The 72,089-nt window shown below is 36.2% G+C and overlaps 2 protein-coding genes across 2 annotated transcripts; both read left to right on the forward strand.

Moving 5' to 3' along the window:
* The first annotated feature begins 26,227 nt into the window (after window positions 1-26,227).
* LOC117340416 (fibrocystin-L-like) lies at window positions 26,228-38,520 on the forward strand. The gene is made up of 7 exons (XM_033902178.1): window positions 26,228-26,456; window positions 26,742-27,272; window positions 27,384-27,676; window positions 27,964-28,332; window positions 28,587-28,986; window positions 37,072-37,290; window positions 37,453-38,520. The coding sequence occupies exons 1-7, from the start codon at window positions 26,285-26,287 to the stop codon at window positions 37,782-37,784; spliced, it is 2,316 nt and encodes a 771-aa protein (XP_033758069.1). The 5' UTR covers window positions 26,228-26,284; the 3' UTR covers window positions 37,785-38,520.
* A 15,765-nt stretch (window positions 38,521-54,285) lies between these two features.
* LOC117341555 lies at window positions 54,286-55,649 on the forward strand (the record flags this gene model as incomplete). Its single annotated transcript, XM_033903420.1, has 1 exon — window positions 54,286-55,649. A coding segment is annotated over one exon (669 nt), but the record flags the coding sequence as incomplete, so codon positions are not given.
* Window positions 55,650-72,089: the final 16,440 nt, after the last annotated feature.

Raw genomic sequence — 72,089 nt, forward strand, 5'->3', positions numbered from 1 at the left:
TTTTGTTTGCGTCGTATGGCGTCCGTCCGTAAGCAATTTGCATTTTCGACTACTTGTATGGCCATGAACAACTAAGGGCCTAAGAGACGGCCAGAAAGTGTGAAATTGTCTGATAGAAATGTCTTAAGGTCCTGTGCCAAAATTGTGATTGAGGTAGTAAAATTTACTATAGTTTATTTAGGGAAATCACATTTTGGAGCATAATTTGTTCAAATTGCCATTGGAAATATTACAATATCGGTTAGAATCATCAGTATAAGATAGCTGTTAAATAGTACGTGTATATTGGCACTTTCTGAGTTATTACGGGCTGGATCAAAAAAGTTCAAATTAACTGAAATTAAAAAACACCAAAATAAGGTGGAATCAAACACCCTCATATATGGAACGGTCTTAAGACGTTTCACCAACTTTATCAATTCATGACCCTTGGGTCTGACGTTTGACCTTTGAGATTGGGTTTACTTTACAATTGTTTATATAAAGAAATCAAATTCTTGACTATTATTTGTTTGATTTCTATTGGAATCCAATCTCATGTTGATAACATTATTAGCATGGAGTGGCAGTTTGCTTGTATGCACATGTTGGCACTGACCGACCCCTTAAGCTGAAATTAACTGAACTATTGCAAAGCTCAGATAACTCAGATAACTAACGTCCATGGACTTCTTGTTAAATGACAAAATTCAATGACCGTTAGCTGTACTTGTAATCCCTAGTTACTGGATGCTAATATATTTGTCGGAAAGAGGTTTTTGCAGCTTAATGATCCAGCTAAAGGTCATAATGAGCTAAGAACATAACACTGGATATTTGCAGAACTGAACACATTAGCTTAGAAAATTATTTTCAGTTATAATCTGCACGCTGGGAATTTATTAACGGCACAAGGGAATGGCAGTTTTGGAAAACAGAATCAATTTGACATGTTCCTAATAGCAGGCATTAGCGTCAGACACGATGCGCAAATGTTTGTTTTTTAGATCGATATTTACGTTCTATGCTCAAAGAAGTAAATATTCATTGGTAACATTTGGAAAACCTGGAGATGACGAAAGCATTAAAAATCTGTTTGATAACCTGGTAGCTAAGACTGAAATAATATTGTGGTCTTGTTGGTTTTAGGTCACGGTTATGATAAACGATGTCCCTTCAAAATGCACTGGGAACTGTACATACGAGTGGTTGTCTAGCAGTACACCCGTCGTTTTCAATGCATCACGTTCGCAAGGTAAAAAAGGAGGATTCAAATATAGCCATTTTGTTAATAGATGTTTTATATTTGGTCATACGAAGAAAATCTAATGTAAGTAATTGAATATTAACTACAGAATCCCGTATTTGATGAAAGTAGGACTTGTAGCAATTGGCTCCGTTTCTTTCAAACGTCAAAGATAATGTTTTGGTCCTTTGCGAAACTTTATGGACTTTCCGATTATCTGCTAGACGATATGGTATTTTATCATTTTTGGCAAACAATGTAAAGGATATTCATTTTTTTCAATTATATTTCGTCCATGTGATATTTTTCATCACATAAAATAGGACTATTATTCATCAAGAAACAAGGACTATTTTACTTTTTGTTGCAGTTTGCTTATTTTTTGCACTATGGTGCTCAAAGCATTGCGAAAGTAAAGATCATGTTCTGTTACATAGTGACATCTGCCCACAATATATACACATATTAGATATTTTTTAATTGCTTTTGTAAAGCAATTTTAAAACACATTTCAGGTCATATAACAAGTCTCGGATTACTAATTTTGATATCATTTTTTCTGTATCTGTGCGTCATCAGACCATAAACAAATATTTCCGAATCTTCATCAACCATTCATCCAGTTTCTATGACCATTAACAGAAATACATCGATGCTAACAGTTAACCAAACTGGTAAATGACATTGTCTACCGCCATTCGTTGTGATGTCAATCTCGGACCATTGTGTGAAAATACAGGCATTTGGATAATGGACCTAGTTTATGGCCTTTAAGTCATTAACAAATTACAAAAAATCTTTGTAGATGAAATGATTCGAAGGCTGTTTAGATTGACTAAAATTAAAACATTTATTCTTCACTATGGGGGTATTGTTTTAATTATTTTTATTATCATTTTTGTTAACTTAAAAAAGAAAAGAAAAAAAGCTCTCTGTAGAAAGATACCTTAAGTTACCAGTAGAGCCCATTGACCTATTGTACCTAGGTCTACCTTGTTGCGTTTATTCAGTGTATCGGGATTTTCAATCTACCAACAATTTCCGTAAATTTGCTCATTTTTTTTATCGAATAGGATAATGTGTTCAATGCTGATTTTAATTATTTAGAATATCAATCGATAACTCCGAATGAATAGTAGATGACATCTTGCTCAAATGCTGTGTTGTGTTACCGTTGTAATATGTATTTCCGACATGATTACAGAACCCCCCTATAGAGAGGTACACATATTTGGCAGCGGATTCAGTGATATACCGGGCTACAACAATATAACAATAGGAGGAGTTGTGTGTAATGTTACAAAGGCAACAAAAGAATTGATCGTGTGCGACATTGACCACGTGACTAGTGGTGAACACACAATTGTTGTGGATGTACAAGGCAGCGGACTAGCAACGTACCTTACCGACAATGTCCTGCTGTCCTTTGATTTAAAAATTGACAGCATCAACCCTATTACAAGTGGACTCGGGGGTAAGTGAGATTTAGTTTCCTTCTAACGTCATTTTACAGTGTATATCGTTATTGCTTCATTGTGGACAAAAGCCAGAAAAAACGAACATAAGAGTTCATACGAAAGCAAAATATGACATAAATGACAATTTTATTTGAGACTAGATTACGAGCAGGTGTTCCTAAGTTTGTTCCCTTGGGTTAATTCTGGAGTTTCTATGTAAATCAAGACATAGAGGATATCTAACAATGTCTTCAGTAATACCAAATATATTTCACGAGTGGGGCTAATATTTTGATATTTTTCACTCGCGCTGCGCACGAGTGAAAAATATCAAAATGTTAGTCACACGAGTGAAATATATTTGGTATTACTGAAGACACTGTTAGATATTCTGTTTATTACATTTTTTATTAACGAAAAACCTACCCCGTATGCTAACAAGGCCTACAGCGATAATTTGTAAACAAAAAAAGTAGTTTCCCCTGTCCAGGTGCTGACATATATGTCGGGCTTTCTGATTGGTCAATTATTTTGGTATTTTCTAATCATTAATTTGATTGGTCAAATCAGCAAAAGTGATATTTTCACTAGTGAAAAATATCACTTTTATAGAATGAATAATTTTTGATATTTCACTGGTAAAAATGTAATAAATATGTGTATGGTACTTTGCCCTTGGTAAGTCAATTTTGAGTTGGCTTGTGGTTTCGTTATGTCAAAATAATTTGTTTTTAAGCCGAACATCAAGTAGGGAGAGAGAGAAAGAGAGTATCATGTTTCAATTGACTTTAAAGACGGAAGTCATCAGTGAGAACAAATTCTTTAGAAATGATATTCCCGATATCAGAAAGCAAGTTCATTCATTTGTTAAGACCTATTTGCAGGGCGGTGAATTAGTTTCATGACCATGGTACTTTAATCAAATCGTTTAACGACTTAATAGACACTATAGAAGTAACTATAATCGAAATTATTTTTTATCATCAATTCAAGGTTTCGTGAATCTGACAATTACCGGAAATGGATTCAATGAGTATTCGTCAGTTACAGTTGGAGCAAAAGCCTGCAACAAACTTTCAGTGACATCAACCAATATCGTATGCTTAGTTCCATCCACGGTATGGGAACTTTATTGAGAATTGATTCAACTCATTTTTGTGACATGCAAAATTTCATCTCCACAAAGCAAATTGGAGGATTTGGAAATATATTAGAATGTGTGGTCTTTTGTTTTTGTTTGTATGTTTTTGGTTTTTTTTTTTGGAACATGAAATATTAAGCTGACGTGCATTTGCATCTTTTAATCTCCGTAAAATAATACTGAGACATTATTTAGAAAAACATGTAAATACAAAACATACAATATTCTAATATACGATAACTAAGAAATCAAATGTTCACATTAACGTGTGTAAGACACACGTAATTGTTGGTAATCCAAACCGTTGAAAACACAGATATATCTTTTCTCTCATCTTCTGTATTTTAGAACACCTCCGGGAGTCTATCCGTTACAGTAGAGCAAACGGGAGAACTAAATGATACAGCCGACACAAAGTTTACGTATAATGAATCGCTGACACCTCAAGTGGCTGAAATATCACCGATTTCAACGGGAGTGTCAGGTCTCGTTTCTGTTTTCGTCAGATCAATGATAAGTTTAAAATGTTTCATGTTAGCTAAATAGGAAATCTAACTCTTGTTTCCAAAATCCTTCTAATGTCGCAATACTTCCCGGTAAGTGTATTTAAGGCAGGTCGGACGTTTTGGTTTTGTATTGATCATTTTTTTTTTATCTGGAGTCCATATATCACATGATAAATCGTAATTTTGTAGAAAAATTAAAATATGAATATACTTTTCATCTGGACACAATATATGATTTTTTTTAATCGGCTTTCATTTGTCGAATATTGTAAATTTATAAAGAAAAAGATACTTAAATGCGATTATGGGTATTCTCATTTTTAATTACAGACGGAGATACACTTGTTATAAGTGGTCATGGATTCCAAACAGAGAGCAACGTGACCTTATTTATTGGTGAAATCAAAACTAACATCACCTTTTATAACGACACCTACCTCATGGCGGAGTTACCTCCCTGTTCCCCAGGAACGCATCATGTGAAAGTGATAGCCGGAGACCATGGAGCAGCTGTTAACTTGTAAGATAATGTTTAGGGATATATTGTATGAAATGCTACAAAGTTTGGCTGTGATACCATTGATTATTTACATTTTAGGTTCGTTTAGTGATATTAAAGGTTTTTTCACCGTCAGCCTTCGGTGGATATTGGTTCTGCAAACATTGGCAATATCTATTAAAACGATAAAACAAAATAGTTCGTAAACAAATATACATGTATACAACAAAAATAACAGAAACTTCCAATACAAAATAACTTTTATATCGAATGCCCATTCTTGACATTGTTACACCTAAACCTTTGCATAATTGAAGTTGTGTTTTCCTAATTTTCAATAATAAATAGAAAAAAAAACGAAATTCGTTGGCCTGTTGTCAGTATAATGTGACGAGGTTGATAAACTGCTTGGCTGTATAATTCAGTGATCATGAGGTAGCGCTATGAAATTTGCATCAGTTCAGCGCCACCACAAGGGTACAAGCGGGAACATACTGGGTTCTTTCAAAATACACATGGCATCGCCATTTGGTTTCGTTTATTTTGTTTTACGTCATATTAACAGCTAAGGTCATTTATGGACGGCCTCATGTGCGTGCGACATGCATGCTTGTGGTGAGTGCAATCGCCATATGCATACGTCTCGTGTACATGTATGGGGGTGCGCGTCCTTACATGCTTGTAGCTTGTAGTGTTTGTTGATACTGTAAATTTCTTATATTTCGCGTGTGATTTATTTTCGCGTTAATTCGCGAGGAGAGTCAAACGCGAATTCAAATTCCTCGCGAATATTTGTATAAGAATGACAAGAATACTATGTGGCGTCCATTTTTAATCTACCGTAGTCTTCAGTTTGTGAGCAAACATCGCTGTTCAAATAATGATAGAATGATTATATACGTAAATTAGAGTGTTTTGATATCACAAAACACCAAAATTTCACACACACAAAAATATAATAGGTTCGGTCACGAGGATCCCGGATGGTCACCCGGAATACGTCGTAATTTATTACCCACGCTATTATAAGTTATGTAAGGTTACATGTATACATAGCACTTCAAATCGCTTGATTCTCGAAAAGATATTTACAATAACAAAGTTGAAATCAAAGAAATTATTTATTAAATTCAAACATTTAGAGCAAATAATCCCCTGGAGTAGAAATCATTCGCAAAAGAGAACTGTTCATCGGTATCACTGTATACACACGTACGTTCATTACAATGTACGTTAACTCACAACCTATTGTAGTTCCGTCATCTTCCAGGCATTCTTAATGAGCCGTGGGTTTTGTTCAATGTCTCACACTGCCTTTGTAAGCCATTTAGCATGTATACAGGTACGGTAAATACAATTCAGTATGGCCAGACACCGACATCACATGATTGAATCACATGACTTTTCTTGTACTGTCACATGACACTCATAAACAAAATGGCTATACCAACATGGGAAATCGCCGATCTGTTAGACAATCTAACGTCATTCGGGAATTTTAAGTCATTATGAGATCTGAATTCGCGAAATTATTTATTCGCGAATAAGTCAAATTTAGTGAGTTCGCGAAATTAAGTACTCGCGAAATATAAGTGATTTACAGTACACAAGGGTAAAAATATGTATCTTTTATAAAAAATAAACGTGTACATTAATGTATTATAGTATAATCACTACAAAGCTGTTTGGTTTAATGCTTGTCCAAGTTTGATATCTGATATTTGACAAACAATGGTAATAATAAGGATATATATAGAATGCAGTCAACTGTATTTTTAAGCTTTTTTTCTGTAATATGGCTTGATTGAGTATGACGTGGTAGCACGTTAGGAAGTGTGAAAGACATTGATATATATATATATATATATATATTACAGAACAAACGAGCTACCTTCGATCACATGCAACTTGGAACTGAACAGTGTTGAGCCACGTAGTGGTTCCCTGTTCGGCGGCACCAGTCTCACTCTTGAAGGACGAGGATTCACATCTGACACCAAGGTCAATGTCGGAACTAACGACTGTGACGTCACAAGAGCAAATGATAGTCTAGTTATTTGCAAGATTGCAAGAACACGAACAATATATAGAGTTAACAATCATGGTCTCCATCCAAGTAAGTTGTAACAATAGACTATTGCGCAGTGAATTAAATATGTCATATTTACAGTCGATATTTACCGTTTCCATTTATCTGGTCTTTTGGGATCTGTGACTATATCTAAGCAATGTATAAAAGATTAAGAGATTAAGATGGGTTTTTCATTTGCAATGCTTTCAGATTACTACTTACTTCCCGGTCAAATAAAGTAATTCATAATTACTACTCAACAGAATGAAGGTTTACCGTGTAATTGTCAGTCATATGTTCAATGAGTACAGAGGAAATAATAGTCGCTTTCATATACTCGATTCAAGGACATGGAGACAAAACCACTACAGAATTGAACAATTCTTAAAGAAGTTATTTATAAGTTTTGTTTAATTTATTATCTTGAATGGATGAATATGAATATTCCTTACTTTCCCACACAACAGCATTCGGGAAGTACTACTCTTGGAGTCCCCAGCATGTGAAGATCCTGGTGGGTGACGTGGTTCGCTGGGACTGGGATTTCCCCATCTTCATCACGACAATGAAACCAAGGGTCGAGGAAACGTACAACATGACGACAAAATTCGGAATGCCTGGAGGGTTCTCCAGTGGAGATTATGGTACTTCAACAGGTATACATTTATTTATTTTATCTAAGTATAACTACGTAGGCATGCTCATTTCTGATTGCAATCTGGGTCAGAGTCCTTTCATTGATAAGTCATATAATTATCTGGCGTGGCCCTAGGTTGTAAGAATTGTACCTCCGTTACATGATTCGTATGGGCATGCAACTTAACAGGTTAAATTATCCATATTCTCCCTATTTAACATTCCTCTTCATAATCTTTCCCTTGACACTGGAACAATCCTGGCCTTAAGGTGAGCGTTCGCCCCTGGTTGTTTCGGGCTTGTTCATTGGCCATAGTTCATCTATCATAAGGAGACAAATACCGCCACACACCCCTGCAGCACATGAACATTACACAGAAGCATCTCGCACGAAGACCAATCCGTCTTTAAATATATAAAAAAAAAACTATTTTTACCGGGCATTGAGTGGCAATCGCTGCAGGTAAACTATTTAAATGTTGTCTTATAAATTAGCTGCGTCTACATAATGCAATTGGCAAATGTTCCGGCCTATCACAAGGAGACTTAACACGAACATACCGCAGCCCCCAAAACACATATATGCACTCGCCACACGCCTCCATGTCGCACTCACGGGAAACCGTCTGTAAATGATCTTAGCTGTTAATAGGACGTTTAACAAAATAAACAAAACGAAACCAGTCGTTGTTAGTATTAGGGTTTATAAGTTTTAACCGGAATTGCAGGATCATATATACACGAGTTCAATAAAGCTGGCATGTTCTACTACTGGAGTGGTATAGTTGACGACTACAGTACCACGTGGTTCTACGGATCTGTCGAGGTTGAAGAACGGACGTCCTTTCTGGCTGATGTCATAGTCACACAGGGCGGATTTGAGGCAAACCACATCTTACGCAACACGATGTCAACGTCTGGTATGTATACAATATTTCTAAGGTGCTTGTGATTATATAACATGAACGACAGCTAGAGTCTGTTTTTGTAGTAGTGAAATTATCTGAAATCGGTTAATTTACTTGTTTCGTTGGGTTCGACACATTTGACGCAGAATTAATGTTTTCCTTAATATCTCTGATTCATTCAGACCAGATGCATAAGTTAATAATATTTGCGACTAATGTGCATATGTCAGTATTGATTTCATTTTAGTTATTCGAATTGAAACTGGATGCCATATTTTTTACACTAGGAGCGCGCAATGATATCTGATCTCGAAAAGTTCCCGCACAACCGTCAACGTTAGAAAACACCAATGTATTTCTTACTACAGCTTATCTATATTTCAGATACCACTGGCTGTCTTGATGTAACGTTTCACAGAGAAAACTGTTCCGATTTACTACCAGTCGATTCCTCAAACAACACAAAATTCCAATTCGCTTTTTGGACATGCGCTTCACCAATCGTGAATAAAATAAGCCGACAAAACGGTACTACTAATGATGCTATACTTATATCAGGAAACGGTTTTTCTGACAGAGGTTCTCAGAACAATATTACATTTGGAGACTATATATGCACGGTGTCCAATAGTTCGTTGACCACCGCTAGTTGTAACATAGATCCCAAGAACAGACCACGAATCGGACGTCCGCAATATGTTGATGTTTTGGTGAGCAATTCTGGTTATGCTCACATAAAGATCGATAAAGAAAATTTAAAAACGTTTGCATTGTTTCCTGTAATTACTCAAATTTCCCCAAAGCACGGCTCTCTGGGAGGTAATACGCGGCTAACAATTGTCGGAACTGGTTTTGAAGGTCATCACAGGATAATGACTGAAGTGACCGTGGGTGGTTATCCCTGTGACGTTATATCTAGTGCATACACGGAAATAATTTGCCTCACACAGATGTCCGTTGTCGGTCGTAAACAGGACATATCCATAGCTATCCCAGTCACCGAAAGCATGCGGATCCCGGCGGAATGTGCAACAACATGTCAGTTTGAGTACGATGATCAGCTGACCCCGAAAGTAACCGATGTCAGTCCCGACTCAATAACAGGTGAAAATACAACCACCATCACAGTTTCCGGAACAGGCTTCGGTGATGACATTAGCAGTGTATCTGTGCTAATGAAGTCTTCGGAAATATACAAGTGTCAGGTTAAAAGTGTCTCGGATTCAAAAATTGCATGTTTGATAAACAATTTACCATTAGGTTCAAACGAAGTCATCGTCGACATAACCCCTAAAGGGAAAGCGCTTCATATCAACGGGAGTCATAGCGTTAACAGTATACCAACCATATTAGATATATTACCTGTCAAAGGGAGTATATACGGCGGAACTGACGTCACTCTCACCGGAAACGGCTTTGGTTCAAACGTAACTATTGAAATAGACGGATCGCCATGTACAGTGAAAAATATAACAGTGAGTTTCGTAGTCTTTACAACTAAAGTTCATTCCGCTGGCACTGGAGTGATGAGCATCAGGTCGGATGGAGTCCATTTTCCCCTGCAAACCTTTACTTTTTCACGGGAGGTTTCTCCTACAGTTATTGCTGTACATCCTCTGTCAGGAACGGCCGGAGAAAATATAACCATCATTGGTGAAAATCTTGGCGCAAACAAGACAAGCGTTTTTATTGGAGACGAGAATTGCATAGTTACATCTGTCATTGACACGGAGATAAACTGCACTGTCGGGGTTCACCGCGCGGGGACATATGCTTTATACGTAAACGTATATGGTGCTGGGTATTCTAACAAAACTGTTTTTACATTTAACATGTCAGTGAACGCCATTGAACCGAAATCAGGTAAGATTCTTGTTACGTTGTTACCTTTCTCGCTCCGAGATATTTTCATTGGTAAATTCAACTAATTTATAGAAGACAGCGACAAATGTTAGATTTTTCTCACAAAAAAAAGTATTTCATATGGAATAATGATATAAATGTATAAAAAATAATTGAACTTATAAGTATACAAATGTATATGGTGTAATCTGAGCATAAAATTGCTTTTATTTGACTTTTTAGGTAGTTTAGCTGGGGAACAGACGGTTACTATAATTGGTACCGGATTTGATGATAACATGACGGTGAATATATGTGGAAACATCTGTAACAAGTCCGAGGGGCAGACGTCGAACTCAACGTCATTAATATGCGACACTCCACCGTCATCAGGTTATAATGCTACATTTCATCAAAGTCTATCGATGAATAGCATTATCTATACATGACATGTTCTAAAATATAATACAGTTATTCTAGACACTTCTTTATGCATAACAACAAATAATTGATGACGTCATAATAAAGAAATAACACTGCAAGATTATGTTTGAAGAGAAAACCATATAATCCAGTCGGAATTAGCCTTGCTTACATAGAACTATTTCAAGTCTACAGTTTCCATCTAATCTCAATAATATGTGTTTTATCATAAACAGAATCTTGCACTCATGGATATGCAATATGAGTTTCATCTTAATCGTTCAGTACACATATATAAGTCATTCGGCTGAAGGTTTCTGCCATTGGTTACATAACCATTGTATGCTTCATATCAAGCTTGTGTTTGTCAAAAACAACAAAAAAGAACAAACATCAACTAATTAGGTCTCGATCTTTTATTTTAAAGTGTCTTCGTTTGAAAAGTGCGACGTGAAGGTAACGGTCGATACTATCACTAAGGTACTGAAGGCAGGTTATACCTACGATCCTGATCTTACTCCAGTCATTGATGACGTCACACCAAAGCGCGGAGGTACCCAAGGTGGAACACGACTAACAATCTCGGGATCGAACTTCGGGTAATATTGATCGGATTTTGATTTAACAACCTTTACGTTTGTTTGTTTGGGACTGTACCTCCCACAATTCCAGTATGAATATACCACTGATGTTTTTAATATATATTGCTATGACATTGAATTCTTTAGCACACATCTAAATCCTATCGATTCAATCTGTTCCTATCATGTCATTTAAGGATATGGCTACAGTGCAGTGTTAAAAGTGGAAATTTCATTGCAATGTCTTAATTCAGACATGTCAAAACAGTGCCCATACTCCAACCACCTCAATATAAATCGGCAAAAGTTCCGGCCTATCACAAGGAGACTTAACACGAACATACCGCAGCCTCCCAAAACACACATACGCACTCAACACACGCATGCATGTCGCACGCACGGGAGGCCGTCCTTAAATTACCTTAGCTGTTAATAGGACGTTAAACAAAATAAACCAAACCAAACCAAACAACCACCTCAATTCAATACTGAGCCATAGTCAGGTGTGTATTAGGCCACAAATTTAGTCGCCTTCTACTAGTAAATCTATATTGAAATGTAATACTAAACTGAAATGAGGACAATGTGTAGAAAACCAAAAATTCTATGTTATTTTGACAGATCAACCCCTACGTCAGAGCCGGGATGTGTGTCGTCAGTAACAATCGCTGGAACATTGTGTAACATCACATCTTGGACAGAATCATCGGTCGTTTGTTTGACAGAAGCTCATTTTAAGTCGGAAAGAGCAACTGTCAGATTGGAAACAGGATGTAATGGAAAGGCAGATGAGGTATAAGTACGAATTAGTCACTAAGTTTAAGGGAAGCTTTTGAAATACGTTAAAACAAAAAGCAATACACATGCAAAGACCAAATGAAAGATATTTGTTAACTTGCATCAAATAAAAACGTGACCACAGCACACTATAAATCGGCAAAGGTTTCGGCCTATCACAAGGAGACATAACACGAACATACCGCAGCCTCCCAAAACACACATACGCACCTACCACACGTATGCATGTCGCACGCACGGGAGACCGTCCTAAAATGACCTTAGCTGTTAATAGGACGTTAAACAAAATAAACCAAACCAAACCAACCAAACCAAACCATTCGCTCTCCAAATCAACATTTGTCTTTATGATTTTCATTTCCCCGGCTTCATTCAGAATTTCAAACAATCTTCACTGGTGATTCTAGAACGATGCAATGACTTTCGTTGTAATTAAATTAAAAAATATATATCCTAATAGTAGCATTGTTTCAATATTGTTTAGAGAAATGCTAGTTTCCATTTTGTTGATGTGTGGTCATCCGTATTTACATGGGGAGGGGCGGCGTCTGGTCTGCCTACCGCTGGAGACATCGTAGTCATCCAAAAAGGACAAACCATCTTATTCGACACTGACACACCCGATCCTCAAAATGCTGTTAATACAAGGTAAGATATAATAATATTGAAATAATTATTGTTAATTAATATGCGATGGTTTTGAATATGACTCTCATTTCAAAACGTATAGGGTTCCGTACATCTAATATGCAATCTCAATATATACAGGAGGAGAGCTGGTTTTTGACGAAAAAGATGTGGAACTGAAAGCCGAAAACATACTGATTACATATGGTGGTCTCCTACAGGTGCGAAACATCTACTAGTCAAAATTGTAATAATCCATTTTATAATAAAAACAATCAGTGAATATTATTTCAGATCTACACTTTTATCTATTTAATTTTGTTTTAGTCACAGACTCTTTCTCTCTCTAGATGAAATGCGTTTACTTTTTTAAAAATTAAACTTATTTTAAATAAATATCTTATTTGGGAAAGGAGATTATAGAAGAAAATGTTAGCTTTTAATGCTTTGTAAAGGTACTCAACCAAGTCTAAATGAGAAATTTCAGTGTAACAGCACTGTAAAAGTGTCCGCTATTGGCCAAATCATCAACTGATGCATTCATACGACCTTGGCCATTGCGAGGAGGTAGAACAATGCACAGCTTGTACATTGTACACAAAATTACGTAACATTTATCATTTAAGGTTGGTACTGAAGATGAACCATTCCAACACAAGGCGATAATTACTTTATATGGTCATCATCGCTCTAAGGAATTACCGATATATGGGACAAAGTCACTGGCGGTTCGAGAGGGGACACTGGACCTGCACGGTAATATCATCGGCTATATTAAGTTGTTACTAATATTATTAATTTTACAGATGGCATTGTGTAACCAAGTGTGCGCAATGCCCAGACAAATGTTCTGTTGCAATAACAGTAACAAAGAAACAAGTTAGAACATAATGTCTTCATGAGTTTTTGTTTGCTTCATTCCGAGGCCATAACTATAACCTTTTATCACTTTCTAGAAGTCGTTATTTTGAATGGCTGATATGTAATGATCTCGCTAAAAAATTGGTACTTTAAAATGAATTTAAGATAATGTGTTGTATTTCAGTAAATACATTCTGTTCGGAAATATATATATACAGGTAGTCTTTTAATCTAAAAAAATGAACTCACGTGCAACTTTGTTTGATGAATAAAACAAGGAACGGGAAATGATAGACAGTATATTCTTTCACATACTACCGCGTGTATGCATTGTCACGCGAAAGAAACCAGAATATTTTTTTTCTTGAAAACATGTACGAAATTCTCGCGAGATATACTTACCTACAAATTTGTTTTATTGGACACAACAAGGTTTTGATCTTATTAAGTTGGGCTCGTCAATTGACCTCATTGGTTTCCTGAATAACGATATTTTTGCATGGTATTTTTTACGAAGCCACACATGTTTTTTTAATTCCGAAAATATGTTCTTTACATCAAAATTTCTTGAATCGCTATATCACCAGATTAAGTATATAGGAAAAACGCAACCTTTAGGATCGGTATACTCTCTGAAGTTTTGGTTCCATTTACGTAACGAGTCAAAACACGAAAAACGATTTGGTCTCTTCATAACATTATGATAAATCAAATTTATTACTTTTTTAATTTGTGTCGTAGGTTAATTAACCATATCCCTTTGGATGATTTTAGTGCTAACGTATATTTATTCGAATATTAGAACGATTTCTACTTTTACTTACGTAACCGATTTATGTACACAGGAATACACAAAAATATCACATGGACAAAATTGGCACAGTCCGTCAATACCGGGGACCAGAAAATAATTGTTCAACACGAGGTCACGTGGCAGGCAGGTGACCAGATTATAATATCAACCACAGGGGGTGTTAATTCTCAGTCTGAGACCGAGGAAATGACTATAGCATCGGTTGCTGCAGATAACAAAACCATCATGCTCACCGGCCCATTAACTTACTCACACCTTGGACGTTCAGAAGTGATTGCTGGTTTGGAAATTGATTTCAGCGCCGAAGTTGGCTTGCTTACTCACAATGTGGTTGTTCAAGGGCGCAGCGCTCCACAGTGGATAGAAAAGGCCGAAGCATGCCCAGATGGTTTTGATCCAGGTATGTTTATTGCGAAAATGAGTTAAGACTATCTATCTTATTATTTTATGTTGATAGTGTACTATTAATGCCATGTCCTCTTACGTGTCTATTGTACACTGTTTTCATGTCACTGAATGTCCGAAAGTCTGCCGGAGAACTCAAAAGATGTCGTTACATTATATGCTACATTTTCAATTGGAAGGACAAGGGGCACTTTCTCAGAATGTTTTGCATCTTCTTTTAAAGAATGAAATGTTTGTTTGACCTCAGTATCGTGCTATCACAAGACACGAATATATCGAAGCCTCCCAAAACACACAATACACCGCACGCACTTTAAACGACACTAAACCAAACCAATGTTATCCAAAATATACCTGTTTAATTCATACTGAAGTTACTATACACCCTTTTATATTTGATGCAAAACCGCAACAAACAATACCAATTCATCCATACTTACCTTAACTGATCGATATGTTATCAAGTATTATCAGTTTATGAGTTTATTTTTCAATCATTTAGGTTACCAAGCTATCCAGACGTGCGCCCAGGGTAGGTTTGGAAAAGAAATGGGGAGTGACGAATTCGGGGCTCAAGTAGTAATTCACACAACAGATCCGACAAAGCCTTTAACGACAAGCCGCATTGAATTTGTGGAGTTTTCCCATGTGGGTCAGGCCTTCCGTCTAGGTCGGCATCCTATCAACTTCCATGTGGCTGGTGACATGACAAAGTCGTATGTTCGTGGATGTGGCATACATGACACGTTTAATCGCGCCATCAACATTCGGGATACACATAACATACTTATAGAACGGAATGTTCTCTACGATGTTAATGGTGCCGCGATATTCTTGGAGGAGGGGACAGAGACCGGAAACATATTCCAGTACAACCTTGGCGTATTTGTGAGAGGAAGTTCCCAACTCATGAATGACGATATATCACCAGCAACATTTTCGATCACTAATCCAAATAACACATTGCGACATAACACTGCTGCCGGTGGGACACATTTTGGATACTGGATCAAATTGGAAAATCAAGTTAATTCTTTTGTAACTGGGAACCATAGACCACAATATACTTCTCTTGCTGAATTCAACAACAATTCTGCGCATTCTATGGGATGGTATGGCTTGTGGATTTATCCAATATATACACCGCGTGTCAATGGGTACTACTCGACTCGAAAGATTGCAGCGATAAATAATATGCATGTATGGAATTGTCGCAAAGGAATCGAGGTGAACGAAATGGGAGCTGTCCAAATCCAGGGATTGTTCGCTGTAAATAACACGGACGCTGGGTATGAGGGTAAAATAATTACAGAAGGAAATCAGTACACAGATGATAGCCCTTTGATTGAAGATTCGGTAATAGCTGGTTATGTATCAGGTATTATGTCACATGGATGTACCAACGGAGGAGTTGTGTCCCCTTACAAGTTTGGATTTATGATCCGTAATGTTACTTTTGTTAACTTTAACCGAACTGACTGCTTCGCATTGAGAATTACCAGAATTCCCGAGCGATGCACTTCTCTCTGTGGCGGATTCATGTACAGGACACAGAACCTGACTTTTATCAACGCTGATAATCGCGTGAACAACGACTGGATTTGGGAATCGGTGTATGAGGACATGGATGGGTCTCTGTGTGGATCTACGTCCTGTAAGGTGGTACCCTGTACCGGGACGTTACCATCAAACTGTACCTCGTTCTCAAACACGTCAAACGTCCCGTTATGTTCTTGTCCAGGGCATGTCAGGCTGGTCCGATTCGCCGTATCGTCATATTCCTATGCCTCCTCAAACTGGCCTATCATCCTCACCAACCAGTACGGATCAACAAGACACCACTATCGTTACAGTGCTATTGATCCCTCCGGAGGCTTGATGACGAATTTAGTGCCTGGTGAATCGTATTTATGGGACTTTGGCAGTGCAAGAGTTCTGACTAATTTCAGTTACTGGGGTTATTTCTACAGAATGCAGGTGATTAACATATATATAATCAAGTATATTTTGTTAATGTGCATCGCATCAACAGTTAAAAGTTTAAATAGAAATCCAGTACAAAAACTTAGATTATATATTATTCAGTCTTTCTAGGGCACTTCTGTATTCATTGAACTAATATTTGTTGCGTTAACTTCCCTGGGATTTAGTCCATAATTTCAATAGTAAATCATAATGCCTAAATTTTGCTGATGCTGCTTTTTAGAAGCAAATTGAGTTCTAATAAATTTATTTATTCACCATAGTATGGCGATTACGTCATCATAAGCCAGGCCTTGACTGGGGAACCAGACCAGTTTCAGATAGAGAGTTCCCAACTGATCTCCGCAACAAATGAAACTTTAGATCCAGAAATACACTACCATGGAGACTGGCAGTACAACGAGACATCCGGTCTGATCACGTACTTAAGTAAGTGTTTGTTTACTGTATTTCATTGATAATATCGTGTTTTTGTATGTATCTAAAGCCGTAGTTTGTTTAATCAAACTGCTATTTTATACATTTGATCTTGTTACATGGAACATTTAACCAAAGTAATTATTGTTACCAATTATTTGATTTGATAATAACATAGATCTAGTTTTATTATTTTATCCTTTTCCAGTATCCTACAGACGACGAGACCGCATGTATGACAACGGTATAGAGGACATATATATTAATCTGCGAATAATAAAGTGCTTCTTCAAGGATTGTATCACTCCAACTACACCCGTACCAACGACCGTCCAGACGACCCCTACTCCAACTACTCCCTGTGTTTACTGGTCCTCTCCTACATCATGGCCAGACAACACACTTCCGGTTGAAGGGGATGACGTCACCATTGTAAAAGGTTGTTATGGATGTCTTCAAAAACCCATAACTCTAAACCGCTTGTGAATTAAAAAGAAAAATTCTGTATCAAATATGGATTAATTTCCTAATATATCATGAAAATAGTTCTCCCATTCTTTAAATGACCGCCAGGTAAAAATAACGAACAAGAGATCCCAGAGGGATCTTGGCGCCCATCATTGAATGATCTTCATAGGTTCCATGTCAGATTGATCTTTTCTCTACTTTTCCCTTCATTTTTCATTCTTCATTCTTCAGAGATTTAACGATAATGGCTGTTTGTTTGCCAGGTTGTTTTCAGGACAGACTGGTCCAAAAATGCAATACAAGGGACCAAGGGGAACCTACTTATGAAATTTGAGAAAGATCCATTCAGTACTTTGAGAAATAGAGATAACAAACTTCAATTGTCAAAATCCAAGATGGCGGTCTGTCGGCCATATTGTTTTCCAATTGATCTCAAAATGCGATAAGCATAATGAGGCACCAAGGGGAACCTCCATATGAAATTTGAGAAAGATCCCTTCAGTACTTTCTCAAAAATAGCGATAACAAACTTCAATTGTGAAAATCCAAGATGGTTGCCTGTCGGCCATGTTATTTTCAGATTGGTCTCAAAATGCAATATGCATAACTAGGCACCAAGGGAAACTTACATATGAAATTTGAGAAAGATCCCTTAAATACTTTCTCAGAATTAGCGATAACAAACTTCAATTGTCAAAATCCAAGATGGCTGCCTGTCGGCCATATTGTTTTCCGATTGGTCTCAAAATGCAATATGCATAACTAGGCACCAAGGGGAGCCTACATATGAAATTTGAGAAAGATCCTTTCAGCACTTTCTCAGAAATAGCGATAACAAACTTCAATTATCAAAATCCAAGATGGCTGCCTGTCGGCCATGTTGAATTCCGATTGGTCTCAAAATGCAATATGCATAACTAGGCACCAAGGGGAACCTACATGTGAAATTTGAGAAAGATCCCTTCAGTACTTTCTCAGAAAGAGCGATAACAAACTTCAATTATCAAAATCCAAGATGGCTGCCTGTCGGCCATGTTGTTTTCCGATTGGTCTCAAAATGCAATATGCATAACTAGGCACCAAGGGGAACCTACATGTGAAATTTGAGAAAGATCCCTTCAGCACTTTCTCAGAAATAGCGATAACAAACTTCAATTGTCAAAATCCAAGATGGCTGCCTGTCGGCCATGTTGTTTTCCGATTGGTCTCAAAACGCAATATGCATAACTAGACACCAAGGGGAGCTTACATATGAAATTTGAGAAAGATCCCTTCAGTACTTTCTCAGAAATAGCGATAACAAACTTCAATTATCAAAATCCAAGATGGCTGCCTGTCGGCCATGTTGTTTTCCGATTGGTCTCAAAATGCAATATGCATAACTAGGCACCAAGGGGAACCTACATGTGAAATTTGAGAAAGATCCCTTCAGCACTTTCTCAGAAATAGCGATAACAAACTTCAATTGTCAAAATCCAAGATGGCTGCCTGTCGGCCATGTTGTTTTCCGATTGGTCTCAAAACGCAATATGCATAACTAGACACCAAGGGGAGCTTACATATGAAATTTGAGAAAGATCCCTTCAGTACTTTCTCAGAAATAGCGATAACAAACTTCAATTGTCAAAATCCAAGATGGCTGCCTGTCGGCCATGTTGTTTTCCGATTGGTCTCAAAATGCAATATGCATAACTAGGCACCAAGGGGAACCCACATATGAAATTTGAGAAAGATCCCTCCAGTACTTTCTGAGGATTAGCGATAACAAGAATTGTTTACGGACGGAGGGACGGACGGACGACGGACCACGGACGCAGGGCGATTTGAATAGCCCACCATCTGATGATGGTGGGCTAAAAATAGATTATGGCGTTTGCTAATGTTTCCTTTGCTATGTGACACTATCCTGCACCATCGGAAAACGTTGAAAATTGAGCCTCTATCCTACGATTCTGGTTTATCTAAGCAGTTTGGTTAAAAAGGACCGTGAAACAGAATATATCTGTTTATAAAAGTAAAGTATTAAGATGACTATGAAATAATAGGCATAGTTAATTACATATCTTTATATGATAATCCATTACATATGGAATATCTAGTTGTTATAAGTTGATTATAACCAATGCTTTGGTATTTTAAGTATTTGATGTGTAGATTACCAAAGTTATATTGCGTTTGCTTTCTAAAGGTGTATGTATGATAGCCGATACAATGATACCAAGGCTGAATAAACTCGTTATCTTTGGCGAGCTGGAGTTTGACCATGGTCCTGTAAATGGTTCCTACCGAAACTTTACTGTCAGCGTAATGGACATTATAATCATCGGAGGGCATCTCCGGATTGGATCACCGAATGTCACTTTCCTGGGTAACATTGATATCACACTTCGTCGTTCTGGAGATCACAGCACCAGCGAGCATCTCCCAAACACAGACATACCCGTTAACTCAAAGTCAATAGGTAATTATATACGTTCATTTTAAGTATGACATTAATAAAGATAGTGATATAATTCATTTTTTATCGGTTTGAAACACCATTAATCGACATTTGAAACATTTGAATATAATATGTATATTATTAGATCAATGCTCGTACATCAAGAGGTCTTGTTAATGTCTTTGTCATTTCTTTCAGACAGTTTTTTTATGTATGCATATATTTTCTACACATGGTAGCGTTCTTTATGTGTTCACCTGGACTCATTTCTACTTGAAGCTGTATACGGAGGGCTAGAAGTACATGGTAAAGATGTTGGAGTTCCATGGACGAAATTACGTACAACAGGGAACCCCGGGGACACCTCAATCACTCTAGCTGATGACGTGACCTGGGAGGTCGGGGAGGAAATTGTCGTCGCCCCGACCAGTTACGACATCTGGGAAACAGAGACATTCCGAATCACTGGAGTTTCTGACGATGGGGTGACTCTGGCACTAAACGATTCTCTACGGTTTAGGCATATCGGTTCGTGTCCACATACTATTTCACAATAAAAACAAATTGATTTGCTATTTTTAGTACTTTACTAACAACCCTATTTCTCGATAGTTTTTTTTACACTTAACTGGCCGGCTGGGTTATGACACCTCATTCTGTAAGTTATAAAGACAATTTGCGGCACCTGCAGAAACAAAACAATATCTCAGGGCAACATAAGGTAACCTATTGATGCACGACAAAACATAGAATGCATTACGAAGGTGCTTAAATCGTTTTTTTGTGACCTTTCAGCTTACAGCGAAACAATAAATGGACGGACAGTAAACATGGCCGCGGAAGTTGGTCTTCTCACAAGGAATATCCGGGTATTTGGTGAAAATGTCGAGTCCTACTCCACAGAACGCCATGAAGGACGGATTGTTGTAGGGGCGACCATGGCTAGAGACGTGTTATACAAAGGTGATTGGTTAAACCTACATCGATACTTCATGTTATCATTTAACTACAGTCATATGGATATGACAATGACTGGCAAAGTTAAATGAAATTTAATGACGAAAAATATGTCGTACCAAATAGGAGTTTAGTTTGTCGTCTCCGTGATCAGACAAAATTCGCAATTGACAAAAAAGAATTTACTATTGCTGCATTAAGGTAGCTACAGGTAGCTACATGTTCGCTGTGTGATTTGGTTTTAAGATATTTTATTTGCAAATATACAAATAGGATCAAAAACAAGTTTAGAAAGTTACAGTCCGTCTTCTCCCGTAAAACAAATTATGAAATAAAGGCAATGATGATGAAAATATAGATCGTATTATGCAGTGAATGTTCCCCGCATATTTGTGATAAATGTATGTTATATCGTTTACAGTTGACTAAAGAATACGATTAACCTATAGTTTCATGTTATGCAGCCATAACATCTGAATACACCCATCATAAAGAGCTTCTGGGTTTATTTTAGGACACATCTTTCCCCCTTAAACGTATAAAATCGGTAAAAGCAGATGCATTGTATGTGTTCACTTTGGACTAATATACATTTAATTATCACAATGTATTAAGATAGATCTCACTGATATATCTCCTCCACGTGTGATCTACTTTATATCATCATAAACATTAAACTTTCACTTCAGGTTTTGCCCGCTTTAGTAATGTCGCGTTTGTGTATACTGGACTGACGTATCGGAATGCGGAGAGAGTAACTGACAAGACACCGTCATCTGTTACAAAGTGTACATTCCACCAGGTCTTTTCTCGGGCGATTGGAGTATACGGGACTATAGGTGTCTCCCTGAACGACAACGTTATCCACCACTCTGTATCACCAGGTAAGATCCGTTGTTAAAATTAAACCACCCAGGTTGTTATATTTTATGAGTATCCCTATTTTCCTAAATGGCATTTGCCCCAATATTATCACGTCGTTTAAAATGTTTTCAGTGTTTTTGTTTTTGTTCATCGAGCAATATTATGGTTCTCTTGTTTCACGAGCAGGAGGCCGCCCTTAAATGACCTTAGCTTATCGAAAGGACGTTAAACAATTCTAACTAAACCAAACGAAATTTTTCCACGATAATATTACCGGCTTGCAATTACCTTATATGCACAACTATATACAGAGCAGCATTAGCTCTTAGCCATAGAAATGTACTTATGTCAGAGGAGTAACAATCCACAAGATATTTCCAGTTTACAGTATATTAACGTGAGAGTATGATGCTTTAACAAGTAAAAGTTAGGTTCAATTATACTTCAATTTTCTCTCACGAGCCTTTGTTCAAATAAACCCATGAAGTTATGTTTATATCTTGCTCTTGTTTAATCGACTTTTAGTTTATATTATGGTTTCATTTAAATTGTGTTGTTTGTCTGGATAATTGGGTAACCAAACCCACTTTTAATAGCTGCGTGCTATATTTTGACCCTTTTCACGGGAATTTTCATTTTTCTAACTTCACTTTACATTCAATATTCGGCATTTTACCAGGTTACAAATGTAATGTGACATATACTTGTTTGTGTTGTGAACATTCTTACTTGTAACAACTATAGCCATGTGTGTTACATGTTAGCTACTAAAGTTGTTGAACTTTCGTATAATAATTATCCAACCATATAATAATTTACTATGAAAATAGAACAATAGAATTATACGAGAATAATAAACATTATTCAATAAGCCACGGTACCTATAATTATACATAACCTTGTTTTAAACATTAATTGAAAACAAAATGGATCTTAATATCTGTATCTAAATTAAATTCCAGCTATCGAAACACAATCCCGGAAATCAACTATTTCACGTAACCTCATCATATTAGTCTATGGCGGTATCAGTACCTATCATGGAGCCATACTTGCCGTCCAGTCAACGGACCTGTCACTTGTGGAGAATACAGTCAGCGGTGCTGATAGAGTAGCGTATCACGTTCCTGGTGTCGAATGTGGTCGAACGTCTGCTTCATTTGGAAACGAAGCCCATAGTTCATCGATAGGTTTGGATTTTTCGTCTCAAGGCAGTGTTCAAGGCACATGTTATGCAATATCGAATTTCTTCATCTGGAAATGCAGCAATATAGGAATATATTATAACAGCCGACAGTCTGTAGATATTAGTGGGGTTGTTTTGGCGGAAAATACCCTTGGAATATACACAGAGGTTTATGGACCAAACCCTGTTGATCATTTATACTCACCAAAGTTCTGTACCATCAATAACAGCCTGATAATCGGAACAACACCGTCATATAGCTGTACCACAGACCAGGCCAAATCTACTGGATTAAGTAATCAGATTACTGAAGGGCACGTTGGCATGACGTTTACTTCCTTCATGCAAGATAATAACGGGTACACTCTAAACAGTCTAGCTGCACTTAATTCCTACCCTGCAATCATGGGAGTGACGAATATTCAGGGTAAGTACGGCGTCAGGTTTTTTTCAACACATACCTTAACTATAATATTCGTTAAATTGCTGAAAACCACAATGAATATATCAACTAATGTATTGTTAATGATTTAAGCATATACAAACCATACACATTTTCAGAAAAAGAAATGATACAATATATGGCATTGCAGTAGAGAATCATGTACGCTTTAACTGTATGGACACTTTGGAGAAAGCGGGCTGAATACCGGCGTGTTCCAATCAAGTATTACGGGCTATATAAAACTTTGAATAATTCTTTATGATGCTCTGAATAGCGTATTTCTATATCTGTCACATCTGTCTGTCTCTCCCTTCGTTTGTTGTCGCCCAAATGAGACTGAGTTACTGCGATAACGGCGCAACAACAGCCAAATGCAACACCGAGATGTAAGATGTAAATTCTCGTTAAAAATATCCTTAAAATGTACGAATATCAATGTAATTACTCAATGTAAAGATCACTGTTGAAATTAGACTTTGATATTCTAATTTTACAAACGTATTAGCCTACACAATGCAATTTTATATAGACGCTGGTGGACATGCATCTGACATACTTTGGGATTGTTCATACATCAGTGTGGTAAGATTGTTGTTGTGGAGTTACTGTTTTTTGCGTTACTTTTGATCCTGCGAGTGTACTAAATAACAAAATACTAATATAGCATGGTTTATCAATTTTCTTTCATATGCTAACTTTAATATCTGTGTTTTCTTTATCAGACGTAACGTTTGCGCATTTTAAGACGGTTTGTGGTACAAAGGACATTATGCTGACAACAAACAGATGGAACGATGATGGACAACACCCTGTGGAAACCAATAGAATCACCAAGTTCGACTCGGATAACGATTCGTACTTCTTTATCCATCGACCAAACATTGAGTACGTTTACATAGAGTATATATGCGCGTGTCAAATTGAAAATTATATCAGTTCAATGTGAATATGATATAAATGTATTTCTATATCTAGCTAGCGAGTGTAACCTGCTGCGTGCAAAGTAAAGATTTATGCAATGACACTACTGACTAAAAACATTGTTCTTGATATATATATTTATGATATGAAAAAAAGGAACAAGATATTTCAGTAATTTCATTGTTGATTTGAAATCAATTTTTTTAATGTATTTAATCTTTATACGAGAGACGCCCGCGGACCTGTAAGATTGCTGGGTGTGGATCTTAACCTTTTCAAAGATATAACCTAGAAACGAAGTCAAGACTCAATATGATTGTGTTTAAAGAAACCTATAGTTCCATGGGTTGGTGAAAAATCCCTTAGCTAATTTTACAACAGGATTGTGTTAATCTCTTGATTCTATATATTGACATTGGGTGGGGATCCGACCGGTTTTCAAGACATTAAAGACAGTCTTCAAGGGTAGGGAAAGACCCCACATTCTACTTTTACAACATGAATGTGTTAATACTTTGAGGCCAAGCAATATTGCTAAATGGACCCCTTTTGCCCCCGTCCCCCAATTCCATACCGGGTCATTCCCATCATTTATATAAATCTGAATCCCAGCCTCCTGGGGATGCTACCACTTAAATATCATACATAGCTTAGGTCGGGGAAAACGTTGTTAATATCAATATTGCTAAATGGACCCATTTTGGCCTCGCCCCACAGGCACCCGGGGTTCAGTCCCATTATTTGTTTAAAAGCTAATTCCAGCTACCAATGGATGTTATCACTGGACTATCAATGTCATACATTGCTTAGGTTCATAGAAGTCGTTTATATCAATGCTGCCAAATGGACCCCTTTTGGCACTGCCCTCAGGCCCCTGCGGGGTAAGCTCCATCGTTTTTATCAATATCTGGTCATGATTCCTTCAACATTTAGTTAATTTCTGATCAGTGGTTCTTCGGACCAGGTGATATTATAAGGTGGCACGGTATAAATAAGTGTAGATATCCATTACAAGAAAACTTTTAAATAACGGACCATGAAATGGTCGAATTTGAGGTCAAGTAATCGCGAGTGCAGACATTTCAAGCAAAATAGTAATTATACTGAAGAACAGAAAAGAGTAAAACCTTTCTGAATGTAGAAACTCAGTTTCAACAACCAGGAATATCACCATTCGGCTTACGATCTATCGACCAAAGCATCTATGTACGGGACGATTCAATAAGTCTTTGTTTTTTCTTGCGATATCAGGCTGGTGTGAAACACCACCAAAACGTGTTTATTTAAATAAAATATATAATAATATATGAAATGTGTAACAAAAACATTTATCTCGAATAGCAAAATAAACCCAAGTGACTGTGTTGACATGGATTGTGATGGACTGAAGAAAGCCCTTATTAAGGACGTAGACGGATCTTTCCTGGGAGAGAAGGGAGCTGTTCTATCACAGTCGGAGTGGGAGTGGGATGGCGATCCGAGAAGGGGTCTCGGAGACTATAGGATACCGCGAGAGATGCTGACCACTCTGTCTGGAGAACGTATTAACGTTAGTACCATCGCACCACACAAAGGTATGAAACTGTTAAACTTATCAGTTGTTGATATGACGTTAAGCAGTATAAACGTGTACTTATTGCTGATAAAAGTAAAATCCCAACATGATCCAGATACAGGATCAAAATCAAATTGAAAATATACTCGTTGTATATCTGCATGTTCCTTTTCACGAAAGGTATAATACGAAACGACAAGTGTCAGTACCGGACTGCCTGGCAGGCCTACGAGTGTCACGAACTGGACTATGAGATGCTTATAATAGAGAGTTTGGACGCGGACACGGAGACCCGGCGTCTGTCACCTGTCGCTTTATTAGGGGACGGTTATGTCGACCTCATTAATGGACCCCAGGACCACAGCAGTTGTAGTCAAGGTTTCTGCCGAAAACGTCTGTCTACGTTCATGTCCATAGTAGCTACAGGTAAGTTTTTTGATTCGCCTACCCATTTTGCATTGTTAAGGAATTATTTCATCAAGCAATAAAAAGTACTCACCTGTTTTCTGTATAACGTTAACAACGTGTTGCGCGAAGTGTTCCACCCAAGAACCAGTTCCGACATAACAAAAAAACGTGAAATATTAGCCTCGTGAAAATATTGCTACACTCTGTTTTGAATATGGTGATTAATCCGGATCGTAACTGGAGTTGTTGTTTCTTTCTTTATATATTAAATGTGTAGTGATTATGAAAATTATTCTTTTACAGGAAAAAACTACTCGCTATACTTCTCGACTACAAGCCCACAGACGCTAAGGCTCTTTCTGTTGAACTCCGATGATAGCCAAAGCGTTATTATAGGTATATGGTACTCCGAGTCAAACCGCCGAGATGTGTACGTGCGGGATGATCTAGTGTTAGCAAAGAATGCAAGGATGGTGAATGGAAAGTATATAGTTGATCGGCCAACACGACTCGGGGAATTCAATCCTGAAAAAAATGACGTCACAGGGGCTAATTTCTTTGACCGAGACACTAACATTCTGTATGTGTTAGTCAAAGGAAGCAGTCCGGTTAAAATAGTAACAAATCCTTCTTTAGTTGTGTCATTTCAAATACCTGCATTGACACCAGAGGAATTTTATGGTGAGGCATTGGTCCAAAATCTAGCCTTGTTCTTCGATGTGCCGCCGGAGAAGGTCAGAGTGGTCAACGTTGTCAGGGAGACCGGAAGGAGGAGAAGAGACGTTGATGGGAACATCAATATCGTGATAGAAATTGCTGATCCGCCAACTACAGGTAATTAACGTTTTCATTGTGTTATTTTAACCTCAAAGTTTTTTTGTATCCATCAGCTGCATATAAATATAAAATCTTGTTCAATCAATGAAATTGTACTTTTTATTGAAGGTGGAAATGCTACTGTTAACGAAACATTGACAACAGATGCATTGCTGAACAGGTCGGCAGTGTTCATAAACACAGTTCAGGGAGGAGGAAATATAAGTAAAGCACTGAATCTCAGTATTAGTGGCATTGCTGTGTCTGAACCTCATATTGACAATGGGTTGAATTCACCACGTGCTGACACTTCCGGTAAAATCACTGTTCCAAAGAGCATGAATATATCCGTACATCTTGATCCGTCGTATGAAACTGCGCTCTTTCATATACAACCTTGCTTGCGCGTGTTCGATATAGAGGTAAGTTATTAGTTTGTAAATTATGTATACATCTTTCCAAATCGAAGCATAACTTGGTTCAGTTCATGACATCTGAAGTGAAATCGAAGTAGGTAATGCATGTATATTGGCATTTGAGGCAGAAGGCAGAAAAGCCCAACATAGAGTTACCGTTCTTGGTAATTGTGCAATCTGAAACGTTTTATGTTATCTATCCTATTTGTACAATTTAATAACATTGTATATCATGTTTGCTTCGCGTGCAAACAACTTCATTGTATATCATAATATATATGTTATCTCTCTAGGATGAACCAATGGAAAAACTAGGAAGTGTTGGAGATCCTTGGCGTATCGCAGCTTACCTAATATCAGGAGCTGACCGGTCTGTCAAGTTACAAGGAACAACATCGGTTGATGTAGTCGGGGGATGGGCCAACTTCTCGGATCTCGCGTTATCACATTACGGAGAAGACTTCACCATTCATTTTAATAAGACTTACCCTGATAATGCAATCGATTTGAGAGTTCTGTCTGATAGTTTCACTATAAAGAGAATCAGTATCGGACTAAACATCATATCAACCAATATTACGCTTGTAAACAATGCAACAACATCGAGGATCGAACTGCTTGACAACACCACACAAAATCGAATCAGCAATATTACGTGGAGGGTAAGTAATTGTTAACATTAAAATGGTGATATATCTAACTAGTTTTTAAGCATACGCAATGTCTGGTAATCAACACACTTTAGGTTTATTTGAAAGCTATACTGTAATTATCAACTATTGTAAATGTCTGTATTGAAAGCAATGGTTTATGCAAGAATATAGTAATCTTTGGACACTGCGGATTTGTGATAGTATCCGCTAAGTGTGTTGATTAAAACTGATGTTGAATACAGAATTATTTTGATAAATTGTAGGGTCATACGTGGACTGTAATGGTTGACCTCGATAATAGCGCGGACAACAGCGGAAATATGACCGGGTCTAAGCAAGCGACATTCAATCAATCAACTGGAGACGCCATCTTTAATGACCTGGTGTTCGACCAGATTGGTGTTTATATCCTGAAATTCCATGTAAAGTCCTCACCAGAGGAGTATGACCTGTATGGAGAGTTTCGGGTCCAAGTACTAAGTGAGGTCCAAGTACATCTACATAACAGCAATAATGCTACCTCGACAAATATATCTCTGACTTTTAATGAAAGTTATGCAGATGTTGTTGGAAAAAGAGACGAACACTTCGGAGCCATGGTCGTCAACAGACTCGCCAGAAAATATAACGATGTATATTTTGATCGAATAACAGTGATACCAGGTATATGAACTTCATTTGAAATGTTAACTAATGTAACAGTATTGTGTGAATGATACAACTGCATTATCTTCTCTTCCATGTTTTTCTTCATATAAACAGTGTATGGTAATCAACCTGCGTGATTTGTCAGACGAATACTTTTAGGATTACGTTTTTTTTTTGTCTTTTTCAAACGCGTTCTTTGACAATGTCTTACTCTAGTCAATATGATTGAATGGTCTTTTCCTGTGTAAAAGGCCGAGTACAGCCAAGTCGAAGAAGTAAACCATTGTCCATTGATAATTCATATGAATGTCGCGTGAATAATATATAAACGTTATATCATTGTCATATGTACATCACTGTTGATATGTTATAAGAATACATATGAACTGTGCTAAATTTATTTATTATGGTTATATCAAAAAATAAAATACACAGCAAAGAATAAATTTATATCATGTTTACCAAGTTAACTATACACCATTCTACCATGTTTGCTTTGCAACGCCAGTTTTGATTGGTTTAAAACCATGTATTATTTTCCAATAATACACGCTCGTGCCAATAATACACGCTCGTGAGTCACGGCTGTTACAACTTTATATATCTAATATTCACTTATTTCTTGTAAAGTTACAATAGCCGAGTGGGTTAGTCTTCCATTAAATTTTTATCACGACGCAAGTTCGAATCCTACGGAGGCCCCCTTTTTTTCTTTTTTTTTCTTTATCCCTTTTTTTTAAATTTTCATAATCAATGCCATATTATAAATGCTCTTGATCGTAGTACTGTAGTGCCTGTAAAGAAATGTATATTTCATCAACAAATAATGCAATACTCAAGAAATAAATTACAAGGTTTTCCCGGGGTTTCTTTGCTGTTTTTCTATTAGAAAGAGGTCGATCTCAGAAACAAACAGTACATGGTAGAATAGAAATAATCAACTTTGACTCGTGTATTGTTGCAGGATATACAACGAGGACGAGGATATTTTGCAATTAAATTAATAACGAAGGCTGTTAATTTAATTGCAAAATATCCTCGTCCTCGTTGTATATCCTGCAACAATACACGAGTCATCGTTAATTATTTCTTAAGTACAATATAAATAGTGAGGAAAACTAATCCATAGAGCGTTATTTTGTTATATATCATATTAATCTTATTCGTTTCATTTACATATCTAAAAGTAACAATCATCCAATATGGCTTTTTACAGGAAGTATCGTGGTATTGGTAGAGATCACTCAATATTCTGAGGATACAAATACAACTCTACAGGTTATGGCTATTTTCCTGGAAAGTCAAATCTTCATCTTTAATAGGGTTATACTGAAACCACCAACGCTAAGGGGTAATAGCCAGAAACTTCGTAAGTATCAGCACACCTATTAGATAGTTATACATTTCCACATTTCACACTTTAATATTACCTCTTTTTTATTCAAAATACCGTATTATGTTTGTAATTCGATAAAAAATCAACAAGAAAGCATATGTTAACATATCACCATGCCTCCTCCATGCGTTGTGTTTATTACATTTGTGTTTGTTACAATTGATATTGACATTGATGATACGCGTATATGATATACATTGTAATGAATACTACGATACTAGCATTGACACTTTTATGTATATGTTATACTAGAATCTAAAGACAACTTCATCTACGCCAAACACTAAAGGTAAGCTCATTCTTTCACCCTTTAAATACCCTCACTCTACATAGATAAGCGGCAGGTAAATTGCATATCTATGTTAAAAAGGTATCTGAACCAGTAAACGTCGAGGGAAAGTAATCAAAAATGAAAGTTTTTGTTTTTTGTATATATCCCTACTTGAAAATTATTCAACAAGATATCTAATGCATCTAATGCTGTAAATAAACCTTTTCCTAAAATACATCACGATAGACCGGGAATACCAAGCGAGACTGAAAACATCGGATTTTATCCGAAGAATGTGATATAGGCCATATCATGAGTTTGATAAAAAAGAAATTAAATCCTGGGATCACCACAAATTACTCTCGATTTCTGTAAATTAAACGCAAACATTTCATTTCCGAAGCTAAAATTACATAAACGGATACTCATAATGATTATACGTAGCAAAAGATGGACATTACAATTGATACAAATTAAACAATTGTAAATGGTAGTTTTATAATTTACTTTACATATTGTTATACATATACTTTCTACCACTTCATTTAAAATGGAAACAATTCAATAACATATTAATTTATAGATTTATTATACATCTATCGGATATATCCCATTTTATAATATATACATAACGCACAATCCAGACACTCACACCACGGGTTAAGATGGGAGCTTAGGCAAGTTTTAATTAGGACATAGTGACCACCGGACAGAGGAGCTAAAACAGTTACAAGAGACTAATAAAACAACTGGACCTACATTTACTTTGATTATATAATATAAAGATATAAAGTTACTTTTATATTCAAATAGGTTTCATAACAAACGGACATTTAATAATGTATGCTATGTTACTGAATTAATAGAATATTAAGAGTTTTATATTTATATTTTTTATTTCTATATTTTTTTTTATTTTACTAGTTTCAATATATTTATTTAAACAAATTCTCAATAAATGTGCATACATACAACATGTACTTTAAATTACAACTAGCAAGAAATAGTTTTACTTGCCAGCTACTATTAATGGTGAAATAATACCATAGGAAACAAGGTGTCCTCTCTCTTCTATAGTAGAATATGAAGTGCAAAGAAAGCAAGAAAAGATAGTGTCTTAGGAAGAAATTAACATGTTAGAGATTCCTCTAACCGTAGGTCTCTGTCCGTGTCACATGTCATCACATGAATAATTAAAAATAGAATGCACTTGTATACATGAGTCACTACACATCATTTAGGGTAGCACAGGCCGATGTGTCATGAATCATACTTACATAGCATACAATATGGCTCGCACAAGTACTACACTATTTAGTTTACAATTCAAATATATATATATCCCTTTCACACAAATTGGTTAGCAACACTTAACAAATAGGCACATAACAGCTATCAATATAATCTAGAAGATGAACACCTATACACAACAAATAAATGGTTGGGTTACGAAAATCTTTACATTCACAATATTTCCCAACCTGAAGAAAATGTAAAAAAAAAAAAAAAAAAAAAATATTATCTTAATACGAACACGTGATATACATACTGTGATCGGTTTAGGCTCGAACACGGCACTTTTTACTATACAGTTTTCACAAAAAAAGTATATTTCTCATGTTGGTATATCCTGATCTGAAGAAGATTGTTTCTGAATGCAAGTCACGATCATAACGTTCCTATTTTAAGCAAATAATTTCAACTGAATGTTACCTAACTGTATTTAAGTGGAATTTTACAATATAGACTGGTAAACGCCAGCTCTCTCTAGTGGGAAAACCACGGATTGTAAAATGTACAACCTCCCTAAACCCCTTTTATTTGTAGCTTTTGATTCTAGCCTATTTCTATCAGGTTTGGTGAAAAACAATAATTACAATAAGTACATAGGCATTATAAACCACTTCGTGGATTTGTTTGGTTTGGTTTAATATTGTTTAATCTCATAGTAATAGCTTAGGTCATGTAAGGATGGTCTCCTCTGTATGCAAGATGCTTGCGTGAGGTGTATGGGTGTGCATTTAAGAAAGTTGTAGTATGTTTGTTTTTGTCTCCATGTGCTTCTGCGGGACTGATGGCGACTTTATCGTGCTACCTTGCTGAAGCATGCTGTCAAGGACGACCGCCAGGACACCCTACCTCGTCACATTATACTGACAACGGGCGAACCATTCGGCCCTTGTTCATAAGGTTGAGAGCAAATACCGATTTTATAGACATATCTCGACCAGGGAACAAAACCCCAAACCTTCCTCACAGGGGCCAACGATCAACAAAAATGGCAAAAGTTAGGCAATGTCAACGGAAATTAACTGATTGTACTGATTGTAATGGGGGACCACTACAGATGTCCCCCAAACACCCCCAGTCATACCAATGTGTTCGGTATCACTCAAACCTATCTTTACCAGTTTTCACTTAAATCTGAAAATTTCCTTATTACGACTAATCAGAGGCCTCCATTTCGTTACCGTGGAAACCAAACTTCCCGAAAATGCTACCACGTTATTTGGCATCCCTAAAAGCCGCGATGTACCATATTTTACCGAAATTGGAGACTTAAATCCAAAGTCGGAAATTTACTTCGTTTAGGGAACATGAAAATAACCCTTTCAAAATATATGTCACAGTGCCACAATTATATAGTCCGACAGTCGATTGACGCACGACGACTGGCAAAAACTACACTCTGTATATAACGTGAAAGAAAAACTTTCCTTGATTGATATTATCAGAAACAGAATGGATCAATTGCTGTTTGCATGTTTAAAAATTACACATTTCCTGACTTTATTCGGGTAAATGAATACATAACATTTTTTTACGATTTCTGTCATAAGTATCAGTGCGGTTGGAATAAACGTTAGTGTGCAACGCTGCACCAATATTCTATTGCGAAGAAATATATAACTTTTAGTAAAAATAAAAAATAAAAAATACAATATAAATAAATCATGACAATAGAATAGACGAAAACATAATACATGTACAGAGCACATCTGACATCGTATGACTATAGTAGGAACTACCTTTAACACACTGACAGGACACCCAATCAGTATATAACAGAGACAACACACACGAACGAGACAAAGAAAATAGCCGCACTCCGATCTATAGAGTAACGTATGCAAGGGTACGATGGCCGACAAGAGCCTGGCAAAATGAAATGAAAAAACTGTAACACTTTTTTCAATGGTACAGTTTTTTCATATCTTTTTGTACCATAGAAAAGTGTACCATGGTACAAAAAGATGTGAAAATTCAAATCATTTTGTACTTTATGTGTTACAGAAAGATTATAAACTACTTAGGAAAAAACACAGCTTACATTCACATGTTTATGTACCAATAGCCGGTATCAGCCGGCAAATGATGTGAAAGGTTTTGTACCGCGTTACACTTTTTTTATTTTTTTTTGTACCATTTTTTGGTACAAAAAGATATGAAAAAAGTGTACCAAGAAAAAAAAGTTACAGTTTTTTTCATATTTTTTTGTACCATCCGTGGTACAAAAGATGTGAAAAAACTGTACCATCAGAACATCGGAATGTCGTTATCCAACACCATGATCAGGGCTGACCCCGAATAGCAAAGGTTTGATAACACCGTCACAACAAGCCGCAAAGTTTATTAATCACTTCTGAGGACACAAATCGAGTCGAAACTTTGGTGTAAGTATTGGGGTGTACCTTAGGGGCTAAAAATTATTGAATTAAACCTGTATAATGTCGTCATTTCTATTTTAGATATAAACAATTGAACGATTGAAAAAACATTACAGCATTTCTCTAATAGTCTTACAAAATATATATATTCCTCGATGTCTTCAGTAAAACCAACTATATTTTACGAGTGGGGCTAATATTTCGATATTTGCGCATTCGTGAAAAATATCAAAATATTAGTCACATGTGTGTGAAACACATTTGGTATTATTGAAGATGCTATTAGATATGCTGTTTATTACATTTTCATAACAAAATATACCGGATCATCTTTTAACTTTTTCCATTGTCGTTTGTATGCAGGGTTTTGATTAAATATCACTTTTATAGAATGATTACTTTTCGATGTTTCACTGCTAAAAGCGTAATAACGAAACCCATCGGTGTCTTTTACTCGAGAAGTTTTTATTACGTAATAAAATTGATGGTCCCATTTCCCCAAAACGGACCCCATCGGTGTCTTTAGTTTCTTTTACTCGAGAAGTTGAGGCAGATTGGATACATTGACAATGTAAGTACAAATAATTCGTCACTGGAAAAATTATTAAAGACGTTTTTAAAATGAAAAGTAAGTTAAAAAAGACAACTGATCATTTTGCAAGCCCAACATCAATATACATGACGATTGGATCATCCAGTAGCCAGACATTCCGGATACTAATTGGCAGGCTATGTGATGACAGCTTTATCTGGGAGTCATTTGTCAAACTCAGTAACCCTTATGTCTGGCCGTTTCATATGTTTCTGTACCATGGCTGTTTTCGGCCGCTTTTTGGTACAAAAAGATAAAAAAGCAACTGACTCATTTCAACTCCGCTTTCACATCTTTCTGTACCATACAATAGTACAAAAAGATGTGAAAAAAATGTACCATGAAAAAAAGTGTTACAGTTTTTCAATTTATTTTGCCAGGCTCTTGTCGGCCATCGTACAAGGGGGAATACGCGTTTTATCAACAAATTACCAAATGCGACTGAAATGTTCCTAGTGAAAGTTAAAATATAAACCTTCCAATAGATATAAATAGTTAGCTAGTTTTGCATCGTAACCAGTAATATTCACACATTAATTTAAATTTGTCCACACTAAACTGTCTGACAGAAAAGAAAAAAAAAACATAAAAACAAACAAAAAACCCAACCAAACGACAAGACAGTAGGTTACATATTAAAACAACTAATAAATATTATTATTGTCGCGCCTTTATATGAAATTGTGTTGTGTTTGATACACCATACAATAATACAAAGTAATTGTTTATTTGTCCAAACATACATATTACATCATTTGTCATATTTGAGACCCGAATGTACAGAGCTCGACTTCTTCTACCAACGATATCCATATTTCGTGAATATTTTTTATTACATTTTGATTTTCCTGAACTATACGAATAAGCTAAGGTTGAACTATGCACGGCTAACATGACTATTGCACGGCCACGTTCGAACTCTTGAGCACTCGTGACGTTTCGGAATTTAGTCCTACCCTTTCAAGCGTCTAGGTTACTCAGATGTGAACACTGTCAGATTCTGTTATGGCGACTTATAGTCCTACAGGAAAGTCAAGATTTTAGTGACTCTAAGCGTATGTACTAGCCTTCGGCCTCGTGCAATAGAACATCGTCGATCAAGCTAGGATTGCACATACATCCGTGATATATTTGGTTAATATAAAGCTGCGGGGAAAAGGTGCGAGTTAAAAAAATGTAAACATAATGTTTTGGTCGTGATAACAGCATTACGCTAAATTCGGTTGTGCGAATTTCATATTTTTATATGTTTATATGTTTTCTTCGGAGCGCCGATTCACTTTATTACTAATGTTAAATGTATGTTACCATAAAAAAATCCTTAAAATAGGTAACAGTATATTATTAATTATGGGTAATTGCTTTAATAATTATGAACACAATTCGACAAAAAGTGTATGATTTTATTTATTTACAGGGTTTAGAATATTTTAATCATAGTCTAATACATGTATATCTCTTAATGTATGTCTCCCATGTAGTAAAATGCTTCTATTTCACAACTGGTGCATTTCGATAGAAATGTTGTACATGAATTACTTAAAATGAATATGTATAAACTACTTGAAGGGACAATGGAAAACGAATTGATCCGCCTTTCTTAACAACTCTTTCTGCGCTCTTTTTGCTTGTTGAGATGCCCCGTTGACGCACATTTCTATATTAATTTCAATTTTAGCAAGTAAGTTAAAACTTGATAAAAAGTATCAAATGAGTTTCGTCTTGAAAAGGTAAGCATGGTACCACATTGATGATTCTTCTTTCTGCACCAGGTAAGTGAATGATGATTATGAAATACAATGTGTATTGCATGAAACATGCAAGCTTGTTAGTAGCTTATTCTTGCTTTGTAATCCATGTTCCGATTTATGACATACATGGATAAAGGTTCAACAGTACTAGCTTTAATGGGAAAATGTTATATAAACATGTTGATACATTTTCAAATCGATTATATCAAACAAGCTTTACAGATTTTGCCTCGCAATCATTAGCCCTCGTTTTCGCTATCTCATCAGACAAATAAGACGTTTTTTAACAGAAATCAGATGTAGGGTTCAAATAGAGGACCATTTCGACAAAAATACTCAATTGAGGGTTACGATCATGCAAACATGCATTAGGTTCAATTTTTGCTGTACTTGAATTTGTCTTGCATGATTTCTCTTAATAGTGAGCTCGACAGAACAACTCACAACAACATCCAGCAAACAAACAAGTGCTAATGAGAGCTATACAGGAACCGAAACAACGCCTTCGCCTTCCGCAAACAGCCAACTCTCCTTTTCCATGATCATTGCCATAGTTATTACTCCAGTGGCCGTTATGTTCGGAGTCATATTCATTGTTATTATCTGCAAATGCAAGAGAATACGGCAAGACGAAAGATCAGGTAAGTTGATCTTTCCCTGGAAAATATGTATGTAACGACATAAATATACTCACGGATAATTGAAGGGATGGGGAATGCTCATGTTTAAAATCAAGATATGTAGTTGTGGAAAAATAAATTAGCCTACCAACAATGCCATTATAACGTTTTATATTTCCTCAGAATACCTGACGAAAACTTCGACAGTAAGTTCTGATGACTTTACCAGGAGTAAGGGCGAAAATATCCGAAACGAGTATGCTTTCCAGTCTGCTGTTGGGATGACTTTTAAGCCACACCACATTCCGCGTATACAAACCAACACAGAAAACAGGTCATTTACTCCATCGTTTGAGATTGAACATCAACTACCATCGTCGGCAATGGGAAGTTTTCGGTCGTCTCGGGCCGACAATTGGAGAAGGCCGTTTACGGAATATGTCGATGACAAAACATCTTCATTCAGTGACGAAATGCTCTCGTCATTACAATATTATACTGGAAAAAGAAATTAAAATACACACCGCCCTCGTTCAGAAAAAAAAAACTTTCCGAGAAAGTCTTCATCAAACTGGAACAATAAACACGACTTCGTGTTTTAATTACACTATGAATGTTTTGGACAGATTGACATAATAGTAATATGATGTTTGTAAACTAATTAAAAAAAGCTTCATTCAGCGCACCATCAAATGATTCAGATGATTTGCAACTGAGTTTTGATAAAAATCAACCTATATGAACTTATGAACAAAACAAGATATATAAGAAAAAAGAATCTATTATTTTCCAATGCATTTAAATGACACGTTTTAGATTTTAGAAAACATATGTATATAAAAGATCAAAGATACGTCTGAATATATTAAGTTTAGCAAAATAAATGTAGAAATATGTTGACTATGTAAACTACATGTGTATATAAGTTATTGAACAAATTGGTACAAGTATTACCAATGATTCCCTCTTTATATCAATCAGCTACACTATAAACAGAGAACTTGAAAGTAGTATGTAGAGAACAGGACTTTATTCCATTATTGACTGGACAGTTTAGTTATATTCTAGTAAATCATTTGTATAACATACAATAAAATGCCAATAAATCACTGATTATTTTAGAGAGTATCCTTCATATTTAACATAGAAGTTACTTTTGTTTATGTCATTAAAGATTGCATCACTACATTGTGCATTATTACAATTGAATTTTAGTATTTCAAGTTTACTTCATTTTAACCTACATGTTTAAAACAGGATTTTTTATTTTGATGTGATACTTACTTAACTTAAAGTTATAATGCAAGCTACAGGTTTGTAGTAAGTTTTATCTCTTTAGATTATTATTTTAGATTTAAATAGATATAACATTTGTGTTAACTGATATTTCTTAATTTACAACATTTTCTGTCAAATTTCATTAGAAGCAGAATCCACATTTTCATTGCAATCACACTATAAGTGTTTTGAAATAAAATCAAATTTGTATTCATATATTAAGTGTATATATATTATTGTTAATAAAACATGATTAAATAAAAAAGATGGATTAAGTTATCACTAGCCCTCCACCTCTGGGTTGCGAGTTCGAAACCTACGTGGCGCAGTTGTCATGTACTGAGAGTAGGCCGGTGGTTTTTCTCCGGGTACTCCGGCTTTCCTCCACCTCCAAATCCTGGCACGTCCTTAAATGACCCTGGCTGTTATAGGATCTTAAACAAACAAAAGATTAAGTAACTGATTAATTATATTAATTTATTGATGACTATTGAAAGTTCGTCTGGACTGTCACGTTTAATATATTTATATTTCCATTAAAACTTGACTCAATATACGTACACAGGTATTCAAGGGATACTTGCCGGCTAAGTTTCCGGTTGGTGTATAAAATATATATAGCTATGCGATCCAACTTGAATTACATTCCTTTGCTGTAAGAAATATTTGTGCAATCCTCATTTCAATGAGATTAAAAAAAGCAAATACCGAGATAGAACTGGAAAATATATCCTAAAATAAAGCAGTATTTAATAATTTATAGACATTAATTTCATGAGAACAAAAATCACGTTTGAGCGTATTTTACCAAGTATTGTCTGCTGATGAAACGTCAAGTGTTGGTACTTTTTATCTCCTAAGTGATAAGCACCAAACCATAAATTGTGAAACAATTGTAGTAACATACTTGCAGGCGTGAAAAGGAGGAGACAAACTCGACAGGAATGCAATATTTAGCGAAGTAGCTGGGCATTTATATCACATGGATGAACTGGAATCGACCATTAAAAATGAATATTCAGTACCTAAAAATGTTAGACATCCTCGAGACTTAAGACTGATCTAGCAGGTATAGGAAAGTTACAGATACAGATTTAAGAAAAAAATAAGGTATGACACAATACAATATAACCAAAGGGAACACGTAATGGAGACTCAACTGATCGATTTCTTCATCAATCTAAGTACTCATTAGCTAAGACAGTTAGCTGCCACTCAAAAGTCAAATGGCTTTTGCATATCAAACAGTAACTCAAGTCCATGTGCAGCAGAAAGACCAATATAGTCTTGTAAACATCAATGTGACTCAGTCGATCGAGTTTTTCATCAGCTGAAGCGCGACTTATTCCAGCTTAAAATTTATGAGTTTGTTTTGTTTTGTTTTATTTGTTTAACATCCTATCAACAGCTTAGGTAATTTAGGGACGGTCTCCCGTGCATGTGTATGCATGCGTATGGTGAGTGCGGTATGTTTGTGTTATGTCTCCTTGTGATAGGCCGGACACCAAGCAGGACACCCCACCCGGTCACATTATACTGACAACGGGCGAACCAGTCGTCTCACTACTTTTGTATTTTTTTCAAATTGTTTGGTGTTTCCTTTGGCTAACATATACATAATGTAAGTGTATTTGGGCAGTTTTCCTAAGTTTTATAGCTTTACTACTTCCTTTTAACTGCGTCTTCAAAACCAAGTCACTATTTGTTTAAATCTCCGGCTCCTACTTTCCCTAGTTTCGAGTTGGTGTTATCTTTAGGTTATTATAATGGAATACTACGTGTTTTTCTAATAAAACTGAAGCATGTTTTCCAATTTGGTTAATTTATGTGAATATAAATATATGTTTTATTAGGACATACTGTTAATTTATTAATTCATTATGCCATCCGTATGACGAAACATTAGCACATAGTGTAATCAATTAATCATTGTTTTACTGTTTATGTTGCTCATTAGTAAACAAAATAAACCAAACCAAACCAAAGTATTCATGTACATATACATTGTTTTACGTTTTGGCAACTTTCATATTCCGATGACGTCACGCTGATAACAGGTTCCGCGTTGCATCTGCACTGCCCGAAACGAAGGCTGTAATTAGTATTTTAGTGTTTTTGTTAACTTTCGATACAGTACAACATCTAATTAAACAAGTTACAAACTGTGTTCACCGCGTTCCAGATCGGGATCGGCCGTCATTGGCACGATGGAGCCATGAATTAACACAACATTGAATCTACCAACTAGTACGTATAACCGAAAACATTCTACATAATCAGCATGTCTTCATCTGCAGATATTAGATTAAATAAGTAACGATCCGTGGCATTTGTGTAGTGATGTTTGTTCGTTCTTATGCTGCCTTTGGACACTAGAAACACTGAAGAGTTCAAATGGATATGAACATAACATCAATCTTTTAATTGTTCCAAACGTTCAACCTTTCAACTTTCAATAAATAAATATTTGGTATCCGTACCAATGTCGAAACATATCATAATCTCTCAAAATAGTAGCGGCTACTGCTTCTTATCGCTCAGCATTTTTGGAATTAGGACGACTGGTTCGCGAGATGGTCAGTAGAATGTGACCAGGTGTGATTTTAAGCTCACTGCTCTCAGCAGTATTCATCTGTGAACGAAGAAGAAAAACATATTCTTGTCGAATGCTCTAACAGGAATCGAACCAAGGTCTCCGATGTAAAAATCCATAAATATCCCCCCGAGTCAAAAGAAGCATGCTCCATTAGCCGAGTGCAGAGACCGGTTTTAACACCCTGTACAAGACACACCGACCCTCTCCATCAGCCGAGTGACAAGATATACAATGTAGGATTCAACACTGTACAGGTCACATTTAAATTTCTCACTGATATATGTATACATGTATATACAATTGCGTTATTGATATTACAGTATAGATTAGACATGTGATGACATTTTGAACTACTGTACACATCTAGTACTAGTAGGTGTATATGTATTCTACCTTAATCATTGCGGACAGGGAAAATATGTTATTTCCACTCGCCATATGTTAATAGGTCACTTCAGACAATTTCCACACGGTTTCAGGCTTCATCCAAGTATTGGACAGAGTATCAGATCTACAAGCAATTCCATTCCAGCTAATGTATCATTGCTTCTTCTTTTGCGTGATATCATAGGTTGCAAACACATTATCGTCGAAGTAAATATCCATCAACATCATTTTATATCACATTATTATTCAGATTGCACAGACATACGGTATGTCTTAAAAGTCAAAATTTTCCCTACATAACAACTATCATAATTAGTATTTCCAAACAGGTTTACATTATATTTTATTGTATATTTTGTTTTGTTTCATAGGAAATAAAATGCCAAATGTCCGATGAAAGTTTACGTCATTTTAGTTCATAAAAAGAGAGTTCCCCCGACACAGAGAACACAACACATTATCCTTAACATTCCTTAAAAGGCGGCGAAAATGGACGAGATAGATGTGTGCTTTGATAAAGCTAAATACTAATTTGTATTGAAAGGTGTTTATACCTGGTATAAAATTACACATGGTGGGCGAAACAAGAATGACTTTGAAATAAAATAGATAATGCTATCGAAAAGCCGATGTAATTGTCATTTGGAAATATTACATTTTCTTATCAATTTTCATTGGATCATAATGTCCATACTTCTGCGTGGATTTGCAATTATTTGTCAATGAAAAACGAATTTATGAGAATGATTCGAATTATAAAAATTTTCTCAGCTGGCGTTTGTGTTCATAAAACTTTATCCGTTCTGATAATTTTATATAAGCGTTTGCCCATCTGGCTTAAAACATCCGGTTATTATTATCAATAATAAATAGGCATTGAAATGCATTACATATATTTTAGTCACGATGTCATACATGCATTCTGAGAAAAGGTATACATACATTGGCATTTTGAAGATTCAACTTTACTGATGACAGGACATAGAGTGTTAAAACGTCAAACTATTGCACCACGCTGAACCAAGGAGACTTGGTACGTTGATTTAACACAACGAGTGTACTTTTGTTGATGTAGATTAAGTTATCCCATAAGCATGATATGTTTTTTTATATTCCAGTATTACAATTTTTTTGATCCATACTATTTAAAGGACAGCAGAAAACTCGTCGTTCTGCTGTATTATCACAATGCATTCTATTCCTGTTCTAGTAGTCGGAAAAAGTATTGTCGCTGTGACTCGCTTTTTGGATATTGCTACAATTGTTGTTTTGGTGCATAAACTCAAACAAAACGGAATTTGTATAAGAAATGATCAATATGAGTTTCGTAAAAAGACCACTTAAGAGATTTTGTTTGATGGAAAATTAACTAGTGTGATATCCGATAAAGCTACAGTTTTTATTGTATCATCCTGTCCCGAACCATCAAGTGTTGAACAGGGTGCCTAAATGTGAAGCCAATTGATCTAATATTATCAAATGTACAGTCAGTGAAATATTTGTTTGATGAAGTGAAAGGGGTGTACAAAAGACAAACTCGATATAAGAACCCTTCAAAACAAATTGAAAGAATCCGGATGAAAATGAATAAAAAATACACCTGTTTCGTTCTTCCTTGGCCTCGTTACTGATGGTCATGGCCTAATGTGTTGATGAAAGGAGGTGACAATCAAAACGACCAATATACAATTCATTGTAACCTGTCTTTGTACTCAATGACTCATAACCTGTCACAGGTTTACTGGATATGAGTTACAGGGTAAACAGACATACATGAACATGTATGAAGTGTGTCACAGGTTGTAAGTTATAGGTAAACAGACATGTAACAGGAGAAAGATAAAACTTAGTAGAGAGACCGGGGTTCAAACCCAGGACCCTCCAAATACTAGACGGACACTCTTCCATCGAGCTACCTGGTCTCCGATGCTCAACCCAGTCCCGTGCCACAACATTCCTCTCTCCTTTTATCAAATCTTCACCCCCCAAAGACAACCGGTTCGGATATCCCGTTGCTTTAGCATCCTCCCAATGCTTTAAAAAAGGATTTGCAAGCTTGCTAAATATGTAACTGGAGAAAGATAGTAGCCAGACAGGGTTCGAACCCAAAACCCTGCAAACTCTAGACGTACACTTTACCACTGAGCTACCTGGTTGCTGGTGCACTAATACATGTTTCAGGAGTATGTTTGTATTTGTCTCCTTGTGGTATTACCGGTAATTTGGAAAGCTTTAAAAAAAATTAAGATTGTTCCAGCACTGGCAACCTATGTCTTTCCCTTGGTTGTCATTTAGATTAAGAAAATATTTATCAATTAAATCTCTTTCATTTGATCATATATTAAGTGTAATTAATTGTTTTACACATACCTTGTATTACTGACTAGGATTGATGTTTAAACGGGAATGGACTACACATTCTTATCACATATTTGCATTACAAAAAACACAGAATTTTTGGGGAAAAAAGTTTGCAAGATTTTTTGAAGAGTCAGTCTGGTTAGTAGAGACAAAGTTTTTACTGTATTTGACATATTAGCTTAAGTCATGAAAATGTGAAAGTAAAAAAAAAACCTTTGCTTATTGAAGATCAGAGAAATGTCAACAACAAATTTAAAAAGAATGGAATTGGGTTTTTCTCAGTCAGTTCTAATGGCCTGTGTAAACACATTATGAAGATATAAAATAAAATAAAAATAAGTTCATTTTACACAATTAACGGCCTCGATTGTCTATCTTTTTAAATCAAATTCATCTGTGTATAGTTTTTTTTTTTTTTTTTTTGTGGGGTTTTGTTTTATAAATCCTTGCAACAACTTTTTAAGTCATGTAGATATATAAAAGCATATGATTCTTGACAACTTGACTACAGTAAGAATTTAGAGTTCAAAATCCATTGCGCTCCACATCATATTGTTTGTTGACATGTTCCTGTGACATTTTCACAATTATTACATTATTTTATTAGAACACTGTGTTATATATTTCTTGAATCCACTCGAATATAGAAATATTTCCTTCATTTCCCAAATCTGTAATTGAAATAATTGTAGAATATACATGCATGTGTTTGCAGTAACAAGAAAATATTTTTTAAACATTCATATTAACATATCTGGTGTATCAATCCAAAAATACTTGTTGACATATACTGCATTACTTTTGGTCTGATTTCAATACACAGAATGTCATATTTTATTAATCAATAGATCTGGCAACCTCACCTTCAAACAGGTCAAAGACCTTTGATGAGACTAATTAATGAGTATTCAGAGTTTCCTCTTGCCCCACCACCGGAAGTTAGACACTGACAAGCTCTTATACAGTTGTTGACTTTAGTTTAGGAACATATTCTCAAATGACAGATGATCATATGCTAAATTAAGGGTTTGATTTTCACTAACTTGAAGAGTTGTGCCCCTTTGTTTTCTTTCCTATACATCTTATGCTAGCAGATTGCCATTCATATTTGTTTCCAATTGTTCTACACCTCATTATATACATCTGATGATATTTGAAAGTATGTGAAAAATGGAATAGGTTATTGTATTGAGTCACATTGACTTCATTTCTCCAATTCATCCAGTTCAAGAAATCTGGAAGTTACAAAAGAGGTGAAACTTCACAAATCCATTTTAGTTTCCATGAAGGTAAGATTTTAACATTTTATTGTTATGGTTGTTTTACTTTCCATTGTTGGGGGCAGAGGACATATTCATATAAATCAGATATATAACCCCTATATAACAAGGTTTACACTTGATTATTTGAATACTTAAAATTAGTTTCCTTTCTTTTGATAATATCTCTGTGGTTATAGTCTCTCACATGAGTCTTTACATTTCCTTCTATTGAATATCTTCAAAAGTTTCTTCTCATTTCTTTCTGTTTCCAGTTTCCTTTTGGTTAAAAAATGTCATATTTAGTGGCTTATGAGAATTGGTTGATTTTCAGAATTTGCTTTTTGTTTTGCAATACATGTACATCAATATTTTGCATGTGGCTCTGTAACATATATATAGAAATGCTCTGCTTCTTCCTTTTTAACAATAATTTTAATGAAATCTTTAGTTTGGTTAAAACTTCCTATAATGTTGTTGAACATTTTGAACTGACGAATCTGTCAGATCAGCACATATTCAGAACAGTAGTCCAAAATAACATCCCTGTTCAATTGTTTTTCTTCTGTATGGCTAATTTGATGATCTTTTCAAACTTGGTCTTGGGCATTATTTGGCTGGTCTGATTGTTGTTTAAGAATCTTGAAGCACTATGCTGGCTCCCAAGGAGGAGGCTAGGGGTGGGACACAAAAGGACAATTCAACAATTTAAATGCACATGTAAGCATTCTGTAGTGATGGTCCCATATCTTGAATGCTACTACGTTTGTTTGAATAAATGACCTTTACCTTCATTAAAGACCACTGGAGCCGGACTTGCAAAAACCTTGAAAATCTTCAACTGAATAAGATACCTGGTATTGAGCCTGTACTATGCTGGAGAAATAATACAATTTTTTTTTAACAACGAGCAACAGTGACGTACATTCAAGGTCACAGCAGTCAAACATGTTTAAATGTTTACTGTAAACCTTTTTTGATCAATATCATAAAGAGGTCCAGAGAAGAAGATGACTAATGCAGGCCCATATGGCCTCTTGTTTGGTTGCTGCACAATGCCTTAAGTACTCTTTCAGACTCGGATGTCAAAGGTCAATGTCACTATTTCTGTCAAATGAAAACCATTTGGTTGGAATAATACATGTACATGTGTTTGAAAGACAAATGTTAAAGATAATGTAAGTATAGATAGAACAATAGTGCACATATCAATCAAAGACCATGCTTTCCCTAGATGAAAAAGTATTAGAACCCAGTGCAACTGTTTTTTTTTATATTCGTTAGGTGGATGGATACGGCAACATTTTAAATACTTTGATATATAAATACTTATTACCGGTTAGCTTGTAATTAATTAAATAAGTATTTATATAATAATCCGAATGTTTATGTTAATGACCGTAGCGACTAAACAACAACTGTTCTGAATACATAATGACAAAATTAGATGATCTGACCACACGGGGGCATTGTACGATGCTTACTTGACGAAATATACGCATTTTAATTTCAATCCAAACCGCCTCACAGCTTCAGGTCGCCATCTTTGCTCAAATCAAAGCATCTGTGCGTTTGAAAGAGTCAGTACTGCAAAGCTTCTAAACGATCTTGTGATGCAAATTTTAAGATTATAATAGAAACGAAATATGGATTTTAAATAATTTGATTTCAATTACTTATGCTTTAGGTTAGCAAATCGTAGCAATTATTTACAATGAAAATTTAATGTTGCACTAAATGCTGATCACAATATTTTTATTTAGACATTTTTTATTTCTTTCACTTCATTTCATTTTAAGTGTTAATTTAGATTTCCCAATAAATTCGCGGGAAATGAATTTGATGACGTAACCGGAAGCCCACATGCTATTAGAACGTGACCCGGAAACATGCATGACGATAATAAAAACAGATCATTGAACGTTAGATCTATACCGGATTATTTTCTCATTTTTTGAGACACCAATGTGCTAAAATACAACGGAAGGTAACACTGATTTTGTCAATTGCTATCGTATCAAGTAAAATGAACAGTTATTGCGAAAATAGCAGTATTTGCATCACCTAGTTTGGCTAGACCTACTTTCGTTTTACAGTTTACAGATATGATCATGTAAATAATTCATCTTCTCAACTATAGTCATCTAATTACTTATCCGCTGAATTTTTCTATTAAGAATATTTGTACTTCTCATGTACAGTGCATCTTTCTTTACAATTGACTGGTCTGCAGGTCTGATCTGACTACCAATACCATCAGCTGACCCTGACCACAAGGTCACGTTACTATCGTATTCCTTTGTAAACACTTCATAATAAATGTCTGTATCAACGGCAGATTCATCTGTATTACTACAATTTCTACATACTGGCAGAGACGTGTATATGATATACACGTCTCTGCTTCTGGGACGTTGTGACTCCACCCCTGTGTATTGACTTCATACTTCTGTTTACCCACAGGGAAATGAGAATTAGTTACAGTCTACATGTATTTTGAGACGTTTTGGCGGGCTAGATTAAAATTTGGCAAAAATGAGTAAATGACATCCCCGGTGGTCATATATACAAATGTACGAGAATTTGAAGGGAGAAAACCCTATGACTGGAGCTCATACAATAGTAACATGTCTTTGTACTCTATGACTCATAACCTGTCACAGTTTTACTGGATATGAGTTACAGGGTAAACATACATTTACATGTATCAAGTGTGTCACATCTTATAACAGGAGAAAGAGAAAAGTAAGTAGCGAGACCAGGGTTCGAACCCAGGACCCTCCAAATTCTAGACGGACACTCTACCACTGAGCTACCTGGTCGCCGATGATCAACCCAGTCCAGTTCCGCAACATTCCTCCCTCCTTTTATCAAATCTTCACCCCAAAGACAACAGGTTCGGATATCCCATTGCTTTAGCATCCTCCCAAAGGATTTGCAAGCTCGCTAAATATGTAACAGGAGAAAGATAGTAGCCAGACAGGGGTTCGAACACGAAACCCTGCAAAGTCTAGACTTACACTTTACCACTGAGCTACCTGGTCACTGGTGCACTAATACATGTTTCAGGAGGCTGCGGTATGTTTGTGTTGTCTCCTTGTGGTATATATTACCGGTAATGTGGAAAACTTTAAAAAAAAAAAAAAAATAAGATTGTTCCAGCACTGGCAACCTATGTCTTTCCCTTGGTTGTCATTTAGATTAAGAAAATATTTATCAATTTAATCTCTTTCATTTGATCATATAAAAACAGAGAATATTTCCCCAAATATTAAGTGTATCGCTTTACACATACCTTGTATTACTGACCAGGATTGATGTTTAAACGGGAATGGACTACACATTCTTATCAAATATTTGCATTACCAAAAACACTGATTTTTTTGGAAAAAAAAGTATGCAAGATTTTTTTTAAGAGTCAGTCAGTGTGGTAGAGACAAAGTTTTTACTGTATTTGGCATATTAGCTTAAGTCATGAAAATGTGAAATTAAAAAAAAAAACTTTGGTTATTGAAGATCAGAGAAATGTCAACAACAAATTTAAAAAGAATGGAATTGGGTTTTTCTCATTCAGTTCTAATGGCCTGTGTAAACACATTATGAAGATGTAGAATTAAGTTCATATTACACAATTACCAGCTTCGATTGTCTATCTTTTAAAATTATGTTCATCTGTGTATAGTTTTTTTCTGTTTTTGTTATTTTTTTGTTGGGTTTTGTTTTGTTTTTGTTTTATAAATCCTTGCAACGACTTTTTAAGTCATGTAGATATATAAAAAAAAATATCATTCTTGACAACTTGACTACAGTAAGAGTTTAGCTTTCAAAATCCATTGTGCTCCACATCATATTGTTTGTTGACATGTTTCTGTGACATTTTTACAATTATTACATTACTTTATTAGAATACTGTGTTATATATTTCTTAATTCCACTCGAACATAGAAATATTTCCTTCATTTCCCAAATCTGTAATTGAAATGTGCAGTAATAAGAAATATTTTTTAAACATTCATATTAACATATTTGGTGTATCAATCTAAAAATACTTGTTGACATATACTGCATTACTTTTGGTCTGATTTCAATACACAGGATGTCAGATTTTATCAATCAATAGATCTGGCAACCTCACCTTCTAACAGGTCAAAGACCTTTGATGAGACTGATTAATGAGTATTCAGAGTTTCCTCTTGCCCCATCACCGGAAGTTAGACACTGACAAGCTCTCATACAGTTTTTGACTTTGGTTTAGGAACACATTTGCTTTTTATGTTAAATATGTCGATCAATCGGGTTGTCGATGCTTCAAATGTCGAGATAGACTGTTTATATCAATGTTTATCCTTCGTAAATGTAGATGTTCTCGGATTTACCGAAAGGGCTTTGTGTATGTCTAATCATGCATGGTCCGCCATGCTGCATTTCGATGTTGCTATTTTAAACTGTTGGCGTTATTATCTTTCCTTTCGCGGTAATCTAATTGCTAGGGATGTTTTATTCCTTATATTTTCAATATGCATATAGCTAAGCGGTGTGTGTTATACCGTATGTGAATTAATTATACTTGTACGGCATCGTGTGCCTATCGTCAGTGTCGTCCATTCGACACGCGGGCTATTTTATTCCATCAATTATATTTCAATAATGCGGTTGGGTCATGAGACAGCTTGTTTTAGTTATTCACTAAAAGCTGATATTGTTCTAGCATTTTACGACCAGCTTCAATTACTGTTTGTTATAGTATTTGGCTAGTTAGTGTCGCGCGAGTACGTTGTAGGCCCTCACATGGGCAATCGGTTATCTGTATATATATATAGGCCTAGATTTTCTATATGTTGATTGAGATATCTCATTATGGTAATTTGTATAATAAAGTTAGAATTCTAATAACACTTCAGGGCAGTTATATATAATTAGCTGCCAATATATATATAGTGGTGATGAGATGACAAACGTTCTTCCAATTTTCAGTACATTATTAATATTGATATATACATTGGGTATCATTGTGGTGGGAGTTACCTCCCTTTTTACGGTTGTTCACTATAATATGAATGTATTGGTAACTTTGTATTTGTATACATTTCAATCAATAGAAGGATTCTTGTTAGCATTTACATCTTTCAGTTATCATCTTGTGGAATAATAATTTATGTGGCCAACTGTTTGGTTAAGTTAATTTAAATTATCAGCGTAGATCTATCATCTGCATAATAATATTAACATTAATATTGGTTGTTTGAATTGTACAAGTCAGTATTTAAAATATTGTAATTCAATATTGAGTATGACTGATTTTCGAATGTTTGAGCAATTCAGGCCTTTCTTGTAAGGTTTAGTGAACCTTTATGATTATATATTTAAGCAAAATTCTCAATGCTTAGAGCTTTAAGCAGTGTTAAGTGTAAGGTTTGCTATAATTGTTAAAACAGTTTTTAACTATATAAGGTTATAATTATTAGGTTAACAGCCTGCAACAGATATTTAGACTTTCTTGTCAGCTTAGTATTATTGCCTGCAGGGAGTTTTCAGTGTCTTGTTTATTGGCGATGTGTTATGTATATCATATCAATATAATAACAGAGAGTTTGGTTTAAATTAATCGTGTTATTTCTGCTTTGAGATTCAAGCTAAATCCACAGCAGTCCCAAGGCAAAATCAAAGTCTGCGCATCATTCTTATGGCATCCGACAGAGGCCCCCTGTGGCGTCCGGATCAGGAACTGAGAGGAGCCAGGGTCGGGACAAGGAGGACCTATCTGAGGACCAGCTTGCTCGAGTGGTTGACTCGGTTTTTAACAGAATGACACCAAGGTTGGAGGAATTAATTTCTCCAGTCGTCAACACCTCTCCTTCAGGTGAGGCAATGGGGCAGCCCATTAATTTACAGGATTTTGACAGCTTTAATCAGGCACCTAATGCGGTAATGGGGATACAGGAGGAGTTGGGATCAAATGTTCCAGAATCCTTAAGGCAAAAGATTGTTAATGGGGAATATATTGACAGCTGTTAGCGAAGCCGGTCACCCATGAGCAGTCGGCTAAACTCACTGTCGTTGGGGGCGAGCTGCGCATGTCCGCTAAAACTCAATCCATCAAGATAATGGATATCGACAAGTGGACAGATGCCTTTTTGGTATTTATTAGTTTATATGGGGCTGCTCACCCCACTCAAATAGCAGGGATGTTAAAGTACATGCATACTGTTAGGCTTGGGTCCCGTAGGACATCTGGTTTAGGCTGGAAGCATTACGATGAACAGTTTCGCTTAAGGAAAGCTAGAAATCCTTCTGCCTCATGGGGGGTGGTGGACCAGGAGTTCTGGCTCCTTTACCTATACATTAACCACCAGCCACAACAGGTGGCGTCAGTTGTGGCGTCACCTGCCTTAAAGTGCTATAATTTTAACTATAGCAATAACTGCAGTAAGAACCCATGTCCTTACATGCATAAATGTTTACGTTGTAGTGGCAATCACCCTTCCATGAATTGTTACCGTGCCATGTACACTAATAACTCTAATTTTAGAACTGGAGGGTTCCGGAATGGCGGTCGGTTCCGGGTCCGGTCAGCCACACGCTTTACACGTGGAGCAACTAGAACTGCAGACGCGAGCTTCTAGTCCTATTGTAGTTGAAGCCTTAGTGAAGTGTATTCAGCACTATCCAATACAGGATGTTAGCAATGAATTGGTTGATGGTTTCATTCATGGTTTTCGTCTTAAATATGATGGACCTCGTTTAGCTACCAATTGTAAAAATTTAGTATCAATTAAGGATAATGAAAGCGAGGCTTTGGTCAAAGTTTTTAAGGAGATTGCATTAGGTAGAATTGCTGGCCCTTTCCAAGACAGACCATTGGCTAATCTTCGGGTCTCTCCTATTGGGTTAGTACCCAGAAAGGATGGTAGTTGGAGATTAATTCATCATTTATCTTTTCCAGAAGGTTCTAGTGTAAATGATTTTATAGACCCATCTGCCTGCTCAGTACAGTATTCATCGTTAGATGAGGCTATTGATATGATAAGTAAATTAGGTAGAGGTGCTTACCTAGCAAAAATGGATATAAAATCGGCGTTCAGGCTATTGCCGGTCAACCCAGCTGATTTTGAACTTCTTGGTTTTCAGTTGAAGGGTTCATTTTTTGTTGATAAATGTCTGCCTATGGGTTGCTCTTACTCATGTGCCTTATTTGAGAAATTTGCCACCTTTTTGGAATGGCTAGTCAAGTATCGGTCCAAACTAGAATCTGTTGTACATTATTTAGATGATTTTTTGTTTGGTGGGGCTAAGGATAATAACGATTGTACCAAGCTAATGCAGGAATTTTCAGGTATTGCTTATGAGTTGGGGGTTCCTTTAGCAGAGGAAAAAACCGTTGGTCCCTCCCACATTCTGACTTTTCTTGGCTATGAACTGAATACCCTAGAATTGACCATTCGGATTCCAGTGCAGAAATTAGAGGAACTTAAATTCTTGCTCATGGGGCTACTTGGTTTGGGGAAAACAACCTTAAAACACCTTCAGTCAGTTGTAGGAGTCTTGAATTTCTTTTCCAGAGCCATCCCCTCAGCCCGAGCGTTCAATAGGCGTTTTTATGATGCTATGGCTGGTGCTTCAAAGCCAAGTCATCACATAAGGTTATCTCAGGGTATTAAGGATGACATCAGAGTCTGGCTAACATTTCTAGAATTTTTCAATGGTTGTTCCTACTTCCCAGATTCTTTCTGGTTAAGTGATTCCCATCTCCAGTTGTATACAGACAGCGCAGGTCAGTCAAACTTGGGCTGTGGGGCTGTTTTGCAGGCACATTGGGCCTTTTTCCAATGGCCTAAAGCTTGGGGTAACTCAGATGTTATGAGGGACTTGACCTTTTTAGAACTAGTTCCTGTACTTTTGGCAATGATGCTATGGGGCCCTCAGTTGAAAAACAGGAAAATTGTCTTAAACATCGATAATCAGTCCTTGGTCACAGTTCTCAATAAAAAGTCTTCCAAATCAAAGAGGGTCATGGAATTGGTTCGTCCGCTCGTGTTGCATGCCATGATGTATAATATTCAGTTTAAGGCTATTCATATTCAGGGTATTCATAACAGTATAGCGGATTCTATATCTCGTCTGCAGTGGGCTCGGTTCCGTCAGTTAGCGCCATAGACAGATCCAAAACCAGCAGACATTCCAGCATCATTCCAAATGTTGATCTCCAAACTGAGGCTGAGAAATTGATTGCATCATCTGTTTCTGGGAATACAGCGAAATCTTATTCCGCTAGTGTAAATGTTTTTGAATCCTTTCGGTCACAATATGGAATTGTTAAGTCTTGGCCTCCTCCCTTGCAAGATATTATAAAATTTATATCGTATCTGTCGGCCGAGGGTTATACTTCCAGTACAGCAAAATCTTATCTCTCGGGTGTAGCCTTTAAGAGCAAATTATTAGGCAAGGTTGATAACACTCAGGCGTTTATTGTAAAAAAGATGTTAGCGGGAATGCAGAAATTATCGAAGCGTGTCGATGCACGTTTACCAATCACCCCGGAATTGTTACTGAAACTTCTTCAGGCCCTGACAATTGTTTGTCGTTCAAAATATGAGCACATACTTTTCTCTGCTGTATTTGCTGTCGCATATTTCGGTTTTTTCAGAGTTGGGGAATTGGTAGTTGACAAACAGGGAGTAGCCTCCCATACATTGTCTGTTAATAACGTGGTCCTTACTACGTCAAGTGTACAATTATCATTGTCTAGTTCCAAGACTAGGTAAAGGGGTAACTATTTGTCTGCCGGCAACCAGGCCCCCTGTTTGTCCAGTTTTGTTGGTACAGCAGTTTCTGTCCGTACGGCTAAATAAGCCAGGTCCATTCTTTTGTCATTATGGGGGTTTGCCTGTAACAAAATATCAGTTCAATACCATGTTGAAAAAATCCCTCATTGCAGCTGGAGTACCTACAGGACGTTATAAATCACACTCTTTTAGAATAGGTGCTGCTACTAAGGCCTCTGCTGTGGGTATGTCTGATGTCAAAGTCAAGGAATTGGGTAGATGGGAATCGCGTGCCTTTAAGACGTATATTCGAGTAACTACTTCCGAACTATGTTGAGTCTTGTTGTTTAATACGCCTGGGTATTAAGCATGACCATTTTTGGCATTGCTGATTAACCACTTTCATGTTACATTAATCGTTTTGTTTACTGCTGGCGTACAACTGATTGCCAGTTTAAGTCTTTCAGACATCCGAAATCGCATATGGATTGTTGGGTCTTCCTTGGTAAAGAGGGCCTTTCTTCATGCAAGGAGGTCTTTTGAGGGGAGCCAGCTCGGTCTAAGCCGCTATCATGCTAGTGTTTGGTGGCAGGGAAAAGGTGGACTACGTTGGAGGGAATTGGAGCCTTTTATTAGACACCTTTTAACCGTGGAGGACATTCCCCAAATTCTGGTGATTCATTGTGGGGGCAATGATATTGGTCAATGTGTGAGCTGTGGTCTCCGTCACGCTATTGTAAAAACTCTGCATAAATTAATGCAATTGTTGCCCGACACCATTTTTGTGTGGTCACAGATTTTGCCTCGATTAGAGTGGCGAAATGAAATTGTACATGAGGCTGTTGAGAGGGTGAGACCTAGGGTAAATAGTAAAGTGGCCAGTTATTTAACTGGTTTGGGTGGCAAATATATTACTTATCCCGAACTACAGGACTGTAATCCTGAATTTTTTGTAGACAAAGTCCATTTGTCCAATTTAGGCAATGACATTTTCCTGTACCATGTACAGCAAGATCTCTGTGGTATACTTGCAAATTGTTGATATTGAGTTGACATAGTTAGCTACTTTGTCTCTTTGGGTTAATACCAATAACTAAGAGGCCTTAGTCCTTAAGGGTGGCGTTTATTTGGCTATGGCTCGGCTGCATATGATACCTAGGGCTACCACTGGGTTGCTTGTCCTCTCAGTAGTACAGGGTGTCGGTTGCTTATCTATTGCAATTTCAATTTAATTTTGCGGTATGGTGGCGGTGGCAATGCCTTCCATCTTTCAGCGGGCGGCATTGCCATGTGGCGGTCTTTTGAGGCAACACCAGTACCGCTTTGGTGCAATATTTACTATATTGACAAGTTGTCATTTAATGAAAAAATTATTTTGAACTTACCTTCTGAAGTTACAAATTGTATTTTGCAATTTTATAGCATAATTGATTTTTAAGAGTACAGCTGTTCCCAGTGTACCCTTGAATTTTCAAATTAATTCTTATTGGACCAATTAAATTCTAGTCAAGTAATTGGTTAAAGTGAAAAATTGAGGTGTTCAGCTGTTCCCAGTGTTCACCTAATTTTTATCCATATTGCAGTTTTTAAGAAACATTTTGCACAAGTTATTTTCAATTTATCTCGTTTCTGGTTTGCCCAATGACTCTACTTTAGAGTCGGTAACCACATCTTTTGAAGCCGTGGCCATATAATCGCCAAACCTTTTCAAAAAATAAAATGTCACTTGAATTTGAATTTGGTGTTTGTATTGTGTCTTTGATATTAAAATTTAATGCTAAAAATTAAATTGATTTATCTAAGCACAGTTTATGATATAACTATCAACTATCTATAATTTTAACTTAGACTGAAAGAGTTCTCTCCCCTACATAAGAGCACATGTCAGAGTTACTTCCCCTGAATCGCTATCATTCTATCGTGGGATCTAGGGTAAGCATGTTTACATCTGCTCAAAACAATTTTAATTACGATTTTTGTTAGAAAATATTTGCTTTTTACCCTCCCACCCACTCCTTATCAAATGCAAATGCATTTGGACTTTGTTTTTGCTGTATCTTTTTGTATATTTCAGTTCTTGCAGTTGGAGTGAGGATTTCGAGTTGGCTCATTGGTTAACCTCTACATGTAGGGCAAAGAGTGAGTCAAAAACTTCGTCACGGTCTTCTAAGTTTCCAGGTGTGGTTGGCGGTCTTTTGAGGCAACACCAGTACCGCTTTGGTGCAATATTTACTATATTGACAAGTTGTCATTTAATGAAAAAATTATTTTGAACTTACCTTCTGAAGTTACAAATTGTATTTTGCAATTTTATAGCATAATTGAGTCTTAAGAGTACAGCTGTTCCCAGTGTACCCTTGAATTTTCAAATTTGGACCAATTAAATTCTAGTCAAGTAATTGGTTAAAGTGAAAAATTGAGGTGTTCACCTGTTCCCACTGTTCACCTAATTGTTATCCATATTGCAGTTTTAAGAAAAATTTTCCACAAGTTATTTTCAATTTATCTCAGTTCTGGTTTGCCCAATGACTCTAGTTTAGGGTCGGTAACCACATCTTTTGAAGCCGTGGCCATATAATCGCCAAACCTTTTCAAAAAATAAAATGTCACTTGAATTTGAATTTGGTGTTTGTATTGTGTCTTTGATAAATTGTATGTAAAAGGATCTGATTATTTACTACAGAGCAGGAATTAAGCTTTCAACATCCAATGCACTCCAGATCCAGGTTTGTTGACATTTTTTTTGTGACAATTAATACATATATTTTTTAGAATACCGTGTTATATCTCTTAAATAAACTCAAACAAAGCATTTCCTTCAATTCTGAAATCTGCAATGAAAATAATTACAGAACATATAGGAGTTTACTTTAATAATACGAAAACAATTTTGTTAAAAATTATATTAACATGGGTGGATCAATCCAAACGTACTGCAAATTTCATCAGATTGTATCATTAGATCTGGCAATCTCACCTTCTAACAGGTCAAAGACCCTTGATGAGACTATGAGTAGCCAGAGTTTCCTCTAGCCCAAACACCGGAAGCTAGACACAGGAACATATTCTCAAAAGACAATCATCACATATTAAATTCCGGACTGGATTTCCACTAACTTGAAGAGTTGTGTCCCTTTATTTTCTTTCCTATATACATCTTATACTAGCTTTTCCAGCAGTTTACCATCTATTTTTTCCCTATTGTTCTGCACCTCATAATTAATATACATCTGAAGATACATATATGTACATGTACATATGTATCTAAAAGTGTTCGAAAAATGGAGTTGGTTATTTTGTTTAGTCTCATTGACTTCATTTCTCAAACTTACAGAAGATTCAAAACTTTACAAAGTCATTTCTGTTTCCATGTTTTAATTATGGTTGTTTTACTTTCCATTTTGGGGATAGGGGACTTATTCATATCAATCAGCTATAACTTTTATATAGTAAGGTTCCTACTTGAAGGGGAAGGGATGGGACCAAAGGGGGATTCTTCCATTCAAATGAACACTTTGTAGTTATGGTCCCAAATCATGAGATGTCGTCTCTGTCTGTCCGTCTATTTTCAACTCAATCACATGCCGGAAAGTCTACCAAGTTTTTTTTTGAATGAATGACCTTTGCCTTCATTAAAGGGCACAGGGGCCAGACATGCAAAAATTTGAAAATCTTCTACTCAATAACCCAAAGGCCAATTATAAGAGACCTGATATTGGGCCTGTAGTATTTATATATATCTGCTGTGGTAAAATGATACAAAGTTTGTTAAAATGAATGACCTTGACATACATTCACAGTCACAGGAGTCAAACACGCTGAAATATTGAAAGACTTTTTTTTCTCAATAGCCAAGAGGTCCAGAGAAGCAGGTCATTGATACAGGTGCATAGGGCATCTTGTTTGGTTGCTGCACAATAACTTAATTACTCTTTCAGGTCTGCAGGTCAATGGTCAATGTCATTATTTCTATAAATTGAAAATCAGTTGAAGTACAATATATTATGAATTCATCTGAGCTGATTATGCTTATTAGAAGTTATCAAGTTCTACCTTGTGCCTGCTTTCAAGGATAACTTATAAGGGCCCGATGGTCAAGATCACTGCTACTAAAGAATGTATTTGCTTGAAAGTCAAAGGTCAAAGACTATGTTACTATAAATAGATTTAAAAAAAAAATCATGCACATCACTTTTTTGTTGGATTCTATGCACTCAGACTTTGTCCAGTGCTTTATCGCAGAAAGACTTTATTTTCCCCGAATAAAAAACTATCTTACACAGATTGTGTTATTCTTCAATGAACACAGATGATATATACAGTAGTTTTTTTAAAATATATAAATACTTATTACCGGTTAGCTTGTTAAATAATTAAATAAGTATTTATATAATAATCCGAATTTTTATGTTAATGACCGTAGCGACTAAACAACAACTGTTCTGAATACATAATGACAAAATTAGATGATCTGACCATACGGGAACATTGTACGATGTTTACTTGCCGAAATATACGCAATTTAATTCCAATCCAAACCGCCTCGCAGCTTCAGGTCGCCATCTTTGTTAAAATCAAAGCATCTGTGCGTTTTGAAGAGTAAGTACTGCAAAGCTTCTAAATGATCTTGCGATACAATTTTTAAGATTATAATAGAAACGAAATATGGATTTTAAAATAATTTGATTTAAATTACTTATGCTTTAGATTGGCAAATAGTAGCGATTATTTACAATGAACTTTAACGTTGTACTCAGTACTGATCATAATGCTTTTATTTAGACGTTTTCTATTTCTTTCGCTTCATTTCATTTAAAGAATTGTTTTAGATTTCCCAGTAATTTCGCGGGAAATGATTTTGATGACGTAGGAAGCCCACATGCTATAGAATCAGGCATCTATAGTCGATAAGTGGAGGTTTGGAGTGGATAACACTTCGGTCCATTAGCTTAGAACGTGACCCAGAAAACACGACGATAATAGAAACAGAAGACCATTGAACATTACCGGATTATTTTCGCATTTTTTGAGACACCATTGTGCTAAATTACAATGGAAAGTACATGATTTATGTAGTTGGGCAATACCTACTTTTCGTTTTACAGTTTACGGATATATGGTCATATAAATTATTCATCTTCTCAACCATAGTCGAATTACTTCACGGGATAGTTCTATCAGGTACATTTGTACTTCTCATGTATAGGGTGCATCTTTGTTTAAAATTGACTGTTCTGCAGGTGTGATCTGGCTACTCTCAGCAGACCCTGACCCCAGGGTCACGTTACTATCGTATCCCTTTGTAAACACTTCATAATGGATTACTACAACTTTCTACCTTCTGGAAGAGACGTGTATATGATATACCATACTTACGTGGATGGGTACTTCAGCATTTTAAATACTTTAATATATAAATACTTATAACCGGTAAGCTTGTAATAATAATTAAATAAGTATTTATGTAATAATCCGAATTTTTATGTTAATGACGGTAGCGACTAAACAACAACTGTTTTGAATACATATTGACAAAATTAGATGATCTGACCACACGGGAACATTGTACGATGTTTACTTGCCGAAATAGACGCAATTTAATTCCAATCCAAACCGCCACACAGCTTCAGGTCGCCATCTTTGCTCAAATCAAAGCATCTGTGCGTTTGAAAGAGTCGGTACTGCAAAGCTTCTAGACGATCTTGTGATAAAAAAATCAAGATTAAAATAGAAACGAAATGTGAATTTTAGAATAATTTGATTTCAATTACTTATGCTTTAGGTTGGCGAATCGTAACAACTATTTACGATGAAACTTTATTGTTGCACTAAATATTGATCACAATATTTTTATTTAGAATTTTTTTTATTTCTTCCATTTCATTTCATTTCAAGTGTTGATTTAGATTTCCCAATAAATTCGCGGGAAATGAATTTGATGACGTAACCGGAAGTTCACATGCTATTAGAACGTGACATGCATACCGATAATAAAAACAGAAGATCATTGAACATTATACCGGATTATTTTCGCATTTTTTGAGACACCAATGTACTAAATTACAACGGAAGGTAACACTGATTTTGTTTATAGCTATCGTATCAAGTAAAATGAACAGTTATTGCGGAAATAGCAGTATTTACTTTACCTAGTTGAGATAGACCTACTTTCGTTTTACAGTTTACAGATATGGTCGTATAAATAATTTACCTTCTCAACCATAGTCGGTCTAATTGCTTATCCGCGGGATTTTTCAATTAAGGATATTTGTACTTCTCATGTACAGTGCATCTTTGTTTAAAATTGACTGGTATGCAGGTCTGATCCGACTTCCCTCACGATCAGCTGACCCTGACCACAGGTCCACGTTACGATCGTATCCTTTCGTAAACACTTCATAATAAATGTTTATATTATCCACGGCTGATTCATCTTGATTACTACAATTTTCTACCTTCTTGCAGAGATATAATGTTAAAGATAATGTAACTGTAAATTGAAAAATACTGTACATATCAACGAAAGACCATGCTTTTTTGAAAAAGTATTAGAATCTAATGCTACTGGTCACAATATTTTTTAATATTTATTCTTTAAGTGGATGGATATGGCAACATTTTAAATACTTTGATATATAAATACTTATTACCGGTTAGCTTGTAATAATAATAAGAAACGGAGCAAAAACAATATGTCCCCCCTACTTCACTTCGTTTGGAGGACATAATAAACCAAACCAAATGCTGCCCCCATTGCATGATCGTAAGAGGCGACTAAATTTGGGATCTTATCTTTTCTCTTCTTTCTTAACGACTTTCTTCTTCCTAATGTCTCCCTTGACAATGCCTCACTTTTGGCCTTTAGTTAAGCGTTCGCCGCTGTGAGGAAGGCTTTGGGTTCTGTCCCCTAGCCGAGACATACCAGAGTCTTTAAAAATGGTAGTTGCTGCTCCTGCGTATCGCTCAGCATATTAGGAGCTGTTAATAGGACGTTAAACAAAATAAACCAAACCAAACCATTGCATGATCGTAAGAAGCGACTACATTTTAGATTGTACCGTTTCACTTCTCGACACCTTTTCTCTCTCTTGACAATGCCACACGTTTTTGCCTTAATGCCACATACTCCAAAACAACCTAAAATTCTAGTTGCACACATGTATTAAATACAATCCAAGATGCTCATTCATGCTCTCATAACATTAAAATGACCACTGGCCTGGGCACAGCATATTAGGAGTGGGGCGACTGGTTCACCCGTTGTCAGTATAATGTGACCGGGTGGGGTGTGCTGCTGGGTGTCTTCGGCAGTATGCTCCTGTGAGGTAGCACTATCAATCGGCAATAAAGTCCAGGCCTACCACAAGGAGTTTGGTTTGGTTTGGTTTATTTTGTTTAACGTCCTATTAACATCTAAGGTAATTTAAGGACGGCCTCCCATGCGTGCGACATGTATGCGTGTGGTGAGTGCGTATGTGTGTTTTTGGAGGCTGCGGAGACTTAACACAAACATACCGCAGCCTCCCAAAAAACACATACGCACTCACCACACGCATACATGTCGCACGCACGGGAGGCCGTCCTTTAATGACCTTAGCTGTTGTATGTATCAAGTCCGAAAACTGTAAAAAGCTCAGAATGTAAACATTGATATATGTTTCTTCGTGAGTATGTGGCTTTAATAGATCGTTCTTTAATAAGGGGCCAATGGGCCTTAACGGTCATCGGACTCTAGCGACCCGTGTACTATTGCAGTATATATACTCAGTAAGAATTGCAGTGGCACTGATGTAATGACAGCCATCTTGGATCACACTGGTAGAACTTGAAATGTTTGGAAATAGATGTTGTTCAGGGAAACCATGATTGTGTTATCATGTGAGAAAAATGGCTGCTGTTGCTGCCATGTCAAATTTTTTACTACGCTGAAAAATAACAACACTTTGCTGGCTTACCTTTCTTAACATCCTCCCCAATTTCTAGCTCAATTGCACCATTGGAACTGGGGAAGAAGTTCAAAATGTGTTTTTCAAAATTGCGGCAATCTCAGTATGCTTCTGTTAGGTAGCACTATAAATCGGCAAAAAATCGGGACTATCACAAGGAGACTTTACACGAACATACTGCATCCTCCTAAAAAACAAATAAGTAGAAGCCAAAGATGTAAGTCAACGGTTGGATGACTTTAAATTGAATAGAAAATACATAAAGAAAATCGATGCCATCCCCATTTGGCAATTTTCGGTGTTACTGTCAACATATGTTTACGTAAACTTGTAATTAGTTAATATTTATCGATAAAGATATAAAAAAGGGAAAATATCTGAATGCTTCATGAAACAGTCGTAAACAAAATGCCATGTCATAAAATAAGGATAATGTTGCATTCACGTTTTTCATAACATCCGTCCATTAAAATAATGATTTCAAGGTAATTCTTGGAAATGAATAATAATAGCGACAAAACATAGCAATTATTACGGTATATATAAGTTAAGTGCTATGTTCTAATTCTTTATTTGTTAAATGAGGATCACAAACAGCACTATGGCCCTATGATAATTACGTTCTGTGAAAGGTATAAAAACGTGTTATTTTGCAATTTTATCTCGACTGTTGAATGAATTCACCTCGTGTTAAAACGGGCAAACAATCTTCAGTGGTATATTGCACCGCGCCATACCAGTAAGAGGTGACACACTAACTGGTGTGACTAGAATAGTGATTTTTTGTTAAACTTGTTTCAAATAGTTTTCTTTATTCAGTATGTTATCGGTAGAATATTCTATTACGGTAAGTTTCGCATTGATGTTCTTTACTCATTGTTATGACTGTACTCATATTAATAACAGTAATACGCTAGCCGATATTGACTTTTGTCACGAGACATTCCATTCCTGTTCTAGTGGCCAGAACAATATATATTGCCGCTGTGACTCACTATGTTTATACTATAATGATTGTTGTTTTGATGCAGAAAATCGAACAGAAATGAAATCAGGATTAGGAAATGTTCATCGAACGCTTCTTAATAAAACAACTTGCCAATATGTCGTTCACGGGAAAATGCAAGATACGATTTCCAATTATGCTGGAGTTTTCATGGTATCGTCTTGTCCCGAATCATCGGGTGTTGCAATAGACGCGAGAAATAAATGTGAAACAAAACTGTCTAACAGTGATATTATAGATATGTTGCCTGTAAGCGATATCTACAAAACATCACATTCAAAAATAGGCACTGTGCAAAATGCAACGGCATTGAGGAATGGATTCCATGGTTATTAGACACACGATGTAAACCATCGTCCTTCGTTAACTACAGTAAAACATCGACACTGGTAGAACTAGTGAAGCTCAGAATCAGTGATATGAATTGTGACTATCGCTTTGTACCACCGGAGAATATTAACGCTCGGTACTGTTTCCGGGACATCCAATATTACTTGCATACCTCTTTGTCACAAAATAGCAACAGCATATGCGAAGAGCGGGTATTGCAGCCAGTTATGATACACAACAAGGTATACAGGACACGGCAATGTTTGGTCGAGGTCAGCAGTCAGAATAGTATCCTCACTTTTATCAGAATTATCATGTTTTGTTGACTTAACCGGCACCAAGGGAAATCCTGACATGACATTGAGCGTTCTAATAGATATGCACTTCTTACTAAATACTGCATCCAGTGCCACACAATGTGAGGAAACAGAAATGTATTTTCATGACAAGGTAAGAAAACAAATATAACCAACCCTAGGGATATGTTGGAAATTTATATTAAAAGCGTGTTAAAAATGACACATCAAATGTAAAAGCTGAATAATGATGTATTCCAAGCAATACTCGTTTAACTTGTGCTTTCACATATTACCATTATCACAGTATTCGTTATAATGCATATATAATAATACTCAAATTGGTCAAAACTATATCTTAACAACTCATTTTGTTTCTAATTAGGGTATATGCAAGCGCTTATATTGTCCATACGACATGGAACCATATGGCGGCATATGCCGGGAAGTGATCTTCAAATCAAACGGGAGACTACTGGACCTTCTTTTTGAAATAGACACGGAATTTGAGGCAATCAATGATAATGTATTCAGCAATGTACTTGGAACAATTGCAAATAAAATAAGTATTTGTATGATAGACATTCATATGATTGCTCGAATGTCCTGGTCAACAAAGTTTACTGGTAAACACAAAGTATCTGGTGAACCCTGTTCCATTATGCTGATGCGATATCCACTCGTTACGAGAATGGGTAGCAATTGCAGCTTAGAACACGAAAGATATTTGGTTATCAGTGTGGTTTCACGATACAATGAAACGTTGTTCAATAACATCACAATTAAACATGTTAATGACGTGTCCAATTCATCATGTCGGACCAACCTCTCTCTAAGTAACCCTTTGTATGTTATGGAACAGTCTTGGAGTGGAAATCAGTTACCCTGTCCTGCTGTAAAAGTATATATTCTCGGGAACAATTCGGTTTCGCATGTTATCGATAGAACACTGCTAAATACGACTTATGAATGGGATGTGTACTTTGATTTAAACGGAACAGTTATCAATGGATCAGATGTTACATCTTTTAATGATGGTTATTTTCTTTGTATTCACACGTATTTATCCAAATACAAAATCGTCGCTCAAGATTACATGTCTTACAGGGCCATAATTAATACAGTATGTACCTGTGCATCAATGCTATGCTTACTCTACAGCATGATACAGTATTGTGTCGTTCCGTTCATGAGGAATGGTAAATCAGGCCTGATATTTGTATTGATTCTCTTATATTTCTATCTCAGACATGCTTCTTGATGATGTCTCGTGTCAATTTTATAAACAAGTTTTGTGAATGGTTCGGTATGCTTCACCATTTTGCATGGGTTGGTTCCTTTGTTTTCATGTTTCTTTGCTCATTTCGCTTCTACAGGCAACTCAAAAATATAAAGGCTGATAGTAAGCTGGATAACTTATTGAGTACAGTTAAATATACTGGTGTAGGTTTAGGCATCATTGTCTTAATTGTTTTATTCACAAAGATAATTAATTTATACATAGACCCCAACGACAAATGGTATGGTGGAAGGGTGTGCTTCATTTCGAATGCTTTCGCGTTATTATTTGCTTTCATTATACCGATATCGCTGATTTTGTGTGGAAATGTCGTTGTATTTCTCTGTATAATACATTATATATCTACAACTTCAATACAAAGCGCATCAAATACAGGTAAACCAAAATTGATTGTCTTTGTGAAAATATCAACACTTATGGGATTTACTTGGATTGTAGGAATTGTTGCTATGTTAGTTGAATCTGAAGTGCTTCTCATTATATTCGAAATTATGACAAGTCTCCAAGGAATGTTTATATCATTAAGTTTTACTTGTAATCATCGAGTTCTCGCATATTACAGGAATTTAGTATCGGGAAATCATTCAAACTCGTAAGACCGATTTACACTAAGTTGGATACAGTAATATAATGGATATTGGAATCATAAAGCAGTATATTTATCGGTGTAAAAATCACATACAGGAAAGAATAAATTGATCGCAATATTCACTCAGTTCTTTAAATATATAATAACGCTATTTAGATAATATACTTAGTGCACGATGTATAGGCATGCAGATCGCGTGAAAGAGGTGATTGTTAGCAACTCATTTTATAGTAGAAACGCCTGGTGTGTATCTGACCGTGAAACGTGAGAGTTTCGGGAAAATTGCTGTACTTCAAAGGCGCGTTTCTTATGAAAACGCCCTTTATGCGCTGGTTGACAGTTCTGACATTAGTCGTTCTGATAGGATAGGAAGACCTAACTCAAACTATCCCCAAGGCATCATCGTTCGATTTATTTCTTATAAAGTCCGTGCTCAAGTATATGAGAAACAGTTTGATCTTTTCAAAAGACAAGATCTTCCGTCGTAATGAACATTGTAATATTTCTTTCTTCTTAAATGAAACCCTTACAAAATGGAAATCTTCACAAAGGCAAGGTAGCTCAAAAACAGAATATTACATCCGGCACCTGGACACAGGATGGGAGGATCGGGATCAGAGGCAACGATAACCAAAATACAACAGTTACCACATTGAATGACCTTCGGCTTATCCAGATCCTCCTCCCAAACCCACTAATAGACCCGTACACTGCAAGACTATCAACACTCTAGGCGTTCTAGCCGTGCCACATCTTTTAATCAATCAACTAAAGGTGCGACTAGTGTAAATTCAAGGTAGTCCGTGTGAATATATACTACTCATATGTGTATGTGTGGAATACATTGATAAAATAACATTTGAAAAAGATATGTATTTCATGTGGCTATAAGATGAGATACTTTGAGATAATATTGATGAAGCAAATAATTGATTTAATATTAATCTAGATAAATATATAAATATTTCAGTTCACCGTATTAAGAAATCACTATAAATAAAATCTAGTCACATTTATTTATTCAATGGGATTGTATACATATATAACAACATAGCTTGAACACTTTCTGGCATTTAATTAATTTTCTCTAGCTCTATATTGTATTAGCAATCTCTATTGAATTGACATGAAGTTAACATATCATTGTAATAGTGTATTATCATAGGGAATGTTTGTAAAATTACCCCTTTTTACAATTTCCTTTTTCTGAGGAATATCTAAATTATATTTTGTATGTAACACATGTGCTCTCTTCTTTAATGTTCCGTTACAGGGTTGGTATAAGAGTATTCTAATATCATTTATAACTTAATGAAATACAAATAATAATAAAACAAAAACTGTACATGAATAACGATATATATATCTGGTCTTAAAGGTATTCTGATTGCTACCTCGTACTGAACTTCGAATGAATTATTTGAATTTTCCCTATCCATTCCACTTCATCTCACGCCTATATAAAATGAATTATAATGGAACTGGTACTACAAATATAAGTATATTCTTTGTTCAAAATGTAATATGTAATTAGTAACTGCAATATTATTGCAATATCCGGAATACTGATAGTAATTAAGTTGATATTATTGTGCAGTCATCTAGGTCACCTAAGTGTTTAACACGTACTAAAAATATATACGATGTAATGAGCTCCTCGTCTATGCTGATCTGATTACTAACACATTTCGTCTCCATATCGCAAGTTATTCCCTATCACTAACCACATGCCATATATATGGCAAGCCAAAGTGGAAAAAGTCACTATTTATGGATATCCATAAATAATTCTTAATATCCATAATTAATTCTTAATATCCATAATTCGATTGATGGATATCCATAAATACGTATTTATGGATATCCATAAATCAACTTAATTATGGATATCCATAATTCATTTATTGATATTTAGATACGAATTATGGATATTTACAGGCGATTTATGAATATCCATAATTCATCGCGTTTTTTAAATATCCGTAAATCACTTCTAAATATCCATAACGATTATGTATATACCAATAATTATTGTATTTCGACTGTTATATCTTTATCATGTTAAAACACACAAACTATGTCTACCCAATCTATTTAAAATCTAGATGGTCATTCTCACTACGTTACATGAACATCTAACAACATCCCATAAGGGGTCAAGTTCCGATGACCTTTGAGATGTGTCTATTTCACTTTCAGGGCATTTTGGTGATGTAATCGAAGCAAAACATTTCGTCACAGCATGCATCTGAAGCAAACGATTTCGGCACAGTATATAGCTTTATGCTCTCTGGGACGAAAGGACTTGAACTAAATTGACAGATTATGCAAGCTATGCACTCTAGTCATGCTAATTCGGACATATAAAATTCACTTCCAAGATTCTGGAAGTAGTCATTTGATTGGCTAATCCAAAAGGTCACCCTGACGTGACCCCTTGTGAGAATGACCATCTAGATTTTAATTAGATTGGGGAATATTTGATTTCTATTGTTCCTGGAATGCCTGAGTTCCTAGCTTTGCAAAATACCAATTTGTAAAGTAACTCGCGTTATAAGTAAAGAAATAAAAAAACTTTTTCTTGGATTTGATAGGTACCCGCCTTATCTACATCTACTTAATGTGTGAGGTCGAGAAAACTATCTTTATGTGAAAGTAAACATACAATCACGTAACAAACCCTCTGATGTATAATATATGTTCCTTATTCATCCAATCACACAGAATAGGTAGACACGTGCATCATATTGCTATATATAAGCACGTGTCCTGTGATCTGGATTCATTCATGATGTTTTGAACCAACAAAAGGTATTTTTATAAATCTTCTAGCAGATGATTTTACATAAACTTAGGAAGACAGTTGAATAGCATTTCGCTCTTTGATTTTGTAACCGACCGCAATGACACAATGGGGAACTGTTTTTTTACAACATAGGATTATTACATCGGGTACATACAAGACATGGATGCGCAACCCCCGAATGTCACCTTTGTATGACAAGCATATATATATATAACCAGGGTATGACCCCGGATTAATATGCTGTAAGTATATGGACTATAAAACACTTGAGGATCCTTCAGTTTTAAACGACACTCAAATGTCTGACTTTATATAGTAAACTTGTAATACTAAAACAAAACATAGTATACATCTAGAATAACAAGTGTAGAATGGATTTAATCTAGATCACTACGGATAGTTTAGTACAATTCTCAATTATTGAACATACTCGCCGTTGTCAAATATACAGGCCTAGCATTCGGCCCTATCCAGCCTCTCGAGCACAAACCAGGCTTGGTGAAAATTATCACCAACAGGGCAGGCATGGTATTATCCTTTATCACGCAGAAAACGATAGTACAAAAATCAACACCTAGATTAGCATTCGGCCGATGTTTTTACCCAAGCTGGACGTTCCTCAGAGCGTTCTTCTAAATTGATAATTGGGAACAAACAAGTTACAAACACCTTATATCAGTGGTATGTCTGGGATCATTTATATAGTCCTGATAAAGAAGGTTTGCTGTGACAAACCTGAATTCCTCATTTTAGTCGGAGCAAAAAATATATCGGGAAGTAAGGCGACCATTTACCTCATGTTCCATTTCAACAGAGAGTTGATGGCAGAAGATACCCGCTGCACCCCCTTCCCCGCATTGTTGCGTCACTTCTTCTAGTGATGTACCAACCACACCTATCGTCAATCACTAGAGTGATCAAGATGGACAGTAGTCATAGAAAGCTCTCAGCAAGTTTAGCTAAGTTTTGTGTTAAATAATAGATCTACTCTCATGATACACATTTGTCAACTTAACATTGCAATATAGGAAATACAAAAAAAAAATCATAATGTCAAAAGTATTTTCATAAATCGTCCAGTTGGAAAATCCTGAAAGCTACCAACACTACAAATACTAGTACGCTTAGAATATATCATTGCCTTTTCCAAAGAATGTTTCTTATTTGAAACCATCTGTTTTCGAGCTCTCTCAGAAAAAGCCATGCATTGGACCAACCGCGCTGGGTGATTATGTCTCTCAAACGTAGAAGCAGTCCGCTACCTGATTCAAACACTCTAATCAGTCTTCGTACACTTACAGGTGGAGGGACATCATACAAAAAAACATGAATTTATATAAATGCTTGGAAGGCCAACTTTACAAACGACATCCTCAAAGAATTTGTTGACTTTCATCACTTTATACATTGACAAGGGATCTTGATAGTTCGTTTGATGATGATTTCCATGATTTCTGCAGGTAATACGCCATGGCTGCATTGTGTGCCTTCAGGCGATATTGATTGCAAATAGCTGCACTTCTTCGTCATTGAAAGAACGCGAAGGAATTTGGCTTGGTAGTGAAGGCCTGTTATCTATGCCTTCAGGCGCTATTGATTTTGTTTAACGTCCTATTAACAGCTAACGTCATTTAAGGACGGCCTCCCGTGTGTGCGACATGTATGCGTGTGGTGAGTGCGTATGTGTGTTTTGGGAGGATGCGTTATGTTCGTGTTAAGTGTCCTTGTGATAGGCCGGAACTTTTGCCGATTTATAGTGCTACCTCACTGAAGCGTACTGCCGAAGACACCCAGCAGCACACCCAACTCGGTCACATTATACTGACAACGGGCGAACCAGTCGTCCCACTCCTTGTATGCTGATTGCGAAGCAGGAGCAGCAAGTACCATTTTTAAAGATATGGTATTTGATGGCAAATCGCATTCCCTGAACTTCATTTCTTCGTCATTGAAAGAATGCAAAGGAATTTGGCTTGGTAATGAAGTTCTGTTTACGCCTTCAGGCGATATTGATGGCAAATCGCATTCAATAAACTGCACTTCTTCGTCATTGAAAGAACGCTAAGGAATTTGGCTCTGCAGTTAAGGTATGTTGTCTACGCCTTCAGGCGATATTGATGGCAAATTGCATTCACTGAAAAATTAATTTCCTCGTGAAATGAAAATGGCAAATGAATTTGGAAGTGATCTGAAGGCGATGGAGGCATGTAACAGTCACTTCTTAAACTAGATGGTGAATTGCTGTTGTCGGCGACTTTGATGGTAAATCACATTCACTGAAATTATTTTCCTCTTGATTTGAAGATGGCAAAGATATTCGGAAGTGATCTTAAGGCGATGGAGGCATGTAACAGTCACTCAAACTTGCTGGAGAATGACTGCAATGTCTGTCTTCCGGCGATACTGATGGGGATCGACACCCTTCAGTTCCAGTTCCCCTTGTTAGATAGTTCCCAAGTATAGTACTTAGATATAAGCTGTTGACCTCTAGACTGGTGTAGTGTTCTCCGTTTCCTTCTGGAAAGTAACGTACGGTAAGAGTTGGAATGTCTTCAGAATATATACCTGTATTCGATACCAGTCTGTTGTGATCAGGTCCTAACGAAGAAATAACGAGCACTTGAACATTGAATTCTCTGGCAATGGCTTGTAGAGTGAAATGGTCACCGTATGTTGATTCTCTTTTCATTCGATCGATGTAAATGGTAAATCTAGCCTCAGTAGAGAAACATTTTGACCATAGAGGTTTCCATTTTCTGTTAAATGACGACAAGCATCTTGTCTGAAATCCTGCCCAGTGCAGTATACTTCTGCTTTTATCAGTTGTTGGGCAACAGAATCAAACTGACAGTTTCAATATTTAGATGGGTTGAACACAGTTCTGTCATATTCTGGAAGTCAGGAAACATCGTTATTTTCCTCGTTGTTGTGTTGTCGCTCAGATGTATCTTCGGTGCAAATGAATGAAGGAGGAGAGTAACCGTTTGCGTCAGCAGTGCTCATTTCGTCACGAACAACATAAAACTTTTTTCGATGTTTTTCTTTCTGAACTTTATGTTCAAAATTCCGTGCATTAAATTTGCGACGAGCTTCTTCCTATCCCTTGTAAGGCTTGATGTTTTCTACTGGAACTCAAGATACCGTTTCTTTTCTATTTTGAGGTAACGTGTACCTAACTATATACTGTACCAGCGACTCGTCTCTTTATTCAATTATACCCTCTAAAATTGAGGAATTCTGCCCTTTTTGAATGGATGTCTCAAAAGTACTCTTTCTCCTACCTTGTATAGAGAGAAAAAACTTTTGATTTATGGCTAGCAGTTATTGCCCGTTTTCTCAAACGATCTGTTGAAGTTGATCTTCCAAAATACACTTGAAATTGAGTGTCGACCTCAATTACATCCTTTGGTGTTTGGTTCAATGCATGACACTCCTTTACCCAGTTGGCGCCGCTTTTACTTGCTACTAAATGTCGGAGTTGAGCTTGATGAGAGCGTTATTTCTCTCATATTTTCCCTGCGATTGAGGATGGTAAGGTCGACCGCGAATAATTTCGATATTTTGTTTTTTCATTGCCCGATTAAATTCGCCATGTAACTCTACCGTTATCGCATTGGATGATGTGTAGATACCCATGCTCAAGAAATATACCTTTGATTGCCAAACTAACGTGCCTTGCTGCCTTTTTTTTTGCAACGGCCTGCAAATCGTTTACCTGGACAACACGTCAATAACCGATAATATATATATATCGGTACTCTTTGTCATTATATTCAATATGGTCATTTTTCATTGAAATGAGATAAATCTGTATTCTTTAAAATACCGTTGCGGCTTGTTTATTTTTTTATTTTTCAATGGTGGCTTGTTCGGAAAGACTGCGTTCGTTTTGCTGAAAGTCTTG

This window comes from Pecten maximus, chromosome 13 (assembly GCF_902652985.1).
Source record: "Pecten maximus chromosome 13, xPecMax1.1, whole genome shotgun sequence".
Classification (NCBI taxonomy): Eukaryota; Metazoa; Mollusca; class Bivalvia; order Pectinida; family Pectinidae; genus Pecten; species Pecten maximus.

Excerpts from the sequence above, each read along its gene's own strand:
- LOC117340416 (XM_033902178.1), top strand. The coding sequence starts at position 26,285 with ATGCTTATAATAGAGAGTTTGGACGCGGACACGGAGACCCGGCGTCTG. Across the intron at positions 26,457-26,741 it reads CATGTCCATAGTAGCTACAG|GAAAAAACTACTCGCTATAC; the intron begins GTAAGTTTTTTG and ends ATTCTTTTACAG. Across the intron at positions 27,273-27,383 it reads TGCTGATCCGCCAACTACAG|GTGGAAATGCTACTGTTAAC; the intron begins GTAATTAACGTT and ends TTTTTATTGAAG.